This window comes from Leuresthes tenuis, unplaced genomic scaffold, assembly GCF_036924035.1.
Source record: "Leuresthes tenuis unplaced genomic scaffold, fLeuTen1.0.hap1 SCAF_1, whole genome shotgun sequence".
NCBI lineage: Eukaryota > Metazoa > Chordata > Actinopteri > Atheriniformes > Atherinopsidae > Leuresthes > Leuresthes tenuis.
The window spans coordinates 31,724,304-31,793,535 of NW_027325355.1; positions in this window are offsets into that span (position 1 = coordinate 31,724,304).

Sequence of the window (69,232 nt, forward strand, 5' to 3'; positions counted from 1 at the left end):
TCCCGCCTGCTCCCTCCCACTTCTGCCCGCGGCAAAGTTCATATCGCTCACTCCCACCCGCTCCCGCTCACTCCCGCCCGCTCCCTCCCGCTTCGGCCAGCGGCAAAGTTCATATTGCTCAATCCCGCCCGCTCCATCCCGCTCCCGCTCGCTCCAACCCGCTCCCTCCCGTTCCCTCCCGCTCCTGCCCGGTCCCGCCCGCTCCCGCTGTGAATGGTTTACCTGCCTGAACATCTTCTGCTCTCTGTTAATGTTGGTTTCACCAACCTAACACTTGTTGAGCCACATTGTCTCACATTCACACCTCTATTCTCTGACCTAACCCTATTAGACCCACGGATGCAAATTTACAACTTTAACAATTCTCAGGACCACATTTACATACAATGAACAAAAATATAATAAGTTTTCTTTTTGCTCCCATTTTCCATGAGCTAAACTTAAAGTCAAATGTATTTGTGTAGCACATTTCATGTACAATTGCTGGTTGTGGTATAATTACAAAACATGTCCTACGTCCTAACCCTAACCCCTAACCCGTCTTATGCAATTTAGAAGACAACCATCAGGGGTTATTCATTTATTTTATGAAATTTACGCCTTTTATTTATTTAAAACTGTAAAAGAAAGAAATTAAATAATAAAAATTAAATTAAAATTATTAAAACAAGCAAGAGTCTGGATAAGTTAAAGATATCGTGCAGATTTCATGCACAAACACATGAGAAAAGAAATGTTTTTAACCTGGATTTAAAATGTCTACATTTGTTGACAGTTTAACTCCCGCTCGCTCCCGCCCGCTCCCGCCCACTTCTGCCGGCGGTAAAGTTCATACTGCTCGCTCCCGCACGCTCCCGCTCGCTCCCTCCCGCTTCTGCCCGCGGCAAAGTTCATATTACTCGCTCCCACCCGCTCCCGCCCGCTCCCTCCTGCTCCCGCCCACTCCCTCCCGCTTCTGCCCGCGGCAAAGGTTATTTTGCTCGCTCCCGCCCTCTCCCGCCCGCTCTCGCTCGCTCCCTCCTGCTCCCGCTCGCTCCCTCCCGCTCCCTCCCGCTTCTGCCCGTGGCAAAGTTCATATTGCTCAATCCCGCCCGCTCCCTCCCTCTCCCGCTCGCTCCCACCCGCTCCCTCCCGTTCCCTCCCGCTCCTGCCCGGTCCCGCCCGCTCCCGCTGTGAATGGTTTACCTGCCTGAACATCTTCTGCTCTCTGTTAATGTTGGTTTCACCAACCTAACACTTGTTGAGCCACATTGTCTCACATTCACACCTCTATTCTCTGACCTAACCCTATTAGACACACGGATGCAAATTTACAACTTTAACAATTCTCAGGACCACATTTACATACAATGAACAAAAATATAATAAGTTTTCTTTTTGCTCCCATTTTCCATGAGCTAAACTTAAAGTCAAATGTATTTGTGTAGCACATTTCATGTACAATTGCTGGTTGTGGTATAATTACAAAACATGTCCTACGTCCTAACCCTAACCCCTAACCCGTCTTATTCAATTTAGAAGACAACCATCAGGGGTTATTCATTTATTTTATGAAATTTACGCCTTTTATTTATTTAAAACTGTAAAAGAAAGAAATTAAATAATAAAAATTATTAAAACAAGCAACAGTCTGGATAAGTTAAAGATATCGTGCAGATTTCATGCACAAACACATGAGAAAAGAAATGTTTTTAACCTGGATTTAAAATGTCTACATTTGTTGACAGTTTAACTCCCGCTCGCTCCCGCCCGCTCCCGCCCACTTCTGCCGGCGGTAAAGTTCATACTGCTCGCTCCCGCACGCTCCCGCTCGCTCCCTCCCGCTTCTGCCCGCGGCAAAGTTCATATTACTCGCTCCCACCCGCTCCCGCCCGCTCCCTCCTCCTCCCGCCCACTCCCTCCCGCTTCTGCCCGCGGCAAAGGTTATTTTGCTCGCTCCCGCCCTCTCCCGCCGACTCTCGCTCACTCCCACCCGCTCCCGCTCGCTTTCGCCCCCTCCCTCCCGCTCCCGCTCACTCCCGCTTCTGCCGGTGGCAAAGTTCATATTGCTCAATCCCGCCCGCTCCCTCCCGCTCACTCCCGCCCGCTCCCTCCCTCTTCTGCCGGCGGCAAAGTTCATATTGCTCAATCCCGCCCGCTCCCTCCCGCTCCCGCTCCCTCCCGCCCGCTCCCTCCCGCTTCCGCCCGCTCCCTCCAACTCCCTCCCGCTTCCGCCCGCTCCCTCCAACTCCCGCCCACTCCCTCCCGTTTCTTCCCACTCCCACCCGCTCCCGCTCGCTTCCGCCCGCTCCCACCCGCTCCCGCCCGCTCGCTCCTGCTCCCGCCCGCTCTCGCTCGCTCCCGCCCACTCCCTCCCGCTCCCGCTCGCTCCCGCCTGCTCCCTCCCACTTCTGCCCGCGGCAAAGTTCATATCGCTCACTCCCACCCGCTCCCGCTCACTCCCGCCCGCTCCCTCCCGCTTCGGCCAGCGGCAAAGTTCATATTGCTCAATCCCGCCCGCTCCATCCCGCTCCCGCTCGCTCCCACCCGCTCCCTCCCGTTCCCTCCCGCTCCTGCCCGGTCCCGCCCGCTCCGCTGTGAATGGTTTACCTGCCTGAACATCTTCTGCTCTCTGTTAATGTTGGTTTCACCAACCTAACACTTGTTGAGCCACATTGTCTCACATTCACACCTCTATTCTCTGACCTAACCCTATTAGACACACGGATGCAAATTTACAACTTTAACAATTCTCAGGACCACATTTACATACAATGAACAAAAATATAATAAGTTTTCTTTTTGCTCCCATTTTCCATGAGCTAAACTTAAAGTCAAATGTATTTGTGTAGCACATTTCATGTACAATTGCTGGTTGTGGTATAATTACAAAACATGTCCTACGTCCTAACCCTAACCCCTAACCCGTCTTATGCAATTTAGAAGACAACCATCAGGGTTATTCATTTATTTTATGAAATTTACGCCTTTTATTTATTTAAAACTGTAAAAGAAAGAAATTAAATAATAAAAATTAAATTAAAATTATTAAAACAAGCAAGAGTCTGGATAAGTTAAAGATATCGTGCAGATTTCATGCACAAACACATGAGAAAAGAAATGTTTTTAACCTGGATTTAAAATGTCTACATTTGTTGACAGTTTAACTCCCGCTCGCTCCCGCCCGCTCCCGCCCACTTCTGCCGGCGGTAAAGTTCATACTGCTCGCTCCCGCACGCTCCCGCTCGCTCCCTCCCGCTTCTGCCCGCGGCAAAGTTCATATTACTCGCTCCCACCCGCTCCCGCCCGCTCCCTCCTGCTCCCGCCCACTCCCTCCCGCTTCTGCCCGCGGCAAAGGTTATTTTGCTCGCTCCCGCCCTCTCCCGCCCGCTCTCGCTCGCTCCCTCCTGCTCCCGCTCGCTCCCTCCCGCTCCCTCCCGCTTCTGCCCGTGGCAAAGTTCTTATTGCTCGCTCCCACCCGATTCCGCCCGCTCCCTCCCGTTCCCGCCCTCTCCTTCCCGCTCCCGCCCACTCCCTCCTGCTCCCGCTCGCTTCCGCCCGCTCCCTCCCACTCCCGCTCACTCCCGCCCGCTCCCTCCCGCTTCTGCCCACGGCAAAGTTCATATTGCTCGCTCCCACCCGCTCCCGCTCGCTCCCTCCCACTCCTTCCCGCTCCCGCCCGCTCCCTCCCACTCCCGCTCGCTTCCGCCCGCTCCCTCCCACTCACGCTCACTCCGGCCCGCTCCCTCCCGCTTCTGCCCACGGCAAAGTTCATATTGCTCAATCCCGCCCGCTCCCTCCCGCTTCTGCCCGCGGCAAAGTTCATATTGCTCGCTCCCGCCCAATCCCTCCTGCTCCCGCTCGCTCCCGCTCCCGCCCGCTCCCTCCCGCTTCCGCCCACGGCAAAGTTCATACTGCTCGCTCCCTCCCGTTCCCGCTCCCGGTCGCTCCCGCCCGCTCCCTCCCACTTCATCCCGCGGCAAAGTTCATATTGCCCGCTCCCTCCCACTCACGCTCACTCCCGCCCACTCCCTCCCGCTTCTGCCCACGGCAAAGGTCATATTGCTCAATCCCGCCCGCTCCCTCCCGCTCCCGCTCACTCCCGCCCACTCCCTCCCGCTCCCGCCCGCTCCCTACCGCTCCCGCCCGCTCCCTCCCGATCCCGCTCGCTCCCGCCCACTCCCTCCCGCTCCCGCCCGCTCTCGCTCACTCCCACCTGCTCCCGCTCGCTCCCATCCGCTCCCTCCCGCTCCCGCTCGCTCCCGCCTGCTCCCTCCCACTTCTGCCCGCGGCAAAAGTTCATATCGCTCACTCCCACCCGCTCCCGCTCGCTTCCACCCACTCCCTCCCGCTTCTGCCGGCGGCAAAGTTCTTATTGCTCAATCCCGCTCCCGCTATCTCCCGCCCGCTCCCTCCCGCCCGCTCCCTCCAACTCCCTCCCGCTTCCGCCCGCTCCCTCCAACTCCCGCCCACTCCCTCCCGCTTCCAACCACTCCCACCCGCTCCCGCTCGCTTCCGCCCGCTCCCTCCCGCTCCCGCTCGCTCCTGCTCCCGCCCGCTCTCGCTCGCTCCCGCCCACTCCCTCCCGCTCCCGCTCGCTCCCGCCTGCTCCCTCCCACTTCTGCCCACGGCAAAGTTCATATCGCTCACTCCCACCCGCTCCCGCTCACTCCCGCTTCTGCCGGCGGCAAAGTTCATATTGCTGAATCCCGCCCGCTCCCTCCCGCTCCCGCTCCCTCCCGCCCGCTCCCTCCAACTCCCGCCCACTCCCTCCCGCTTCCACCCGCTCCCTCCAACTCCCGCCCACTCCCACCCGCTCCCGCTCGCTTCCGCCCGCTCCCTCCCGCTCCCGCTCGCTCCCACCCGCTCCCGTCCGCTCAATCCTGCTCCCGCCCGCTCTCGCTCGCAGCCGCCCAATCCCTCCCGCTCCCGCCCGCTCCCTCCCGCTCCCGCTCGCTCCCGCCTGCTCCCTCCCACTTCTGCCCGCGGCAAAGTTCATATCACTCGCTCCCACCCGCTCCCGCTCGCTTCCGCCCGCTCCCTCCCGCTTCTGCTAGCGACAAAGTTCATATCACTCGCTCCCACCCGCTCCCGCTCGCTTCCACCCGCTCCCGCCCGCTCCCTCCCGCTTCTGCTAGCGGCAAAGTTCATATTGCTCAATCCCGCCCGCTCCCTCCCGCTCCCGCTCCCTCCCGATCCCGCTCGCTCCCGCCCACTCCCGCTCGCTCCCACCCGCTCCCTCCCGCTCCCGCCCGCTGTTGCTCACTCCCACCCGCTCCCGCTCGCTTCCGCCCGCTCCCTCCCACTCCCGCTCACTCCCGCCCGTTCCCTCCCGCTTCTGCCCACGGCAAAGTTCATATTGCTCGCTCCCACCCGCTCCCGCCCGCTCCCGCTCGCTCCCGCCCACTCCTTCCCGCTCCCGCCCTTTACCTCCCGCTCCCGCCTGCTCCCTCCCACTTCTGCCCGCGGCAAAGTTCATATCGCTCACTCCCACCCGCTCCCGCTCGCTTCCGCCCGCTCCCTCCCGCTCCCACCCGCTCCCGCTCGCTCCCGCCCACTCCTTCCCGCTCCCGCCCTTTCCCTCCCGCTCCCGCCTGCTCCCTCCCACTTCTGCCCGCGGCAAAGTTCATATCGCTCACTCCCTCCCGCTCCCGCTCGCTTTCCGCCCGCTCCCTCCCGCTCCCACCCGCTCCCGCTCGCTCCCGCCCACTCCTTCCCGCTCCCGCCCTTTCCCTCCCGCTCCCGCCTGCTCCCTCCCACTTCTGCCCGCGGCAAAGTTCATATCGCTCACTCCCTCCCACTCACGCTCACTCCCGCCCACTCCCTCCCGCTTCTGCCCACGGCAAAGTTCATATTGCTCGCTCCCACCCGCTCCCGCCCGCTCCCGCTCGCTCCCGCCCACTCCTTCCCGCTCCCGCCCTTTCCCTCCCACTCCCGCTCACTCCCGCCCGTTCCCTCCCACTTCTGCCCGCGGCAAAGTTCATATCGCTCACTCCCACCCGCTCCCGCTCGCTTCCGCCCGCTCCCTCCCGCTTCTGCCCACGGCAAAGTTCATATTGCTCAATCCCGCCCGCTCCCTCCCGCTCCCGTTCAATCCCTCCCGCTCCCGCCTGCTCCCTCCCACTTCTGCCCGTGGCATTGTTCATACTGCTCGCTCCCTCCCAGTCCCGCTCGCTCCCGCTCGCTCCCGCCCGCTCCCGCCCGCTCCCTCCTGCTCCCGCCCACTCCGTCCCGCTCTCGCTCGCTCCCTCCTGCTCCCGCTCGCTCCCTCCCGCTCCCTCCCCGTTCTGCCTGTGGCAAAGTTCATATTGCTCGCTCCCGCCCTCTCCCGCCCGCTCTCGCTCGATCCCTCCTGCTCCCGCTCGCTCCCACCCGCTCCCGCCTGCTCCCTCCCGCTCCCGCTCGCTCCCGCCTGCTCCCTTCCACTTCTGCCCGCGGCAAAGTTCATATCACTCGCTCCCACCCGCTCCTGCTCCCGCCCGCTCTCGCTCGCTCCCGCCCACTCCCTCCCGCTCCCGCTCGCTCCCGCCTGCTCCCTCCCACTTCTGCCCACGGCAAAGTTCATATCGCTCACTCCCACCCGCTCCCGCTCGCTTTCGCCCGCTCCCTCCCGCTCCCGCTCACTCCCGCTTCTGCCGGCGGCAAAGTTCATATTGCTGAATCCCGCCCGCTCCCTCCCGCTCCCGCTCCCTCCCGCCCGCTCCCTCCAACTCCCGCCCACTCCCTCCCGCTTCCACCCGCTCCCTCCAACTCCCGCCCACTCCCACCCGCTCCCGCTCGCTTCCGCCCGCTCCCTCCCGCTCCCGCTCGCTCCCACCCGCTCCCGTCCGCTCAATCCTGCTCCCGCCCGCTCTCGCTCGCTCCCGCCCACTCCCTCCCGCTCCCGCCCGCTCCCTACCACTCCCGCTCGCTCCCGCCTGCTCCCTCCCACTTCTGCCCGCAGCAAAGTTATATCGCTCACTCCCACCCGCTCCCGCTCACTCCCAACCGCTCCCTCCCGCTTCGGCAAGCGGCAAAGTTCATATTGCTCAATCCCGCCCGCTCCTGCCCGCTCCGACCCGCTCCCGCTCGCTCCCGCCCGCTCCATCCCGCTCCCTCCCGCTCCCGCCCGCTCCCACCCGCTCCCGCTCGCTCCCGTCCGCTCCCGCCCGCTCCCTCCCGCTTCTGCCAACTCCCTCCCGCTCCCGCCCGCTCCCGCCCACTCCATCCCGCTCCCTCCCGCTCCCGCCCGCTCCCACCCGCTCCCGCTCGCTCCCGCTCACTCCCGCCCGCTCCCTCCCGCTTCTGCCCGCGGCAAAGTTCATATTGCTCGCTCCCTCCCACTTCTGCCCGCGGCAAAGTTCATATTGCTCGCTCCCGCCCGCTCCCTCCCGCTTCTGCCCGCGGCAAAGTTCATATTGCTTTCTCCCGCCCACTCCCTACCGCTTCTGCCCGGTCCCGCTCGCTCCAGTTCGCGCCCGCCCGCTCCCTCCCGCTCCTGCCCGCTCCCTCCCGGTCCCGCTCCGACTCGCTCCCGCCCACTCCCTCCCGCTCCCGCTATCTCCCTCCCGCTCCCGCCCGCTCCCTCCCGCTTCTGCTCGCTCCCTCCCGCTCCCTCCCTCTTCTGCCCGCTCCCTCCCGCTCCCGCCCGCTCCCTCCCACTTCTGCCCGCGGCAAAGTTCACACCACCAGCTCCCTCCCGCTCCATGCCATCCTTACCCGCTCCCGCCCGCTCCCGCTCGCTCCCGTCCGCTCCCTCCCGCTCCCTCCCGATTCGGCCCCCTCCCTCCCACTTCTGCCCGCGATAAAGTTCATATTGCTCACTCCCACCCGCTCCCGCTCGCTTCCGCCCGCTCCCTCCCGCTCCCGCTCGCTCCCGCCCGCTCCCGCTCGCTCCCGCCCGCTCCCTCCCGCTTTTGCCCAGTCCCGCTCGCTCCCGCCTTCTCCCTCCCGCTTCTGCCCGCGGCAAAGTTCATATTGCTCGCTCCCGCCCGCTCCCGCTCGCTCCCGCCTTCTCCCTCCCGCTTCTGCCCGCGGCAAAGTTCATATTGCTCGCTCCCGCCCGCTCCCTCCCGCTTCTGCCTGGTCCCGCTCGCTCCAGCTCGCTCCCGCCCGCTCCCTCCCGCTCCTGCCCGGTACCGTTCACTCCCTCCCGCTCCCGCCCTCTCCCTCCCGCTCCCGCTCACTCCCGCCCGCTCCCTCCCGCTTCTGCCCGCGGCAAAGTTCATATTGCTCGTTCCCTCCCGCTTCTGCCCGCGGCAAAGTTCATATTGCTCGCTCCCGCCCGCTCCCTCCCGCTTCTGCCCGCGGCAAAGTTCATATTGCTCGCTCCCGCCCACTCCCTACCGCTTCTCCCCGGTCCCGCTCGCTCCAGTTCGCGCCCGCCCGCTCCCTCCCGCTCCTGCCCGCTCCCTCCCGGTCCCGCTCGCTCCCGCCTGCTCCCTCCCACTTCTGCCCGCGGCAAAAGTTCATATCGCTCACTCCCACCCGCTCCCGCTCGCTTCCACCCGCTCCCTCCCGCTTCTGCCGGCGGCAAAGTTCTTATTGCTCAATCCCGCTCCCGCTATCTCCCGCCCGCTCCCTCCCGCCCGCTCCCTCCAACTCCCTCCCGCTTCCGCCCGCTCCCTCCAACTCCCGCCCACTCCCTCCCGCTTCCAACCACTCCCACCCGCTCCCGCTCGCTTCCGCCCGCTCCCTCCCGCTCCCGCTCGCTCCTGCTCCCGCCCGCTCTCGCTCGCTCCCGCCCACTCCCTCCCGCTCCCGCTCGCTCCCGCCTGCTCCCTCCCACTTCTGCCCGCGGCAAAGTTCATATCGCTCACTCCCACCCGCTCCCGCTCGCTTTCGCCCGCTCCCTCCCGCTCCCGCTCACTCCCGCTTCTGCCGGCGGCAAAGTTCATATTGCTGAATCCCGCCCGCTCCCTCCCGCTCCCGCTCCCTCCCGCCCGCTCCCTCCAACTCCCGCCCACTCCCTCCCGCTTCCACCCGCTCCCTCCAACTCCCGCCCACTCCCACCCGCTCCCGCTCGCTTCCGCCCGCTCCCTCCCGCTCCCGCTCGCTCCCACCCGCTCCCGTCCGCTCAATCCTGCTCCCGCCCGCTCTCGCTCGCAGCCACCCAATCCCTCCCGCTCCCGCCCGCTCCCTCCCGCTCCTGCTCGCTCCCGCCTGCTCCCTCCCACTTCTGCCCGCGGCAAAGTTCATATCACTCGCTCCCACCCGCTCCCGCTCGCTTCCGCCCGCTCCCTCCCGCTTCTGCTAGCGACAAAGTTCATATCACTCGCTCCCACCCGCTCCCGCTCGCTTCCACCCGCTCCCGCCCGCTCCCTCCCGCTTCTGCTAGCGGCAAAGTTCATATTGCTCAATCCCGCCCGCTCCCTCCCGCTCCCGCTCCCTCCCGATCCCGCTCGCTCCCGCCCACTCCCGCTCGCTCCCACCCGCTCCCTCCCGCTCCCGCCCGCTGTTGCTCACTCCCACCCGCTCCCGCTCGCTTCCGCCCGCTCCCTCCCACTCCCGCTCACTCCCGCCCGTTCCCTCCCGCTTCTGCCCACGGCAAAGTTCATATTGCTCGCTCCCACCCGCTCCCGCCCGCTCCCGCTCGCTCCCGCCCACTCCTTCCCGCTCCCGCCCTTTACCTCCCGCTCCCGCCTGCTCCCTCCCACTTCTGCCCGCGGCAAAGTTCATATCGCTCACTCCCACCCGCTCCCGCTCGCTTCCGCCCGCTCCCTCCCGCTCCCACCCGCTCCCGCCCGCTCCCGCTCGCTCCCGCCCACTCCTTCCCGCTCCCGCCCTTTCCCTCCCGCTCCCGCCTGCTCCCTCCCACTTCTGCCCGCGGCAAAGTTCATATCGCTCACTCCCTCCCGCTCCCGCTCGCTTTCCGCCCGCTCCCTCCCACTCACGCTCACTCCCGCCCACTCCCTCCCGCTTCTGCCCACGGCAAAGTTCATATTGCTCGCTCCCACCCGCTCCCGCCCGCTCCCGCTCGCTCCCGCCCACTCCTTCCCGCTCCCGCCCTTTCCCTCCCACTCCCGCTCACTCCCGCCCGTTCCCTCCCACTTCTGCCCGCGGCAAAGTTCATATCGCTCACTCCCACCCGCTCCCGCTCGCTTCCGCCCGCTCCCTCCCGCTTCTGCCCACGGCAAAGTTCATATTGCTCAATCCCGCCCGCTCCCTCCCGCTCCCGTTCAATCCCTCACGCTCCCGCCTGCTCCCTCCCACTTCTGCCCGTGGCATTGTTCATACTGCTCGCTCCCTCCCAGTCCCGCTCGCTCCCGCTCGCTCCCGCCCGCTCCCGCCCGCTCCCTCCTGCTCCCGCCCACTCCGTCCCGCTCTCGCTCGCTCCCTCCTGCTCCCGCTCGCTCCCTCCCGCTCCCTCCCCGTTCTGCCTGTGGCAAAGTTCATATTGCTCGCTCCCGCCCTCTCCCGCCCGCTCTCGCTCGATCCCTCCTGCTCCCGCTCGCTCCCACCCGCTCCCGCCTGCTCCCTCCCGCTCCCGCTCGCTCCCGCCTGCTCCCTCCCACTTCTGCCCGCGGCAAAGTTCATATCACTCGCTCCCACCCGCTCCCGCTCACTCCCACCCGCTCCCGCTCGCTTCCGCCCGCTCCCTCCCACTCACGCTCACTCCCGCCCGCTCCCTCCCGCTTCTGCCCACGGCAAAGGTCATATTGCTCAATCCCGCCCGCTCCCTCCCGCTCCCGCTCGCTCCCTCCCGCTCCCGCCCACTCCCGCTCGCTTCCGCCCGCTCCACCCCGCTCCCGCTCCCTCCCGCTTCTGCCCGGTCCCGTTCAATCCCTCCCGCTCCCGCCCGCTCCCTCCCGCTCCCGCTCGCTTCCGCCCGCTCCCTCCCGCTCCTGCCCGGTCCCGTTCACTTCCTCCCGCTCCCGCCCGCTCCCGCTCAATCCCGTCCGCTCCCTCCCGCTCCCGCCCGCTCCCTCCCGCTTCTGCCCGCTCCCGCCCGCTCCCTCCCACTTCTGCCCGCGGCAAAGTTCACACCACCAGCTGACTCCCGCTCCATGCCATCCCCGCCCGCTCCCGCCCGCTCCCGCTCGCTCCCGTCCGCTCCCTCCTGCTCCCTCCCGCTTCTGCCCGCTCCCTCCCGCTTCTGCCCGCTCCTTCCCACTTCTGCCCGCTGCAAAGTTCACACCACCAGCTCCCTCCCGCTCCATGCCATCCCCGCCCGCTCCTGCCCGGTCCCGCTCACTCCCTCCCGCTCCCGCCCGCTCCATCCCGCTCCCACCCGCTCCCGCTCGCTCCCGCCCGCTCCATCCCGCTCCCTCCCGTTCCCTCCCGCTCCTGCCTTGTCCCGCCCTCTCCCGCTGTAAATGGTTTACCTGCCTGAACATCTTCTGCTCTCTGTTAATGTTGGTTTCACCAACCTAACACTTGTTGAGCCACATTGTCTCATATTCACACCTCTATTCTCTGACCTAACCCTATTAGACCCACGGATGCAAATTTACAACTTTTAACAATTCTCAGGACCACATTTACATACAATGAACAAAAATATAATAAGTTTTCTTTTTGCTCCCATTTTCCATGAGCTAAACTTAAAGTCAAATGTATTTGTGTAGCACATTTCATGTACAATTGCTGGTTGTGGTATAATTACAAAACATGTCCTACGTCCGGCGGTAAAGTTCATACTGCTCGCTCCCTCCCGCTCCCGCTCGCTCCCTCCCGCTTTTGCCCGCGGCAAAGTTCATATTGCTCGCTCCCACCCGCTCCCGCTTCTGCCCGTGGCAAAGGTCATATTGCTCGCTCCCGCCCTCTCCTTCCCGCTCCCGCCCGCTCCCTCCCACTCCCGCTCGCTTCCGCCCGCTCCCTCCCACTCCCACTCACGCTCACTCCCGCCCGCTCCCTCCCGCTTCTGCCCACGGCAAAGTTCATATTGCTCAATCCCGCCCGCTCCCTCCCGCTCCCGCTCACTCCCGCCCGCTCCCTCCCACTTCTGCCCGCGGCAAAGTTCATATTGATCGCTCCCTCCCGCTCCCACTCACTCCCGCCCGCTCCCTCCCGCTTCTGCCCGCGGCAAAGTTCATATTGCTCGCTCCCGCCCAATCCCTCCTGCTCCCGCTCCCGCTCGCTCCCGCCCGCTCCCTCCCACTTCATCCCGCGGCAAAGTTCATTTTGCCCGCTCCCTCCCACTCACGCTCACTCCCGCCCGCTCCCTCCCACTTCTGCCCACGGCAAAGGTCATATTGCTCAATCCCGCCCGCTCCCTCCCGCTCCCGCTCGCTCCCGCCCACTCCCTCCCGCTCCCGCCCGCTCCCTACCGCTCCCGCCCGCTCCCTCCCGATCCCGCTCGCTCCCGCCCACTCCCTCCCGCTCCCGCCCGCTCTCGCTCACTCCCACCTGCTCCCGCTCGCTCCCGCCCGCTCCCTCCCGCTCCCGCTCGCTCCCGCCTGCTCCCTCCCACTTCTGCCCGCGGCAAAAGTTCATATCGCACACTCCCACCCGCTCCCGCTCGCTTCCACCCGCTCCCTCCCGCTTCTGCCGGCGGCAAAGTTCATATTGCTCAATCCCGCCCGCTCCCTCCCGCTCCCTCCCGCTCCCGCTCCCTCCCGCCCGCTCCCTCCCGCCCGCTCCCTCCAACTCCCTCCCGCTTCCGCCCGCTCCCTCCAACTCCCGCCCACTCCCTCCCGCTTCCGCCCACTCCCACCCGCTCCCGCTCGCTTCCGCCCGCTCCCACCCGCTCCCGCCCGCTCGCTCCTGCTCCCGCCCGCTCTCGCTCACTCCCACCTGCTCCCGCTCGCTCCCTCCCGCTCCCGCTCGCTCCCGCCTGCTCCCTCCCACTTCTGCCCGCGGCAAAAGTTCATATCGCTCACTCCCACCCGCTCCCGCTCGCTTCCACCCGCTCCCTCCCGCTTCTGCCGGCGGCAAAGTTCATATTGCTCAATCTCGCCCGCTCCCTCCCGCTCACTCCCGCCCGCTCCCTCCCGCTTCTGCCGGCGGCAAAGTTCATATTGCTCAATCCCGCTCCCGCTCCCTCCCGCCCGCTCCCTCCAACTCCCTCCCGCTTCCGCCCGCTCCCTCCAACTCCCGCCCACTCCCTCCCGCTTCCGCCCACTCCCACCCGCTCCCGCTCGCTTCCGCTCGCTCCCACCCGCTCCCGCCCGCTCGCTCCTGCTCCCGCCCGCTCTCGCTCGCTCCCGCCCACTCCTTCCCGCTCCCGCTCGCTCCCGCCTGCTCCCTCCCACTTCTGCCCGCGGCAAAGTTCATATCGCTCACTCCCACCCGCTCCCGCTCCCTCCCACTTCGGCCAGCGGCAAAGTTCATATTGCTCACTCCCGCCCGCTCCCTCCCGCTTCTGCCGGCGGCAAAGTTCATATTGCTCAATCCCGCCCGCTCCATCCCGCTCCCGCTCGCTCCCACCCGCTCCCTCCCGTTCCCTCCCGCTCCTGCCCGGTCCCGCCCGCTCCGCTGTGAATGGTTTACCTGCCTGAACATCTTCTGCTCTCTGTTAATGTTGGTTTCACCAACCTAACACTTGTTGAGCCACATTGTCTCACATTCACACCTCTATTCTCTGACCTAACCCTATTAGACACACGGATGCAAATTTACAACTTTAACAATTCTCAGGACCACATTTACATACAATGAACAAAAATATAATAAGTTTTCTTTTTGCTCCCATTTTCCATGAGCTAAACTTAAAGTCAAATGTATTTGTGTAGCACATTTCATGTACAATTGCTGGTTGTGGTATAATTACAAAACATGTCCTACGTCCTAACCCTAACCCCTAACCCGTCTTATGCAATTTAGAAGACAACCATCAGGGGTTATTCTTTATTTTATGAAATTTACGCCTTTTATTTATTTAAAACTGTAAAAGAAAGAAATTAAATAATAAAAATTAAATTAAAATTATTAAAACAAGCAACAGTCTGGATAAGTTAAAGATATCGTGCAGATTTCATGCACAAACACATGAGAAAAGAAATGTTTTTAACCTGGATTTAAAATGTCTACATTTGTTGACAGTTTAACTCCCGCTCGCTCCCGCCCGCTCCCGCCCAATTCTGCCCGCGGTAAAGTTCATACTGCTCGCTCCCTCCCGCTCCCGCTCGCTCCCTCCCGCTTCTGCCCGCGGCAAAGTTCATATTGCTCGCTCCCACCCGCTCCCGCTTCTGCCCGTGGCAAAGGTCATATTGCTCGCTCCCGCCCTCTCCTTCCCGCTCCCGCCCGCTCCCTCCCACTCACGCTCACTCCCGCCCGCTCCCTCCCGCTTCTGCCCACGGCAAAGTTCATATTGCTCAATCCCGCCCGCTCCCTCCCGCTCCCGCTCACTCCCGCCCGCTCCCTCCCACTTCTGCCCGCGGCAAAGTTCATATTGATCGCTCCCTCCCGCTCCCGCTCACTCCCGCCCGCTCCCTCCCGCTTCTGCCCGCGGCAAAGTTCATATTGCTCGCTCCCGCCCAATCCCTCCTGCTCCCGCTCCCGCTCGCTCCCGCCCGCTCCCTCCCACTTCATCCCGCGGCAAAGTTCATATTGCCCGCTCCCTCCCACTCACGCTCACTCCCGCCCGCTCCCTCCCGCTCCCGCCCGCTCCCTACCGCTCCCGCCCGCTCCCTCCCGCTCCCGCTCGCTTCCACCCACTCCCTCCCGCTTCTGCCGGCGGCAAAGTTCATATTGCTCAATCCCGCCCGCTCCCTCCCGCTCCCGCTCCCGCTCCCTCCCGCCCGCTCCCTCCCGCCCGCTCCCTCCAACTCCCTCCCGCTCCCGCTCGCTTCCGCCCGCTCCCACCCGCTCCCGCCCGCTCGCTCCTGCTCCCGCCCGCTCTCGCTCGCTCCCGCCCACTCCCTCCCGCTCCCGCTCTCTCCCGCCTGCTCCCTCCCACTTCTGCCCGCGGCAAAGTTCATATCGCTCACTCCCACCCGCTCCCGCTCACTCCCGCCCGCTCCCTCCCGCTTCGGCCAGCGGCAAAGTTCATATTGCTCAATCCCGCCCGCTCCATCCCGCTCCCGCTCGCTCCATCCCGCTCCCGCTCGCTCCAACCCGCTCCCTCCCGTTCCCTCCCGCTCCTGCCCGGTCCCGCCCGCTCCCGCTGTGAATGGTTTACCTGCCTGAACATCTTCTGCTCTCTGTTAATGTTGGTTTCACCAACCTAACACTTGTTGAGCCACATTGTCTCACATTCACACCTCTATTCTCTGACCTAACCCTATTAGACACACGGATGCAAATTTACAACTTTAACAATTCTCAGGACCACATTTACATACAATGAACAAAAATATAATAAGTTTTCTTTTTGCTCCCATTTTCCATGAGCTAAACTTAAAGTCAAATGTATTTGTGTAGCACATTTCATCTCCCGCTCCCGCCCGCTCCCGCCCGCTCTCGCTCACTCCCACCTGCTCCCGCTCGCTCCCGCCCGCTCCCTCCCGCTCCCGCTCGCTCCCCGCCTGCTCCCTCCCACTTCTGCCCGCGGCAAAAGTTCATATCGCTCACTCCCACCCGCTCCCGCTTGCTTCCACCCGCTCCCTCCCGCTTCTGCCGGCGGCAAAGTTCATATTGCTCAATCTCGCCCGCTCCCTCCCGCTCACTCCCGCCCGCTCCCTCCCGCTTCTGCCGGCGGCAAAGTTCATATTGCTCAATCCCGCTCCCGCTCCCTCCCGCCCGCTCCCTCCAACTCCCTCCCGCTTCCGCCCGCTCCCTCCAACTCCCGCCCGCTCCCTCCAACTCCCGCCCACTCCCTCCCGCTTCCGCCCACTCCCACCCGCTCCCGCTCGCTTCCGCTCGCTCCCTCCCGCTCCCGCCCGCTCGCTCCTGCTCCCGCCCGCTCTCGCTCGCTCCCGCCCACTCCTTTCCGCTCCCGCCTGCTCCCTCCCACTTCTGCCCGCGGCAAAGTTCATATCGCTCACTCCCACCCGCTCCCGCTCACTCCAACCCGCTCCCGCTCCCTCCCACTTCGGCCAGCGGCAAAGTTCATATTGCTCACTCCCGCCCGCTCCCTCCCGCTTCTGCCGGCGGCAAAGTTCATATTGCTCAATCCCGCCCGCTCCATCCCGCTCCCGCTCGCTCCCACCCGCTCCCTCCCGTTCCCTCCCGCTCCTGCCCTGTCCCGCCCGCTCCCGCTGTGAATGGTTTACCTGCCTGAACATCTTCTGCTCTCTGTTAATGTTGGTTTCACCAACCTAACACTTGTTGAGCCACATTGTCTCACATTCACACCTCTATTCTCTGACCTAACCCTATTAGACACACGGATGCAAATTTACAACTTTAACAATTCTCAGGACCACATTTACATACAATGAACAAAAATATAATAAGTTTTCTTTTTGCTCCCATTTTCCATGAGCTAAACTTAAAGTCAAATGTATTTGTGTAGCACATTTCATGTACAATTGCTGGTTGTGGTATAATTACAAAACATGTCCTACGTCCTAACCCTAACCCCTAACCCGTCTTATGCAATTTAGAAGACAACCATCAGGGGTTATTCATTTATTTTATGAAATTTACGCCTTTTATTTATTTAAAACTGTAAAAGAAAGAAATCAAATAATAAAAATTAAATTAAAATTATTAAAACAAGCAACAGTCTGGATAAGTTAAAGATATCGTGCAGATTTCGTGCACAAACACATGAGAAAAGAAATGTTTTTAACCTGGATTTAAAATGTCTACATTTGTTGACAGTTTAACTCCCGCTCGCTCCCGCCCAATCCCGCCCACTTCTGCCCGCGGTAAAGTTCATACCGCTCGCTCCCGCACGCTCCCGCTCGCTCCCTCCCGCTTCTGCCCGCGGCAAAGTTCATAATGCTCGCTCCCACCCGCTCCCGCCAGCTCCCTCCTGCTTCTAACCGCGGCAAAGGTTATTTTGCTCGCTCCCGCCCTCTCCCGCCCGCTCTCACTCGCTCCCTCCTGCTCCCGCTCGCTCCCGCCCGCTCCCTCCCGATCCCGCTCGCTCTCGCCCGCTCCCGCTCGCTCCCACCCGCTCCCTCCCGCTCCCACCCGCTCTCGCTCGCTCCCTCCTGCTCCCGCTCCCTCCCGCTTCTGCCCACGGCAAAGTTCATATTGCTCAATCCCGCCCAATCCCTCCCGCTCCCGCAAACTCCCGCCCGCTCCCTCCCGCTTCTGCCCGCGGCAAAGTTCATATTGCTCAATCCCGCCCAATCCTTCCCGTTCCCGCTCCCACCCGCTTCCGCCCGCTCCCTCCCGCTCCCGCTCGCTCCCACCCGATCCCGCCCGCTCGCTCCTGCTCCCGCCCGCTCCCTCCCGCTCTCGCTCGCTCCCGCTCGCTCCCGCCTGCTCCCTCCCACTTCTGCCCGCGGCAAAGTTCATATTGCTCGCTCCCTCCCGCTCCCGCCCGCTCCCTCCCGCTCCCGCTCGCTCCCGCCTGCTCCCTCCCACTTCTGCCCGCGGCAAAGTTCATATTGCTCGCTCCCTCCCGCTCCCGCTAACTCCCGCCCGCTCCCTCCCGCTTCTGCCCGCGGCAAAGTTCATATTGCTCAATCCCGTCCAATCCCTCCTGCTCCCGCTCGCTCCCGCTCCCGCCCGCTCCCTCCCGCTTTGGCCCACGGCAAAGTTCATATTGCTCGATCCCGCCCGCTCCCTCCCGCTTCTGCCCGGTCCCGTTCACTCCCTCCCGCTCCCGCCGGCTCCCTCCCGCTCCTGCCCGGTCCCGTTCACTCCCTCCCGCTCCCGCTCGCTCCCGCCCACTCCCTCCCGCTCCCGCTCACTCCCGCCCGCTCCCTCCCACTTCTGCCCGCAGCAAAGTTCATATTGCTCGCTCCCGCCCGTTCCCGCTCCCGCTCGCTCCCGCTCCCTCCCGCTCCCGCTCGCTCCCGCCCGCTCCCTCCCGCTTCTGCCCGCGGCAAAGTTCATATTGCTCGCTCCCTCCCACTTCTCTCCGGTCCCGTTCACTCCCTCCCGCTCCCGCTCGCTCCCGCCCGCTCCCTCCCACTCCCGCTCACTCCCGCCCGCTCCCTCCCACTTCTGCCCGCAGCAAAGTTCATATTGCTCGCTCCCGCTCAATCCCGCCCTTTCCCGCTCGCTCCCGCCCGCTCCCTCCCACTTCTGCCTGCGGCAAAGTTCATATCGCTTGCTCCCTCCCGCTCCCGCTCACTCCCGCCCGCTCCCTCCCACTTCTGCCCATAGCAAAGTTCATACTGCCCGCTCCCGCCCGCTCCCTCCCGCTTCTGCCCGCGGCAAAGTTCATATTGCTCGCTCCCGCCCGCTCCCTCCCGCTTCTGCCGGCGGCAAAGTTCATATTGCTCAATCCCGCCCGCTCCATCCCGCTCCCGCTCGCTCCCACCCGCTCCCTCCCGTTCCCTCCCGCTCCTGCCCTGTCCCGCCCGCTCCCGCTGTGAATGGTTTACCTGCCTGAACATCTTCTGCTCTCTGTTAATGTTGGTTTCACCAACCTAACACTTGTTGAGCCACATTGTCTCACATTCACACCTCTATTCTCTGACCTAACCCTATTAGACCCACGGATGCAAATTTACAACTTTAACAATTCTCAGGACCACATTTACATACAATGAACAAAAATATAATAAGTTTTCTTTTTGCTCCCATTTTCCATGAGCTAAACTTAAAGTCAAATGTATTTGTGTAGCACATTTCATGTACAATTGCTGGTTGTGGTATAATTACAAAACATGTCCTACGTCCTAACCCTAACCCCTAACCCGTCTTATGCAATTTAGAAGACAACCATCAGGGGTTATTCATTTATTTTATGAAATTTACGCCTTTTATTTATTTAAAACTGTAAAAGAAAGAAATTAAATAATAAAAATTAAATTAAAATTATTAAAACAAGCAACAGTCTGGATAAGTTAAAGATATCGTGCAGATTTCGTGCACAAACACATGAGAAAAGAAATGTTTTTAACCTGGATTTAAAATGTCTACATTTGTTGACAGTTTAACTCCCGCTCGCTCCCGCCCAATCCCGCCCACTTCTGCCCGCGGTAAAGTTCATACCGCTCGCTCCCGCACGCTCCCGCTCGCTCCCTCCCGCTTCTGCCCGCGGCAAAGTTCATAATGCTCGCTCCCACCCGCTCCCGCCAGCTCCCTCCTGCTTCTAACCGCGGCAAAGGTTGTTTTGCTCGCTCCCGCCCTCTCCCGCCCGCTCTCACTCGCTCCCTCCTGCTCCCGCTCGCTCCCGCCCGCTCCCTCCCGATCCCGCTCGCTCTCGCCCGCTCCCGCTCGCTCCCACCCGCTCCCTCCCGCTCCCACCCGCTCTCGCTCGCTCCCTCCTGCTCCCGCTCCCTCCCGCTTCTGCCCACGGCAAAGTTCATATTGCTCAATCCCGCCCAATCCCTCCCGCTCCCGCAAACTCCCGCCCGCTCCCTCCCGCTTCTGCCCGCGGCAAAGTTCATATTGCTCAATCCCGCCCAATCCTTCCCGTTCCCGCTCCCACCCGCTTCCGCCCGCTCCCTCCCGCTCCCGCTCGCTCCCACCCGATCCCGCCCGCTCGCTCCTGCTCCCGCCCGCTCCCTCCCGCTCTCGCTCGCTCCCGCTCGCTCCCGCTTGCTCCCTCCCACTTCTGCCCGCGGCAAAGTTCATATTGCTCGCTCCCTCCCGCTCCCGCCCGCTCCCTCCCGCTCCCGCTCGCTCCCGCCTGCTCCCTCCCACTTCTGCCCGCGATAAAGTTCATATTGCCCGCTCCCTCCCGCTCCCGCTAACTCCCGCCCGCTCCCTCCCGCTTCTGCCCGCGGCAAAGTTCATATTGCTCAATCCCGTCCAATCCCTCCTGCTCCCGCTCGCTCCCGCTCCCGCCCGCTCCCTCCCGCTTTGGCCCACGGCAAAGTTCATATTGCTCGATCCCGCCCGCTCCCTCCCGCTTCTGCCCGGTCCCGTTCACTCCCTCCCGCTCCCGCCGGCTCCCTCCCGCTCCTGCCCGGTCCCGTTCACTCCCTCCCGCTCCCGCTCGCTCCCGCCCACTCCCTCCCGCTCCCGCTCACTCCCGCCCGCTCCCTCCCACTTCTGCCCGCAGCAAAGTTCATATTGCTCGCTCCCGCCCGTTCCCGCTCCCGCTCGCTCCCGCTCCCTCCCGCTCCCGCTCGCTCCCGCCCGCTCCCTCCCGCTTCTGCCCGCGGCAAAGTTCATATTGCTCGCTCCCTCCCACTTCTCTCCGGTCCCGTTCACTCCCTCCCGCTCCCGCTCGCTCCCGCCCGCTCCCTCCCACTCCCGCTCACTCCCGCCCGCTCCCTCCCACTTCTGCCCGCAGCAAAGTTCATATTGCTCGCTCCCGCTCAATCCCGCCCTTTCCCGCTCGCTCCCGCCCGCTCCCTCCCACTTCTGCCTGCGGCAAAGTTCATATCGCTTGCTCCCTCCCGCTCCCGCTCACTCCCGCCCGCTCCCTCCCACTTCTGCCCATAGCAAAGTTCATACTGCCCGCTCCCGCCCGCTCCCTCCCGCTTCTGCCCGCGGCAAAGTTCATATTGCTCGCTCCCGCCCGCTCCCTCCCGCTCCCGCTCACTCCCGCCCGCTCCCTCCCGCTTCTGCCCGCGGCAAAGTTCATATTGCTCGCTCCCGCTCAATCCCTCCTGATCCCGCTCGCTCCCGCCCGCTCCCTCCTGCTCCCGCCCGCTCCCTCCCGCTTCTGCCCGCGGCAAAGGTTATACTGCTCGCTCCCTCCCGCTCCCGCCCGCTCCCTCCCGCTTCTGCCCGGTGCCGCTCTTTCCAGCTCGCTCCCGCCCGCTCCATCCCGCTCCCTCCCGTTCCCGCCCGCTCCCGCTGTAAATGGTTTACCTGCTTGAACATCTTCTGATCTCTGTTAATGTTGGTTTCACCAACTTACACTTGTTGAGCCACATTGTCTCACATTCACACCTCTATTCTCTGACCTAACCCTATAAGACCCACGGATGCAAATTTACAACTTTTGACAATTCTCAGGACCACATTTACATACAATGAACAAAAATATAATAAGTTTTCTTTTTGCTCCCATTTTCCATGAGCTAAACTCCCGCCCGCTCCCTCCCGCTTCTGCCCACGGCAAAGTTCATATTGGTCGCTCCCGCTCAATCCCTCCTGCTCCCGCTCGCTCCCGCCCGCTCCCTCCCGCTCCCGCCCGCTCCCTCCCGCTTCTGCCCGCGGCAAAGTTCATATTGCTCGCTCCCGCCCGCTCCCTCCCGCTCCGGCTCACTCCCGCCCGCTCCCTCCCTCTTCTGCCCGTGGCAAAGTTCATATTGCTCGCTCCCGCTCAATCCCGCCCTTTCCCGCTCGCTCCCGCCCGCTCCTTACCGCTCCTGCCCGATCCCTCCCGCTCCCGCTCGCTCCCGCCCCCTCCCTCCCACTTCTGCCTGCGGCAAAGTTCATATCGCTTGCTCCCTCCCGTTCCCGCTCCCGCTCACTCCCGCCCGCTCCCTCCCACTTCTGCCCGCGGCAAAGTTCATACTGCTCGCTCCCTCCCGCTCCCGCTCGCTCCCGCCCGCTCCCTCCCGCTTCTGCCAGCGGCAAAGTTCATATTGCTCGCTCCCGCCCGCTCCCTCCCGCTTCTGCCCGGTCCCGCTCTTTCCAGCTCGCTCCCGCCCGCTCCATCCCGCTCCCGCTCCCTCCCGTTCCCGCCCGCTCCCGCTGTAAATGGTTTACCTGCTTGAACATCTTCTGATCTCTATTAATGTTGGTTTCACCAACTTACACTTGTTGAGCCACATTGTCTCACATTCACACCTCTATTCTCTGACCTAACCCTTTAAGACCCACGGATGCAAATTTACAACTTTTGACAATTCTCAGGACCACATTTACATACAATGAACAAAAATATAATAAGTTTTCTTTTTGCTCCCATTTTCCATGAGCTAAACTCCCGCCCGCTCCCTCCCGCTTCTGCCCACGGCAAAGTTCATATTGCTCAATCCCGCCCGCTCCCTCCCGCTCCCGCTCACTCCCGCCCGCTCCCTCCCGCTGCCGCCCGCCCCCTCCCGCTCCCGCTCAAACCCTCCCGCTTCCGCTCGCTCCCTCCCGTTCCCGCTCCCGCTCGCTCCCGCCCGCTCCCTCCCGCTCCCGCTCGCTCCCGCCCCCTCCCTCCCACTTCTGCCTGCGGCAAAGTTCATATCGCTTGCTCCCTCCCGTTCCCGCTCCCGCTCGCTCCCGCTCAATCCCTCCTGATCCCGCTCGCTCCCGCCCGCTCCCTCCCGCTCCCGCCCGCTCCCTCCCGCTTCTGCCCGCGGCAAAGTTCATATCGCTTGCTCCCTCCCGCTCCCGCCCGCTCCCACTCGCTCCCGCCTGCTCCCTCCCGCTTCTGCCCGGTCCCGCTCGCTCCAGCTCGCTCCCGCCCGCTCCCTCCCGCTCCTGCCCGGTCCCGTTCACTCCCTCCCGCTCCCGCCCGCTCCCTCCCGCTCCCGCTCACTCCCGCCCGCTCCCGCTCAATCCCTCCTGCTCCCGCTCGCTCCCGCCCGCTCCCTGCCGCTTCGGGCCACAGCAAAGTTCATATTGCTCGCTCCCACCCGCTCCCGCCCGCTCCCGCCCACTCCCTCCCGCTCCCTCCCGCTTCTGCCCGCGGCAAAGGTTATACTGCTCGCTCCCGCCCGCTCCCTCCCACTTCTGCCTGCGGCAAAGTTCATATCGCTCGCTCCCTCCCGCTCCCGCTCGCTCCCGCCCGCTCCCTCCAGCTCCCTCCCGCTTCTGCCCGCGGCAAAGGTTATACCGCTCGCTCCCGCCCGCTCCCTCCCGCTTCTGCCCGCGGCAAAGTTCATATTGCTCGCTCCCTCTCAATCCCTCCTGATCCCGCTCGCTACCCGCCCGCTCCCTCCTGCTCCCGCCCGCTCCCGCTCACTCCCGCCCGCTCCCTCCCGCTTCTGCCCGCGGCAAAGTTCATATTGCTCGCTCCCGCCCGCTCCCTCCCGCTCCCGCTCACTCCCGCCCGCTCCCTCCCGCTTCTGCCCGCGGCAAAGTTCATATTGCTCGCTCCCGCTCAATCCCTCCTGATCCCGCTCGCTCCCGCCCGCTCCCTCCTGCTCCCGCCCGCTCCCTCCCGCTTCTGCCCGCGGCAAAGGTTATACTGCTCGCTCCCTCCCGCTCCCGCTCGCTCCCGCCCGCTCCCTCCGGCTTCTGCCCGCGGCAAAGTTCATATTGCTCACTCCCGCCCGCTCCCTCCCGCTCCAGCTCGCTCCCGCCCGCTCCCTCCCGCTCCAGCTCACTCCCGCCCGCTCCCTCCCGCTCCTGCCCGCTCCCTCCCGGTCCCGCTCCATCCCGCTCCCTCCCACTCCCACCTGCTCCCGCCCGCTCCCGCTCGCTCCCGCCCGCTCCCTCCCACTTCTGCCCGGTCCCGCTCGCTCCAGCTCGCTCCCGCCCGCTCCCTCCCGCTCCTGCCCGGTCCCGTTCACTCCCTCCCGCTCCCGCTCGCTCCCGCCCGCTCCCTCCCGCTCCCGCTCACTCCCGCCCGCTCCCTCCCGCTTCTGCCCGCGGCAAAGTTCATATTGCTCGCTCCCGCCCGTTCCCTCCCGCTCCTTCCCGCTCCCGCTCCATCCCGCTCCCGCTCCCACCCGCTCCATCCCGCTCCCGTTCCCGCCCGCTCCCGCTGTAAATGGTTTACCTGCTCGAACATCTTTCACCAACTTACACTTGTTGAGCCACATTGTCTCACATTCACACCTCTATTCTCTGACCTAACCCTATAAGACCCACGGATGCAAATTTACAACTTTTGACAATTCTCAGGACCACATTTACATACAATGAACAAAAATATAATAAGTTTTCTTTTTGCTCCCATTTTCCATGAGCTAAACTTAAAGTCAAATGTATTTGTGTAGCACATTTCATGTACAATTGCTGGTTGTGGTATAATTACAAAACATGTCCTACGTCCTAACCCTAACCCCTAACCCGTCTTATGCAATTTAGAAGACAACCATCAGGGGTTATTCATTTATTTTATGAAATTTACGCCTTTTATTTATTTAAAACTGTAAAAGAAAGAAATTAAATAATAAAAATTAAATTAAAATTATTAAAACAAGCAACAGTCTGGATAAGTTAAAGATATCGTGCAGATTTCGTGCACAAACACTTGAGAAAAGAAATGTTTTTAACCTGGATTTAAAATGTCTACATTTGTTGACAGTTTAACTCCCGCTCGCTCCCGCCCAATCCCGCCCACTTCTGCCCGCGGTAAAGTTCATACCGCTCGCTCCCGCACGCTCCCGCTCGCTCCCTCCCGCTTCTGCCCGCGGCAAAGTTCATATTGCTCGCTCCCACCCGCTCCCGCCAGCTCCCTCCTGCTTCTAACCGCGGCAAAGGTTATTTTGCTCGCTCCCGCCCTCTCCCGCCCGCTCTCGCTCGCTCCCTCCTGCTCCCGCTCGCTCCCGCCCGCTCCCACCCGCTCCCTCCCGCTCCAGCCCGCTCTCGCTCGCTCCCTCCTGCTCCCGCTCCCTCCCGCTTCTGCCCACGGCAAAGTTCATATTGCTCAATCCCGCCCAATCCCTCCCGCTCCCGCAAACTCCCGCCCGCTCCCTCCCGCTTCTGCCCGCGGCAAAGTTCATATTGCTCAATCCCGCCCAATCCTTCCTGCTCCCGCTCCCACCGCTTCCGCCCGCTCCCTCCCGCTCCCGCTCGCTCCCACCCGATCCCGCCCGCTCGCTCCTGCTCCCGCCCGCTCCCTCCCGCTCTCGCTCGCTCCCGCTCGCTCCCGCCTGCTCCCTCCCACTTCTGCCCGCGGCAAAGTTCATATTGCTCGCTCCCTCCCGCTCCCGCCCGCTCCCTCCCGCTCCCGCTCGCTCCCGCCTGCTCCCTCCCACTTCTGCCCGCGGCAAAGTTCATATTGCTCGCTCCCTCCCGCTCCCGCTAACTCCCGCCCGCTCCCTCCCGCTTCTGCCCGCGGCAAAGTTCATATTGCTCACTCCCTCCCGCTCCCGCTCGCTCCCGCCCGCTCCCTCCCGCTTCTACCCGCGGCAAAGTTCATATTGCCCACTCCCGCCCGCTTCCTCCCGCTCCAGCTCGCTCCCGCCCGCTCCCTCCCGCTCCTGCCCGCTCCCTCCCGGTCCCGCTCCGTCCCGCTCCCTCCCACTCCCACCCGCTCCCGCTCGCTCCCGCCCACTTCTGCCCGGTCCCGCTCGCTCCAGCTCGCTCCCGCCCGCTCCCTCCCGCTCCTGCCCGGTCCCGTTCACTCCCTCCCGCTCCCTCCCACTTCTGCCCGCGGTAAAGTTCATATTGCTCGCTCCCGCCAGCTCCCTCCCGCTTCTGCCCGCTCCCTCCCGGTCCCGCTCCATCCCGCTCCCTCCCGCTCCCGCCCGCTCCCTCCCGGTCCCGCTCCATCCCGCTCCCGCTCCATCCCGCTCCCGCTCCCACCCGTTCCCTCCCGCTCCCGCTCACTCCCGCCCGCTCCCTCCCGCTTCTGCCCGCGGCAAAGTTCATATTGCTCGCTCCCGCTCAATCCCTCCTGCTCCCGCTCACTCCCGCCCGCTCCCTCCTGCTCCCGCCCGCTCCCTCCCGCTTCTGCCCGCTCCCTCCCGCTCCTGCCCGCTCCCTCCCGGTCCTGCCCGCTCCCTCCCGGTCCCGCTCCCACCCGCTCCATCCCGCTCCCGCTCCCTCCCGCTGTAAATGGTTTACCTGCTTGAACATCTTCTGCTCTCTGTTAATGTTGGTTTCACCAACGTAACACTTGTTGAGCCATATTGTCTCACATTCACACCTCTATTCTCTGACCTAACCCTATTAGACCCACGGATGCAAATTTACAACTTTTAACAATTCTCAGGACCACATTTACATACAATGAACAAAAATATAATAAGTTTTCTTTTTGCTCCCATTTTCCATGAGCTAAACTTAAAGTCAAATGTATTTGTGTAGCACATTTCATGTACAATTGCTGGTTGTGGTATAATTACAAAACATGTCCTACGTCCTAACCCTAACCCCTAACCCGTCTTATGCAATTTAGAAGACAACCATCAGGGGTTATTCATTTATTTTATGAAATTTACGCCTTTTATTTATTTAAAACTGTAAAAGAAAGAAATTAAATAATAAAAATTAAATTAAAATTATTAAAAAAAGCAACAGTCTGGATAAGTTAAAGATATCGTGCAGATTTCGTGCACAAACACATGAGAAAAGAAATGTTTTTAACCTGGATTTAAAATGTCTACATTTGTTGACAGTTTAACTCCCGCTCGCTCCCGCCCACTCCCGCCCACTTCTGCCCGCGGTAAAGTTCATACTGCTCGCTCCCGCACGCTCCCGCTCGCTCCCTCCCGCTTCTGCCCGCGGCAAAGTTCATATTGCTCGCTCCCGCCCGCTCCCTCCCTCTCCCGCTCGCTCCCACCCGCTCCCGCCAGCTCCCTCCTGCTTCTAACCGCGGCAAAGGTTATTTTGCTCGCTCCCGCCCTCTCCCGCCCGCTCTCGCTCGCTCGCTTCCGCCCACTCCCTCCCGCTCCCTCCCGCTTCTGCCCGCGGCAAAGTTCATATTGCTCGCTCCCGCCCGCTCCCTCCCTCTCCCGCTCACTCCCACCCGCTCCCTCCCGCTCCCACTCCCGCTCGCTCCCGCCCGTTCCGCTCGCTCCCCGCCCGCTCCCGCTCGCTTCCGCCCGCTCCCTCCCGCTCCCGCTCCCTCCCTCCCGCACCCGCCCGCTCCCGCTCGCTTCCGCCCGCTCCCTCCCGCTCCTTCTCACTCCCGCCCGCTCCCTCCCGCTTCTGCCCGCGGCAAAGTTCATATTGCTCGCTCCCGCCCGCTCCCTCCCGCTCCCGCTCGCTCCCTCCCGTTCCCTCCCGCTCCTGCCCGGTCCCGCCCGCTCCCGCTGTGAATGGTTTACCTGCCTGAACATCTTCTGATCTCTGTTAATGTTGGTTTCACCAACCTAAAGCTGTCACCTGTGAATGGTTTACCTGCCTGAACATCTTCTGCTCTCTGTTAATGTTGGTTTCACCAACCTAACACTTGTTGAGCCACATTGTCTCACATTCACACCTCGATTCTCTGACCTAACCCTATTAGACCCACGGATGCAAATTTACAACTTTTAACAATTCTCAGGACCACATTTACATACAATGAACAAAAATATGAACGCAAGTTTTCTTTTTGCTCCCATTTTCCATGAGCTAAACTTAAAGTCAAATGTATTTGTGCAGCACATTTCATGTACAATTTCTGGTTGTGGTATAATTACAAAACATGTCCTACGTCCTAACCCTAACCCCTAACCCGTCTTATGCAATTTAGAAGACAACCATCAGGGGTTATTCATTTATTTTATGAAATTTACGCCTTTTATTTATTTAAAACTGTAAAAGAAAGAAATTAAATAATAAAAATTAAATTAAAATTATTAAAACAAGCAACAGTCTGGATAAGTTAAAGATATCGTGCAGATTTCGTGCACAAACACATGAGAAAAGAAATGTTTTTAACCTGGATTTAAAATGTCTACATTTGTTGACAGTTTAACTCCCGCTCGCTCCCGCCCACTCCCGCCCACTTCTGCCCGCGGTAAAGTTCATACTGCTCGCTCCCGCACGCTCCCGCTCGCTCCCTCCCGCTTCTGCCCGCGGCAAAGTTCATATTGCTCGCTCCCTCCCGCTCCCGCTCAGTCCTTCCCGCTCCCGCTCACTCCAGCCCACTCCCTCCCGCTGCCGCCCGCCCCCCTCCCTCCCGCTTCTGCCCGCGGCAAAGTTCATATTGCTCGCTCCCGCTCAATCCCTCCTGCTCCCGCTCGCTCCCGCCCGCTCCCTCCCGATCCCGCCCGCTCCCTCCCGCTTCTGCCCGCGGCAAAGTTCATATTGCTCGCTCCCTCCCGCTCCCATCCGCTCCCTCCCTCTTCTGCCCGCGGCAAAGTTCATATTGCTCGCTCCCGCTCAATCCCTCCTGATCCCGCTCGCTCCCGCCCGCTCCCTCCCGCTCCCTCCCGCTTCTGCCCGCGGCAAAGGTTATACTGCTCGCTCCCGCCCGCTCCCTCCCACTTCTGCCTGCGGCAAAGTTCATATCGCTCGCTCCCTCCTGATCCCGCTCGCTCCCGCCCGCTCCCGCCCGCTCCTTCCCGCTCCCTCCCGCTCCCTCCCGGTCCCGTTCCATCCCGCTCCCTCCCACTTCTGCCTGCGGCAAAGTTCATATCGCTCGCTCCCTCCTGATCCCGCTCGCTCCCGCCTGCTCCTTCCCGCTCCCTCCCGCTCCCTCCCGGTCCCGCTCCATCCCGCTCCCTCCCACTCCCACCCGCTCCCGCCCGTTCCCTCCCGCTTCTGCCCGCGGCAAAGTTCATATTGCTCGCTCCCGCCCGCTCCCTCCCGCTTCTGCCCGCTCTCGCTCGCTCCCGCTCGATTCCGCCCACTCCCTCCTGCTCCCGCTCGCTCCCGCCCACTCCCTCCTGCTTCCAACCGCGGCAAAGTTCATATTGCTCGCTCCCCGCCCGCTCCCTCCCGCTCCCTCCTGCTTCTAACCGCGGCAAAGTTCATATTGCTCGCTCCCGCCCGTTCCCGCTCCCGCTCGCTCCCCGCCCGCTCCCTCCCGCTCCCGCTCGCTCCCGCCCGCTCCCTCCCACTTCTGCCCGCGGCAAAGGTTATACTGCTCGCTCCCTCCCGTTCCCACTCCCGCCCGCTCCCTCCCGCTCCCGCCCTCTCCCTCCCGCTCCCGCTCAATCCCTCCTGCTCCCGCTCGCTCCCGCCCTCTCCCTCCCGCTCCCGCCCGCTCCCTCCCGCTCCCCGCCCGCTCCCTCCCGCTTCTGCCCACGGCAAAGTTCATATTGCTCAATCCCGCCCGCTCCCTCCCGCTCCCGCTCAGTCCCTCCCGCTCCCGCTCACTCCAGCCCACTCCCTCCCGCTGCCGCCCACCCCCTCCCGCTCCCGCTCACTCCCGCCCACTCCCTCCCACTTCTGCCTGCGGCAAAGTTCATATTGCTCAATCCCGCCCGCTCCCTCCCGCTCCCTCCCGCTCCCGCTCGCTCCCTCCCGCTCCCGCCCTCTCCCTCCCGCTCCCGCCCTCTCCCTCCCGCTCCCGCTCAATCCCTCCTGCTCCCGCTCGCTCCCGCCCGCTCCCTCCCGCTCCCTCCCGCTTCTGACCGCGGCAAAGGTTATACTGCTCGCTCCCTCCCGTTCCCGCTCCCGCCCGCTCCCGCCCGCTCCCGCCCGCTCCCTCCTGCTTCTGCCCGGTCCCGCTCGCTCCAAATCGCTCCCGCCCGCTCCTTCCCGGTCCCGCTCCATCCCGCGGCAAAGTTCATATTGCTCGCTCCCGCCCAATCCCTCCTGCTCCCGCTCGCTCCCGCCCGCTCCCTCCCACTTCTGCCCGCGGCAAAGTTCATATTGCTCGCTCCCGCTCAATCCCTCCTGATCCCGCTCGCTCCCGCCCGCTCCCTCCCACTTCTGCCTGCGGCAAAGTTCATATCGCTCGCTCCCTCCCGCTCCCGCTCGCTCCCGCCCGCTCCCTCCCGCTTCTGCCCGGTCCCGCTCTTTCCAGCTCGCTCCCGCCCACTCCCTCCCGCTTCTGCCCGGTCCCGCTCCATCCCGCTCCGGCACCCACCCGCTCCATCCCGCTCCCGCTCCCTCCCGTTCCCGCTGTAAATGGTTTACCTGCTTGAACATCTTCTGATCTCTGTTAATGTTGGTTTCACCAACCTAACACTTGTTGAGCCACATTGTCTCACATTCACACCTCTATTCTCTGACCTAACCCTTTAAGACCCACGGATGCAAATTTACAACTTTTGACAATTCTCAGGACCACATTTACATACAATGAACAAAAATATAATAAGTTTTCTTTTTGCTCCCATTTTCCATGAGCTAAACTTAAAGCCAAATGTATTTGTGTAGCACATTTCATGTACAATTGCTGGTTGTGGTATAATTACAAAACATGTCCTACGTCCTAACCCTAACCCCTAACCCGTCTTATGCAATTTAGAAGACAACCATCAGGGGTTATTCATTTACTTTATGAATTTTCCGCCTTTTAATTATTTAAAACTGTAAAAGAAAGAAATTAAATAATAAAAATTAAATTAAAATAATTAAAACAAGCAACAGTCTGGATAAGTTAAAGATATCGTGCAGATTTCATGCACAAACACATGAGAAAAGAAATGTTTTTAACCTGGATTTAAAAATGTCTACATTTGTTGACAGTTTAACTCCCTCCCGCTCCCGCCCGCTCTCGCTCGCTCCCGCTCGATTCCGCCCACTCCCTCCTGCTCCCGCTCGCTCCCGCCCACTCCCTCCTGCTTCTAACCGCGGCAAAGTTCATATTGCTCGCTCCCGCCCGCTCCCTCCCGCTCCCGCCCGCTCTCGCTCGCTCTCGCCCTTTCCCGCCCGCTCCCGCCCGCTCCCTCCCGCTCCCGCCCGCTCCCGCCCACTTCTTCCCGCGGCAAAGTTCATACTGCTCGCTCCCGCACGTTCCCGCTCGCTCCCTCCCGCTTCTGCCCGCGGCAAAGTTCATATTTCCCGCTCGCTCCCGCCCGCTCCCTCCCGCTCCCGCCCACTCCCTCCCGCTCCCGCTCGCTCCCGCCCGCTCCCTCCCGCTTCTGCCCGCGGCAAAGTTCATATGGCTCGCTCCCGCTCAATCCCTCCTGATCCCGCTCGCTCCCGCCCGCTCCCTCCCGCTCCCGCCCGCTCCCTCCCGCTTCTGCACGGTCCCGCTCTTTCCAGCTCGGTCCCGCCCGCTCCCTCCCGCTCCCGCTCACTCCCGCCCGCTCCCTCCCGCTTCTGCCCGCGGCAAAGTTCATATTGCTCGCTCCCGCCCGCTCCCTCCCGCTCCCGCTCACTCCCGCCCGCTCCCTCCCGCTTCTGCCCGCGGCAAAGTTCATATTGCTCACTCCCGCTCAATCCCTCCTGATCTCGCTCGCTCCCGCCCGCTCCCGCCCGCTCCCTCCCGCTTCTGCCCGCGGCAAAGTTCATATCGCTCGCTCCCTCCCGCTCCCGCTCGCTCCCGCCCGCTCCCTCCCACTTCTGCCCGCAGCAAAGTTCATATCGCTCGCTCCCTCCCGCTCCCGCTCGCTCCCGCCCGCTCCCTCCCACTTCTGCCCGCAGCAAAGTTCATATTGCTCGCTCCCGCCCGCTCCCTCCCGCTTCTGCCCGGTCCCGCTCGCTCCAACTCGCTCCCGCCCGCTCCCTCCCGCTCCCGCTCGGTCCCGTTCACTCCCTCCCGCTCCCGCTCGCTCCCGCCCGCTCCCTCCCGCTCCCGCTCACTCCCGCCCGCTCCCTCCCACTTCTGCCCGCAGCAAAGTTCATATTGCTCGCTCCCGCCCAATCCCTCCTGCTCCCGCTCGCTCCCGCCCGCTCCCTCCCGCTTCGGCCCACGGCAAAGTTCATATTGCTTGCTCCCGCTCGCTCCCGCTCGCTCCTGCCCGGTCCCGTTCACTCCTTCCCGCTCCCGCTCGCTCCCGCCCGCTCCCTCCCGCTTCGGCCCACGGCAAAGTTCATATTGCTCGCTCCCGCCCGCTCCTGCCCGGTCCCGTTCACTCCTTCCCACTCCCGCTCGCTCCCCGCCAGCTCCCTCCCGCTCCCGCTCACTCCCTCCCGCTTCCAACCACTCCCACCCGCTCCCGCTCGCTTCCGCCCGCTCCCTCCCGCTCCTGCTCCCGCCCGCTCTCGCTCGCTCCCGCCCACTCCCTCCCGCTCCCGCTCGCTCCCGCCTGCTCCCTCCCACTTCTGCCCGCGGCAAAGTTCATATCGCTCACTCCCACCCGCTCCCGCTCACTCCCGCCCGCTCCCTCCCGCTTCGGCCAGCGGCAAAGTTCATATTGCTCAATCCCGCCCGCTCCATCCCGCTCCCGCTCGCTCCAACCCGCTCCCTCCCGTTCCCTCCCGCTCCTGCCCGGTCCCGCCCGCTCCCGCTGTGAATGGTTTACCTGCCTGAACATCTTCTGCTCTCTGTTAATGTTGGTTTCACCAACCTAACACTTGTTGAGCCACATTGTCTCACATTCACACCTCTATTCTCTGACCTAACCCTATTAGACCCACGGATGCAAATTTACAACTTTAACAATTCTCAGGACCACATTTACATACAATGAACAAAAATATAATAAGTTTTCTTTTTGCTCCCATTTTCCATGAGCTAAACTTAAAGTCAAATGTATTTGTGTAGCACATTTCATGTACAATTGCTGGTTGTGGTATAATTACAAAACATGTCCTACGTCCTAACCCTAACCCCTAACCCGTCTTATGCAATTTAGAATACAACCATCAGGGGTTATTCTTTATTTTATGAAATTTACGCCTTTTATTTATTTAAAACTGTAAAAGAAAGAAATTAAATAATAAAAATTAAATTAAAATTATTAAAACAAGCAAGAGTCTGGATAAGTTAAAGATATCGTGCAGATTTCATGCACAAACACATGAGAAAAGAAATGTTTTTAACCTGGATTTAAAATGTCTACATTTGTTGACAGTTTAACTCCCGCTCGCTCCCGCCCGCTCCCGCCCACTTCTGCCGGCGGTAAAGTTCATACTGCTCGCTCCCGCACGCTCCCGCTCGCTCCCTCCCGCTTCTGCCCGCGGCAAAGTTCATATTACTCGCTCCCACCCGCTCCCGCCCGCTCCCTCCTGCTCCCGCCCACTCCCTCCCGCTTCTGCCCGCGGCAAAGGTTATTTTGCTCGCTCCCGCCCTCTCCCGCCCGCTCTCGCTCGCTCCCTCCTGCTCCCGCTCGCTCCCTCCCGCTCCCTCCCGCTTCTGCCCGTGGCAAAGTTCTTATTGCTCGCTCCCACCCGATTCCGCCCGCTCCCTCCCGTTCCCGCCCTCTCCTTCCCGCTCCCGCCCACTCCCTCCCACTCCCGCTCGCTTCCGCCCGCTCCCTCCCACTCACGCTCACTCCGGCCCGCTCCCTCCCGCTTCTGCCCACGGCAAAGTTCATATTGCTCGCTCCCACCCGCTCCTTCCCGCTCCCGCCCGCTCCCTCCCACTCCCGCTCGCTTCCGCCCGCTCCCTCCCACTCACGCTCACTCCGGCCCGCTCCCTCCCGCTTCTGCCCACGGCAAAGTTCATATTGCTCAATCCCGCCCGCTCCCTCCCGCTTCTGCCCGCGGCAAAGTTCATATTGCTCGCTCCCGCCCAATCCCTCCTGCTCCCGCTCGCTCCCGCTCCCGCCCGCTCCCTCCCGCTTCCGCCCGCGGCAAAGTTCATACTGCTCGCTCCCTCCCGTTCCCGCTCCCGCTCGCTCCCGCCCGCTCCCTCCCACTTCATCCCTCGGCAAAGTTCATATTGCCCGCTCCCTCCCACTCACGCTCACTCCCGCCCGCTCCCTCCCGCTTCTGCCCAAAGCAAAGGTCATATTGCTCAATCCCGCCCGCTCCCTCCCGCTCCCGCTCACTCCCGCCCACTCCCTCCCGCTCCCGCCCGCTCCCTACCGCTCCCGCCCGCTCCCTCCCGATCCCGCTCGCTCCCGCCCACTCCCTCCCGCTCCCGCCCGCTCTCGCTCACTCCCACCTGCTCCCGCTCGCTCCCGCCCGCTCCCTCCCGCTCCCGCTCGCTCCCGCCTGCTCCCTCCCACTTCTGCCCGCGGCAAAAGTTCATATCGCTCACTCCCACCCGCTCCCGCTCGCTTCCACCCGCTCCCTCCCGCTTCTGCCGGCGGCAAAGTTCTTATTGCTCAATCCCGCTCCCGCTATCTCCCGCCCGCTCCCTCCCGCCCGCTCCCTCCAACTCCCTCCCGCTTCCGCCCGCTCCCTCCAACTCCCGCCCACTCCCTCCCGCTTCCAACCACTCCCACCCGCTCCCGCTCGCTTCCGCCCGCTCCCTCCCGCTCCCGCCCGCGGCAAAGTTCATATCGCTCCTGCTCCCGCCCGCTCTCGCTCGCTCCCGCCCACTCCCTCCCGCTCCCGCTCGCTCCCGCCTGCTCCCTCCCACTTCTGCCCGCGGCAAAGTTCATATCGCTCACTCCCACCCGCTCCCGCTCACTCCCACCCGCTCCCGCTCCCTCCCACCCGCTCCCGCTCCCTCCCACTTCGGCCAGCGGCAAAGTTCATATTGCTCACTCCCGCCCGCTCCCTCCCGCTTCTGCCGGCGGCAAAGTTCATATTGCTCAATCCCGCCCGCTCCATCCCGTTCCCGCTCGCTCCCACCCGCTCCCTCCCGTTCCCTCCCGCTCCCGCCCGCTCCCGCTGTGAATGGTTTACCTGCCTGAACATCTTCTGCTCTCTGTTAATGTTGGTTTCACCAACCTAACACTTGTTGAGCCACATTGTCTCACATTCACACCTCTATTCTCTGACCTAACCCTATTAGACCCACGGATGCAAATTTACAACTTTAACAATTCTCAGGACCACATTTACATACAATGAACAAAAATATAATAAGTTTTCTTTTTGCTCCCATTTTCCATGAGCTAAACTTAAAGTCAAATGTATTTGTGTAGCACATTTCATGTACAATTGCTGGTTGTGGTATAATTACAAAACATGTCCTACGTCCTAACCCTAACCCCTAACCCGTCTTATGCAATTTAGAAGACAACCATCAGGGGTTATTCATTTATTTTATGAAATTTACGCCTTTTATTTATTTAAAACTGTAAAAGAAAGAAATTAAATAATAAAAATTATTAAAACAAGCAACAGTCTGGATAAGTTAAAGATATCGTGCAGATTTCATGCACAAACAGATGAGAAAAGAAATGTTTTTAACCTGGATTTAAAATGTCTACATTTGTTGACAGTTTAACTCCCGCTCGCTCCCGCCAACTCCCGCCCACTTCTGCCGGCGGTAAAGTTCATACTGCTCGCTCCCGCACGCTCTCGCTCGCTCCCTCCCGCTTCTGCCCGCGGCAAAGTTCATATTACTCGCTCCCACCCGCTCCCGCCCGCTCCCTCCTGCTCCCGCCCACTCCCTCCCGCTTCTGCCCGCGGCAAAGGTTATTTTGCTCGCTCCCGCCCTCTCCCGCCGACTCTCGCTCGCTCCCTCCTGCTCCCGCTCGCTCCCTCCCGCTCCCTCCCGCTTCTGCCCGTGGCAAAGTTCTTATTGCTCGCTCCCACCCGATTCCGCCCGCTCCCGCTCGCTCCCGCCCGCTCCCTCCCGCTCCCGCTCGCTCCCCGCTCGCTCCCGCCTGCTCCCTCCCACTTCTGCCCGCGGCAAAGTTCATATCGCTCACTCCCACCCGCTCCCGCTCGCTTTCGCCCGCTCCCTCCCGCTCCCGCTCACTCCCGCTTCTGCCGGCGGCAAAGTTCATATTGCTGAATCCCGCCCGCTCCCTCCCGCTCCCGCTCCCTCCCGCCCGCTCCCTCCAACTCCCGCCCACTCCCTCCCGCTTCCACCCGCTCCCTCCAACTCCCGCCCACTCCCACCCGCTCCCGCTCGCTTCCGCCCGCTCCCTCCCGCTCCCGCTCGCTCCCACCCGCTCCCGTCCGCTCAATCCTGCTCCCGCCCGCTCTCGCTCGCTCCCGCCCACTCCCTCCCGCTCCCGCCCGCTCCCTACCACTCCCGCTCGCTCCCGCCTGCTCCCTCCCGCTTCGGCAAGCGGCAAAGTTCATATTGCTCAATCCCGCCCGCTCCTGCCCGCTCCGACCCGCTCCCGCTCGCTCCCGCCCGCTCCATCCCGCTCCCTCCCGCTCCCTCCCGCTCCCACCCGCTCCCGCCCGCTCCCTCCCGCTCCTGCCCGGTACCGTTCACTCCCTCCCGCTCCCGCCCTCTCCCTCCCGCTTCCGCTCACTCCCGCCCGCTCCCTCCCACTTCTGCCCGCAGCAAAGTTATATCGCTCACTCCCACCCGCTCCCGCTCACTCCCAACCGCTCCCTCCCGCTTCGGCAAGCGGCAAAGTTCATATTGCTCAATCCCGCCCGCTCCTGCCCGCTCCGACCCGCTCCCGCTCGCTCCCGCCCGCTCCATCCGCTCCCTCCCGCTCCCACCCGCTCCCGCTCGCTCCCGCCCGCTCCCTCCCGCTCCTGCCCGGTACCGTTCACTCCCTCCCGCTCCCGCCCTCTCCCTCCCGCTCCCGCTCACTCCCGCCCGCTCCCTCCCGCTTCTGCCCGCGGCAAAGTTCATATTGCTCGCTCCCGCCCGCTCCCTCCCGCTTCTGCCCGCGGCAAAGTTCATATTGCTCGCTCCCGCCCACTCCCTACCGCTTCTGCCCGGTCCCGCTCGCTCCAGTTCGCGCCCGCCCGCTCCCTCCCAATCCTGCCCGCTCCCTCCCGGTCCCGCTCCGACTCGCTCCCGCCCACTCCCTCCCCGCTCCCGCTATCTCCCTCCCGCTCCCGCCCGCTCCCTCCCGCTTCTGCTCGCTCCCTCCCGCTCCCTCCCTCTTCTGCCCGCTCCCTCCCGCTCCCGCCCGCTCCCTCCCACTTCTGCCCGCGGCAAAGTTCACACCACCAGCTCCCTCCCGCTCCATGCCATCCTTACCCGCTCCCACCCGCTCCCGCTCGCTTCCGCCCGCTCCCTCCCGCTCCCGCTCGCTCCCGCCCGCTCCCTCCCGCTTTTGCCCAGTCCCGCTCGCTCCCGCCTTCTCCCTCCCGCTTCTGCCGCGGCAAAGTTCATATTGCTCGCTCCCCGCCCGCTCCCGCTCGCTCCCGCCTTCTCCCTCCCGCTTCTGCCCGCGGCAAAGTTCATATTGCTCGCTCCCGCCCGCTCCCTCCCGCTTCTGCCTGGTCCCGCTCGCTCCAGCTCGCTCCCGCCCGCTCCCTCCCGCTCCTGCCCGGTACCGTTCACTCCCTCCCCGCTCCCGCCCTCTCCCTCCCGCTCCCGCTCACTCCCGCCCGCTCCCTCCCGCTTCTGCCCGCGGCAAAGTTCATATTGCTCGCTCCCTCCCGCTTCTGCCCGCGGCAAAGTTCATATTGCTCGCTCCCGCCCGCTCCCTCCCGCTTCTGCCCGCGGCAAAGTTCATATTGCTCGCTCCCGCCCACTCCCTACCGCTTCTGCCCGGTCCCGCTCGCTCCAGTTCGCGCCCGCCCGCTCCCTCCCGCTCCTGCCCGCTCCCTCCCGGTCCCGCTCCGACTCGCTCCCGCCCACTCCCTCCCGCTCCCGCTATCTCCCGCCCGCTCCCTCCCGCTCCCTCCCTCTTCTGCCCGCTCCCTCCCGCTCCCGCTGTAAATGGTTTACCTGCCTGAACATCTTCTGATCTCTGTTAATGTTGGTTTCACCAACCTAACACTTGTTGAGCCACATTGTCTCATATTCACACCTCTATTCTCTGACCTAACCCTATTAGACCCACGGATGCAAATTTACAATTTTTAACAATTCTCTGGACCACATTTACATACCATGAACAAAAAAATAATAAGTTTTCTTTTTGCTCCCATTTTCCATGAGCTAAACTTAAAGTCAAATGTATTTGTGTAGCACATTTCATGTACAATTGCTGGTTGTGGTATAATTACAAAACATGTCCTACGTCCTAACCTTAACCCCTAACCCGTCTTATGCAATTTATAAGACAACCATCAGGGGTTATTCATTTATTTTATGAAATTTACGCCTTTTATTTATTTAAAACTGTAAAAGAAAGAAATTAAATAATAAAAATTATATTAAAATTATTAATACAAGCAACAGTCTGGATAAGTTAAAGATATCGTGCAGATTTCATGCACAAACACATGAGAAAAGAAATGTTTTTAACCTGGATTTAAAATGTCTACATTTGTTGACAGTTTAACTCCCGCTCGCTCCGTCCCGCTCTCGCTCGCTCCCTCCTGCTCCCGCTCGCTCCCTCCCGCTTCTGCCCGTGGCAAAGTTCATATTGCTCGCTCCCGCCCTCTCCCGCCCGCTCTCGCTCGCTCCCTCCTGCTCCCGCTCGCTCCCACCCGCTCCCGCCAGCTCCCTCCCGCTCCCGCTCGCTCCCGCCTGCTCCCTCCCACTTCTGCCCGCGGCAAAGTTCATATCACTCGCTCCCACCCGCTCCCGCTCGCTTCCACCCGCTCCCTCCCGCTTCTGCTAGCGACAAAGTTCATATCACTCGCTCCCACCCGCTCCCGCTCGCTTCCACCCGCTCCCGCCCGCTCCCTCCCGCTTCTGCTAGTGGCAAAGTTCATATTGCTCAATCCCGCCCGCTCCCTCCCGCTCCCGCTCCCTCCCGATCCCGCTCGCTCCCGCCCACTCCCGCTCGCTCCCACCCGCTCCCACCCGCTCCCGCTCGCTTCCGCCCGCTCCCTCCCACTCCCGCTCACTCCCGCCCGTTCCCTCCCGCTTCTGCCCACGGCAAAGTTCATATTGCTCGCTCCCACCCGCTCCCGCCCGCTCCCGCTCGCTCCCGCCCACTCCTTCCCGCTCCCGCCCTTTCCCTCCCGCTCCCGCCTGCTCCCTCCCACTTCTGCCCGCGGCAAAGTTCATATCGCTCACTCCCACCCGCTCCCGCTCGCTTCCGCCCGCTCCCTCCCGCTCCCACCCGCTCCCGCCCGCTCCCGCTCGCTCCCGCCCACTCCTTCCCGCTCCCGCCCTTTCCCTCCCGCTCCCGCCTGCTCCCTCCCACTTCTGCCCGCGGCAAAGTTCATATCGCTCATTCCCACCCGCTCCCGCTCGCTTTCCGCCCGCTCCCTCCCACTCACGCTCACTCCCGCCCACTCCCTCCCGCTTCTGCCCACGGCAAAGTTCATATTGCTCGCTCCCACCCGCTCCCGCCCGCTCCCGCTCGCTCCCGCCCACTCCTTCCCGCTCCCGCCCTTTCCCTCCCACTCCCGCTCACTCCCGCCCGCTCCCGCCCACTTCTGCCGGCGGTAAAGTTCATACTGCTCGCTCCCGCACGCTCCCGTTCGCTCCCTCCCGCTTCTGCCCGCGGCAAAGTTCATATTACTCGCTCCCACCCGCTCCCGCCCGCTCCCTCCTGCTCCCGCCCACTCCCTCCCGCTTCTGCCCGCGGCAAAGGTTATTTTGCTCGCTCCCGCCCTCTCCCGCCCGCTCTCGCTCGCTCCCTCCTGCTCCCGCTCGCTCCCTCCCGCTCCCTCCCGCTTCTGCCCGTGGCAAAGTTCTTATTGCTCGCTCCCACCCGATTCCGCCCGCTCCCTCCCGTTCCCGCCCTCTCCTTCCCGCTCCCGCCCACTCCCTCCTGCTCCCGCTCGCTTCCGCCCGCTCCCTCCCACTCCCGCTCACTCCCGCCCGCTCCCTCCCGCTTCTGCCCACGGCAAAGTTCATATTGCTCAATCCCGCCCGCTCCCTCCCGCTTCTGCCCGCGGCATAGTTCATATTGCTCAATCCCGCTCGCTCCCACCCGCTCCCGCCCGCTCCCGCTCGCTCCCTCCCACTCCTTCCCGCTCCCGCCCGCTCCCTCCCACTCCCGCTCGCTTCCGCCCGCTCCCTCCCACTCACGCTCACTCCGGCCCGCTCCCTCCCGCTTCTGCCCACGGCAAAGTTCATATTGCTCAATCCCGCCCGCTCCCTCCCGCTTCTGCCCGCGGCAAAGTTCATATTGCTCGCTCCCGCCCAATCCCTCCTGCTCCCGCTCGCTCCCGCTCCCGCCCGCTCCCTCCCGCTTCCGCCCGCGGCAAAGTTCATATTGCTCAATCCCGCCCGCTCCCTCCCGCTTCTGCCCGCGGCAAAGTTCATATTGCTCACTCCCACCCGCTCCCGCCCAATCCCTCCTGCTCCCGCTCGCTCCCGCTCCCGCTCGCTCCCTCCCGTTCCCGCTCCCGCCCGCTCCCTCCCACTTCATCCCGCGGCAAAGTTCTTATTGCCCGCTCCCTCCCACTCACGCTCACTCCCGCCCGCTCCCTCCCGCTTCTGCCCACGGCAAAGGTCATATTGCTCAATCCCGCCCGCTCCCTCCCGCTCCCGCTCACTCCCGCCCACTCCCTCCTGCTCCCGCCCGCTCCCTACCGCTCCCGCCCGCTCCCTCCCGATCCCGCTCGCTCCCGCCCACTCCCTCCCGCTCCCGCCCGCTCTCGCTCACTCCCACCTGCTCCCGTTCGCTCCCGCCCGCTCCCTCCCGCTCCCGCTCGCTCCCGCCTGCTCCCTCCCACTTCTGCCCGCGGCAAAAGTTCATATCGCTCACTCCCACCCGCTCCCGCTCGCTTCCACCCGCTCCCTCCCGCTTCTGCCGGCGGCAAAGTTCTTATTGCTCAATCCCGCTCCCGCTATCTCCCGCCCGCTCCCTCCCGCCCGCTCCCTCCAACTCCCTCCCGCTTCCGCCCGCTCCCTCCAACTCCCGCCCACTCCCTCCCGCTTCCAACCACTCCCACCCGCTCCCGCTCGCTTCCGCCCGCTCCCTCCCGCTCCCGCTCGCTCCTGCTCCCGCCCGCTCTCGCTCGCTCCCGCCCACTCCCTCCCGCTCCCGCTCGCTCCCGCCTGCTCCCTCCCACTTCTGCCCGCGGCAAAGTTCATATCGCTCACTCCCACCCGCTCCCGCTCACTCCCACCCGCTCCCGCTCCCTCCCACCCGCTCCCGCTCCCTCCCACTTCGGCCAGCGGCAAAGTTCATATTGCTCACTCCCGCCCGCTCCCTCCCGCTTCTGCCGGCGGCAAAGTTCATATTGCTCAATCCCGCCCGCTCCATCCCGCTCCCGCTCGCTCCCACCCGCTCCCTCCCGTTCCCTCCCGCTCCCGCCCGCTCCCGCTGTGAATGGTTTACCTGCCTGAACATCTTCTGCTCTCTGTTAATGTTGGTTTCACCAACCTAACACTTGTTGAGCCACATTGTCTCACATTCACACCTCTATTCTCTGACCTAACCCTATTAGACCCACGGATGCAAATTTACAACTTTAACAATTCTCAGGACCACATTTACATACAATGAACAAAAATATAATAAGTTTTCGTTTTGCTCCCATTTTCCATGAGCTAAACTTAAAGTCAAATGTATTTGTGTAGCACATTTCATGTACAATTGCTGGTTGTGGTATAATTACAAAACATGTCCTACGTCCTAACCCTAACCCCTAACCCGTCTTATGCAATTTAGAAGACAACCATCAGGGGTTATTCTTTATTTTATGAAATTTACGCCTTTTATTTATTTAAAACTGTAAAAGAAAGAAATTAAATAATAAAAATTAAATTAAAATTATTAAAACAAGCAACAGTCTGGATAAGTTAAAGATATCGTGCAGATTTCATGCACAAACACATGAGAAAAGAAATGTTTTTAACCTGGATTTAAAATGTCTACATTTGTTGACAGTTTAACTCCCGCTCGCTCCCGCCCGCTCCCGCCCAATTCTGCCCGCGGTAAAGTTCATACTGCTCGCTCCCTCCCGCTCCCGCTCGCTCCCTCCCGCTTCTGCCCGCGGCAAAGTTCATATTGCTCGCTCCCACCCGCTCCCGCTTCTGCCCGTGGCAAAGGTCATATTGCTCGCTCCCGCCCTCTCCTTCCCGCTCCCGCCCGCTCCCTCCCACTCACGCTCACTCCCGCCCGCTCCCTCCCGCTTCTGCCCACGGCAAAGTTCATATTGCTCAATCCCGCCCGCTCCCTCCCGCTCCCGCTCACTCCCGCCCGCTCCCTCCCACTTCTGCCCGCGGCAAAGTTCATATTGATCGCTCCCTCCCGCTCCCGCTCACTCCCGCCCGCTCCCTCCCGCTTCTGCCCGCGGCAAAGTTCATATTGCTCGCTCCCGCCCAATCCCTCCTGCTCCCGCTCCCGCTCGCTCCCGCCCGCTCCCTCCCACTTCATCCCGCGTCAAAGTTCATATTGCCCGCTCCCTCCCACTCACGCTCACTCCCGCCCGCTCCCTCCCGCTTCTGCCCACGGCAAAGGTCATATTGCTCAATCCCGCCCGCTCCCTCCCGCTCCCGCTCGCTCCCGCCCACTCCCTCCCGCTCCCGCCCGCTCCCTACCGCTCCCGCCCGCTCCCTCCCGATCCCGCTCGCTCCCGCCCACTCCCTCCCGCTCCCGCCCGCTCTCGCTCACTCCCACCTGCTCCCGCTCGCTCCCGCCCGCTCCCTCCCGCTCCCGCTCGCTCCCGCCTGCTCCCTCCCACTTCTGCCCGCGGCAAAAGTTCATATCGCTCACTCCCACCCGCTCCCGCTCGCTTCCACCCACTCCCTCCCGCTTCTGCCGGCGGCAAAGTTCATATTGCTCAATCCCGCCCGCTCCCTCCCGCTCCCGCTCCCGCTCCCTCCCGCCCGCTCCCTCCCGCCCGCTCCCTCCAACTCCCTCCCGCTCCCGCTCGCTTCCGCCCGCTCCCACCCGCTCCCGCCCGCTCGCTCCTGCTCCCGCCCGCTCTCGCTCGCTCCCGCCCACTCCCTCCCGCTCCCGCTCGCTCCCGCCTGCTCCCTCCCACTTCTGCCCGCGGCAAAGTTCATATCGCTCACTCCCACCCGCTCCCGCTCACTCCCGCCCGCTCCCTCCCGCTTCGGCCAGCGGCAAAGTTCATATTGCTCAATCCCGCCCGCTCCATCCCGCTCCCGCTCGCTCCATCCCGCTCCCGCTCGCTCCAACCCGCTCCCTCCCGTTCCCTCCCGCTCCTGCCCGGTCCCGCCCGCTCCCGCTGTGAATGGTTTACCTGCCTGAACATCTTCTGCTCTCTGTTAATGTTGGTTTCACCAACCTAACACTTGTTGAGCCACATTGTCTCACATTCACACCTCTATTCTCTGACCTAACCCTATTAGACACACGGATGCAAATTTACAACTTTAACAATTCTCAGGACCACATTTACATACAATGAACAAAAATATAATAAGTTTTCTTTTTGCTCCCATTTTCCATGAGCTAAACTTAAAGTCAAATGTATTTGTGTAGCACATTTCATCTCCCGCTCCCGCCCGCTCCCGCCCGCTCTCGCTCACTCCCACCTGCTCCCGCTCGCTCCCGCCCGCTCCCTCCCCCTCCCGCTCGCTCCCGCCTGCTCCCTCCCACTTCTGCCCGCGGCAAAAGTTCATATCGCTCACTCCCACCCGCTCCCGCTTGCTTCCACCCGCTCCCTCCCGCTTCTGCCGGCGGCAAAGTTCATATTGCTCAATCTCGCCCGCTCCCTCCCGCTCACTCCCGCCCGCTCCCTCCCGCTTCTGCCGGCGGCAAAGTTCATATTGCTCAATCCCGCTCCCGCCCGCTCCCTCCAACTCCCTCCCGCTTCCGCCCGCTCCCTCAAACTCCCGCCCACTCCCTCCCGCTTCCGCCCACTCCCACCCGCTCCCGCTCGCTTCCGCTCGCTCCCACCCGCTCCCGCCCGCTCGCTCCTGCTCCCGCCCGCTCTCGCTCGCTCCCGCCCACTCCTTCCCGCTCCCGCTCGCTCCCGCCTGCTCCCTCCCACTTCTGCCCGCGGCAAAGTTCATATCGCTCACTCCCACCCGCTCCCGCTCACTCCCACCCGCTCCCGCTCCCTCCCACTTCGGCCAGCGGCAAAGTTCATATTGCTCACTCCCGCCCGCTCCCTCCCGCTTCTGCCGGCGGCAAAGTTCATATTGCTCAATCCCGCTCGCTCCCACCCGCTCCCTCCCGTTCCCTCCCGCTCCTGCCCGGTCCCGCCCGCTCCCGCTGTGAATGGTTTACCTGCCTGAACATCTTCTGCTCTCTGTTAATGTTGGTTTCACCAACCTAACACTTGTTGAGCCACATTGTCTCACATTCACACCTCTATTCTCTGACCTAACCCTATTAGACCCACGGATGCAAATTTACAACTTTAACAATTCTCAGGACCACATTTACATACAATGAACAAAAATATAATAAGTTTTCTTTTTGCTCCCATTTTCCATGAGCTAAACTTAAAGTCAAATGTATTTGTGTAGCACATTTCATGTACAATTGCTGGTTGTGGTATAATTACAAAACATGTCCTACGTCCTAACCCTAACCCCTAACCCGTCTTATGCAATTTAGAAGACAACCATCAGGGGTTATTCATTTATTTCATGAAATTTACGCCTTTTATTTATTTAAAACTGTAAAAGAAAGAAATTAAATAATAAAAATTAAATTAAAATTATTAAAACAAGCAACAGTCTGGATAAGTTAAAGATATCGTGCAGATTTCGTGCACAAACACATGAGAAAAGAAATGTTTTTAACCTGGATTTAAAATGTCTACATTTGTTGACAGTTTAACTCCCGCTCGCTCCCGCCCAATCCCGCCCACTTCTGCCCGCGGTAAAGTTCATACCGCTCGCTCCCGCACGCTCCCGCTCGCTCCCTCCCGCTTCTGCCCGCGGCAAAGTTCATAATGCTCGCTCCCACCCGCTCCCGCCAGCTCCCTCCTGCTTCTAACCGCGGCAAAGGTTATTTTGCTCGCTCCCGCCCTCTCCCGCCCGCTCTCACTCGCTCCCTCCTGCTCCCGCTCGCTCCCGCCCGCTCCCTCCCGATCCCGCTCGCTCTCGCCCGCTCCCGCTCGCTCCCACCCGCTCCCTCCCGCTCCCACCCGCTCTCGCTCGCTCCCTCCTGCTCCCGCTCCCTCCCGCTTCTGCCCACGGCAAAGTTCATATTGCTCAATCCCGCCCAATCCCTCCCGCTCCCGCAAACTCCCGCCCGCTCCCTCCCGCTTCTGCCCGCGGCAAAGTTCATATTGCTCAATCCCGCCCAATCCTTCCTGCTCCCGCTCCCACCCGCTTCCGCCCGCTCCCTCCCGCTCCCGCTCGCTCCCACCCGATCCCGCCCGCTCGCTCCTGCTCCCGCCCGCTCCCTCCCGCTCTCGCTCGCTCCCGCTCGCTCCCGCCTGCTCCCTCCCACTTCTGCCCGCGGCAAAGTTCATATTGCTCGCTCCCTCCTGCTCCCGCCCGCTCCCTCCCGCTCCCGCTCGCTCCCGCCTGCTCCCTCCCACTTCTGCCCGCGGCAAAGTTCATATTGCTCGCTCCCTCCCGCTCCCGCTAACTCCCGCCCGCTCCCTCCCGCTTCTGCCCGCGGCAAAGTTCATATTGCTCAATCCCGTCCAATCCCTCCTGCTCCCGCTCGCTCCCGCTCCCGCCCGCTCCCTCCCGCTTCGGCCCACGGCAAAGTTCATATTGCTCGATCCCGCCCGCTCCCTCCCGCTTCTGCCCGGTCCCGTTCACTCCCTCCCGCTCCCGCCGGCTCCCTCCCGCTCCTGCCCGGTCCCGTTCACTCCCTCCCGCTCCCGCTCGCTCCCGCCCACTCCCTCCCGCTCCCGCTCACTCCCGCCCGCTCCCTCCCACTTCTGCCCGCAGCAAAGTTCATATTGCTCGCTCCCGCCCGTTCCCGCTCCCGCTCGCTCCCGCTCCCTCCCGCTCCCGCTCGCTCCCGCCCGCTCCCTCCCGCTTCTGCCCGCGGCAAAGTTCATATTGCTCGCTCCCTCCCACTTCTCTCCGGTCCCGTTCACTCCCTCCCGCTCCCGCTCGCTCCCGCCCGCTCCCTCCCACTCCCGCTCACTCCCGCCCGCTCCCTCCCACTTCTGCCCGCAGCAAAGTTCATATTGCTCGCTCCCGCCCAATCCCTCCTGCTCCCGCCCGCTCCCTCCCGCTCCCTCCCACTTCTGCCCGCGGCAAAGGTTATACTGCTCGCTCCCTCCCGCTCCAGCTCGCTCCCTCCCGCTCCCTCCCGCACCCGCTCGCTCCCTCCCGCTCCCGCCCTCTCCCTCCCGCTCCCGCTCAATCCCTCATGCTCCCGCTCGCTCCCGCCCTCTCCCTCCCACTCCCGCCCACTCCCTCCCGCTCCCGCCCGCTCCCTCCCGCTTCTGCCCACGGCAAAGTTCATATTGCTCAATCCCGCCCGCTCCCTCCCGCTCCCGCTCAGTCCCTCCCGCTCCCGCTCACTCCAGCCCACTCCCTCCCGCTGCCGCCGGCCCCCTCCCGCTCCCGCTCACTCCCGCCCGCTCCCTCCCGCTTCTGCCCGCGGCAAAGTTCATATTGCTCACTCCCGCTCAATCCCTCCTGCTCCCGCTCGCTCCCGCCCGCTCCCTCCCGCTACCCGCCCGCTCCCTCCCGCTTCTGCCCGCGGCAAAGTTCATATTGCTCGCTCCCGCCCGCTCCCTCCCGCTCCCGCTCAGTCCCTCCCGCTCCCGCTCACTCCAGCCCACTCCCTCCCGCTGCCGCCGGCCCCCTCCCGCTCCCGCTCACTCCCGCCCGCTCCCTCCCTCTTCTGCCCGCGGCAAAGTTCATATTGCTCGCTCCCGCTCAATCCCGCCCTTTCCCGCTCGCTCCCGCCCGCTCCCTCCCACTTCTGCCTGCGGCAAAGTTCATATCGCTTGCTCCCTCCCGCTCCCGCTCACTCCCGCCCGCTCCCTCCCACTTCTGCCCGCGGCAAAGGTTATACTGCTCGCTCCCGCCCGCTCCCTCCCGCTCCCGCTCACTCCCGCCCGCTCCCTCCCGCTTCTGCCCGCGGCAAAGTTCATATTGCTCGCTCCCGCTCAATCCCTCCTGATCCCGCTCGCTCCCGCCCGCTCCCTCCTGCTCCCGCCCGCTCCCTCCCGCTTCTGCCCGCGGCAAAGGTTATACTGCCCGCTCCCGCCCGCTCCCTCCCGCTTCTGCCCGCGGCAAAGTTCATATTGCTCGCTCCCGCCCGCTCCCTCCCGCTCCCGCTCACTCCCGCCCGCTCCCTCCCGCTTCTGCCCGCGGCAAAGTTCATATTGCTCGCTCCCGCTCAATCCCTCCTGATCCCGCTCGCTCCCGCCCGCTCCCTCCTGCTCCCGCCCGCTCCCTCCCGCTTCTGCCCGCGGCAAAGGTTATACTGCTCGCTCCCTCCCGCTCCCGCCCGCTCCCTCCCGCTTCTGCCCGGTGCCGCTCTTTCCAGCTCGCTCCCGCCCGCTCCATCCCGCTCCCTCCCGTTCCCGCCCGCTCCCGCTGTAAATGGTTTACCTGCTTGAACATCTTCTGATCTCTGTTAATGTTGGTTTCACCAACTTACACTTGTTGAGCCACATTGTCTCACATTCACACCTCTATTCTCTGACCTAACCCTATAAGACCCACGGATGCAAATTTACAACTTTTGACAATTCTCAGGACCACATTTACATACAATGAACAAAAATATAATAAGTTTTCTTTTTGCTCCCATTTTCCATGAGCTAAACTCCCGCCCGCTCCCTCCCGCTTCTGCCCACGGCAAAGTTCATATTGGTCGCTCCCGCTCAATCCCTCCTGCTCCCGCTCGCTCCCGCCCGCTCCCTCCCGCTCCCGCCCGCTCCCTCCCGCTTCTGCCCGCGGCAAAGTTCATATTGCTCGCTCCCGCCCGCTCCCTCCCGCTCCGGCTCACTCCCGCCCGCTCCCTCCCTCTTCTGCCCGTGGCAAAGTTCATATTGCTCGCTCCCGCTCAATCCCGCCCTTTCCCGCTCGCTCCCCGCCCGCTCCTTACCGCTCCTGCCCGATCCCTCCCGCTCCCGCTCGCTCCCGCCCCCTCCCTCCCACTTCTGCCTGCGGCAAAGTTCATATCGCTTGCTCCCTCCCGTTCCCGCTCCCGCTCACTCCCGCCCGCTCCCTCCCACTTCTGCCCGCGGCAAAGTTCATACTGCTCGCTCCCTCCCGCTCCCGCTCGCTCCCGCCCGCTCCCTCCCGCTTCTGCCAGCGGCAAAGTTCATATTGCTCGCTCCCGCCCGCTCCCTCCCGCTTCTGCCCGGTCCCGCTCTTTCCAGCTCGCTCCCGCCCGCTCCATCCCGCTCCCGCTCCCTCCCGTTCCCGCCCGCTCCCGCTGTAAATGGTTTACCTGCTTGAACATCTTCTGATCTCTGTTAATGTTGGTTTCACCAACTTACACTTGTTGAGCCACATTGTCTCACATTCACACCTCTATTCTCTGACCTAACCCTTTAAGACCCACGGATGCAAATTTACAACTTTTGACAATTCTCAGGACCACATTTACATACAATGAACAAAAATATAATAAGTTTTCTTTTTGCTCCCATTTTCCATGAGCTAAACTCCCGCCCGCTCCCTCCCGCTTCTGCCCACGGCAAAGTTCATATTGCTCAATCCCGCCCGCTCCCTCCCGCTCCCGCTCACTCCCGCCCGCTCCCTCCCGCTGCCGCCCGCCCCCTCCCGCTCCCGCTCAAACCCTCCCGCTGCCGCCCGCCCCCTCCCACTCCCGCTCAAACCCTCCCGCTTCCGCTCGCTCCCTCCCGTTCCCGCTCCCGCTCGCTCCCGCCCGCTCCCTCCAGCTCCCGCTCACTCCCGCCCGCTCCCTCCCGCTTCTGCCCGCGGCAAAGTTCATATTGCTCGCTCCCGCTCAATCCCTCCTGATCCCGCTCGCTCCCGCCCGCTCCCTCCCGCTCCCGCCCGCTCCCTCCCGCTTCTGCCCGCGGCAAAGGTTATACTGCTCGCTCCCTCCCGCTCCCGCTTGCTCCCGCCCGCTCCCTCCCGCTTCTGCCCGCGGCAAAGTTCATATCGCTTGCTCCCTCCCGCTCCCGCCCGCTCCCTCCCGCTTCTGCCCGGTCCCGCTCGCTCCAGCTCGCTCCCGCCCGCTCCCTCCCGCTCCTGCCCGGTCCCGTTCACTCCCTCCCGCTCCCGCCCGCTCCCTCCCGCTCCCGCTCACTCCCGCCCGCTCCCGCTCAATCCCTCCTGCTCCCGCTCGCTCCCGCCCGCTCCCTGCCGCTTCGGGCCACAGCAAAGTTCATATTGCTCGCTCCCACCCGCTCCCGCCCGCTCCCGCCCACTCCCTCCCGCTCCCTCCCGCTTCTGCCCGCGGCAAAGGTTATACTGCTCGCTCCCGCCCGCTCCCTCCCACTTCTGCCTGCGGCAAAGTTCATATCGCTCGCTCCCTCCCGCTCCCGCTCGCTCCCGCCCGCTCCCTCCAGCTCCCTCCCGCTTCTGCCCGCGGCAAAGGTTATACCGCTCGCTCCCGCCCGCTCCCTCCCGCTTCTGCCCGCGGCAAAGTTCATATTGCTCGCTCCCTCTCAATCCCTCCTGATCCCGCTCGCTACCGCCCGCTCCCTCCTGCTCCCGCCCGCTCCCGCTCACTCCCGCCCGCTCCCTCCCGCTTCTGCCCGCGGCAAAGTTCATATTGCTCACTCCCACCCGCTCCCGCCCGCTCCCTCCCGCTTCTGCCCGCGGCAAAGTTCATATTGCTCGCTCCCGCCCGCTCCCTCCCGCTCCCGCTCACTCCCGCCCGCTCCCTCCCGCTTCTGCCCGCGGCAAAGTTCATATTGCTCGCTCCCGCTCAATCCCTCCTGATCCCGCTCGCTCCCGCCCGCTCTCTCCTGCTCCCGCCCGCTCCCTCCCGCTTCTGCCCGCGGCAAAGGTTATACTGCTCGCTCCCTCCCGCTCCCGCTCGCTCCCGCCCGCTCCCTCCGGCTTCTGCCCGCGGCAAAGTTCATATTGCTCACTCCCGCCCGCTCCCTCCCGCTCCAGCTCGCTCCCGCCCGCTCCCTCCCGCTCCAGCTCACTCCCGCCCGCTCCCTCCCGCTCCTGCCCGCTCCCTCCCGGTCCCGCTCCATCCCGCTCCCTCCCACTCCCACCAGCTCCCGCCCGCTCCCGCTCGCTCCCGCCCGCTCCCTCCCACTTCTGCCCGGTCCCGCTCGCTCCAGCTCGCTCCCGCCCGCTCCCTCCCGCTCCTGCCCGGTCCCGTTCACTCCCTCCCGCTCCCGCTCGCTCCCGCCCGCTCCCTCCCGCTCCCGCTCACTCCCTCCCGCTCCAGCTCGCTCCCGCCCGCTCCCTCCCGCTCCAGCTCACTCCCGCCCGCTCCCTCCCGCTCCTGCCCGCTCCCTCCCGGTCCCGCTCCATCCCGCTCCCTCCCACTCCCACCTGCTCCCGCCCGCTCCCGCTCGCTCCCGCCCGCTCCCTCCCACTTCTGCCCGGTCCCGCTCGCTCCAGCTCGCTCCCGCCCGCTCCCTCCCGCTCCTGCCCGGTCCCGTTCACTCCCTCCCGCTCCCGCTCGCTCCCGCCCGCTCCCTCCCGCTCCCGCTCACTCCCGCCCGCTCCCTCCCGCTTCTGCCCGCGGCAAAGTTCATATTGCTCGCTCCCGCCCGCTCCCTCCCGCTCCTTCCCGCTCCCGCTCCATCCCGCTCCCGCTCCCACCCGCTCCATCCCGCTCCCGTTCCCGCCCGCTCCCGCTGTAAATGGTTTACCTGCTCGAACATCTTTCACCAACTTACACTTGTTGAGCCACATTGTCTCACATTCACACCTCTATTCTCTGACCTAACCCTATAAGACCCACGGATGCAAATTTACAACTTTTGACAATTCTCAGGACCACATTTACATACAATGAACAAAAATATAATAAGTTTTCTTTTTGCTCCCATTTTCCATGAGCTAAACTTAAAGTCAAATGTATTTGTGTAGCACATTTCATGTACAATTGCTGGTTGTGGTATAATTACAAAACATGTCCTACGTCCTAACCCTAACCCCTAACCCGTCTTATGCAATTTAGAAGACAACCATCAGGGGTTATTCATTTATTTTATGAAATTTACGCCTTTTATTTATTTAAAACTGTAAAAGAAAGAAATTAAATAATAAAAATTAAATTAAAATTATTAAAACAAGCAACAGTCTGGATAAGTTAAAGATATCGTGCAGATTTCGTGCACAAACACTTGAGAAAAGAAATGTTTTTAACCTGGATTTAAAATGTCTACATTTGTTGACAGTTTAACTCCCGCTCGCTCCCGCCCAATCCCGCCCACTTCTGCCCGCGGTAAAGTTCATACCGCTCGCTCCCGCACGCTCCCGCTCGCTCCCTCCCGCTTCTGCCCGCGGCAAAGTTCATATTGCTCGCTCCCACCCGCTCCCGCCAGCTCCCTCCTGCTTCTAACCGCGGCAAAGGTTATTTTGCTCGCTCCCGCCCTCTCCCGCCCGCTCTCGCTCGCTCCCTCCTGCTCCCGCTCACTCCCGCCCGCTCCCACCCGCTCCCTCCCGCTCCAGCCCGCTCTCGCTCGCTCCCTCCTGCTCCCGCTCCCTCCCGCTTCTGCCCACGGCAAAGTTCATATTGCTCAATCCCGCCCAATCCCTCCCGCTCCCGCAAACTCCCGCCCGCTCCCTCCCGCTTCTGCCCGCGGCAAAGTTCATATTGCTCAATCCCGCCCAATCCTTCCTGCTCCCGCTCGCTCCCTCCCGTTCCCCGCTCCCACCGCTTCCGCCCGCTCCCTCCCGCTCCCGCTCGCTCCCACCCGATCCCGCCCGCTCGCTCCTGCTCCCGCCCGCTCCCTCCCGCTCTCGCTCGCTCCCGCTCGCTCCCGCCTGCTCCCTCCCACTTCTGCCCGCGGCAAAGTTCATATTGCTCGCTCCCTCCCGCTCCCGCCCGCTCCCTCCCGCTCCCGCTCGCTCCCGCCTGCTCCCTCCCACTTCTGCCCGCGGCAAAGTTCATATTGCTCGCTCCCTCCCGCTCCCGCTAACTCCCGCCCGCTCCCTCCCGCTTCTGCCCGCGGCAAAGTTCATATTGCTCACTCCCTCCCGCTCCCGCTCGCTCCCGCCCGCTCCCTCCCGCTTCTACCCGCGGCAAAGTTCATATTGCCCACTCCCGCCCGCTTCCTCCCGCTCCAGCTCGCTCCCGCCCGCTCCCTCCCGCTCCTGCCCGCTCCCTCCCGGTCCCGCTCCGTCCCGCTCCCTCCCACTCCCACCCGCTCCCGCTCGCTCCCGCCCACTTCTGCCCGGTCCCGCTCGCTCCAGCTCGCTCCCGCCCGCTCCCTCCCGCTCCTGCCCGGTCCCGTTCACTCCCTCCCGCTCCCTCCCACTTCTGCCCGCGGTAAAGTTCATATTGCTCGCTCCCGCCAGCTCCCTCCCGCTTCTGCCCGCTCCCTCCCGGTCCCGCTCCATCCCGCTCCCTCCCGCTCCCGCCCGCTCCCTCCCGGTCCCCGCTCCATCCCGCTCCCGCTCCATCCCGCTCCCGCTCCCACCCGTTCCCTCCCGCTCCCGCTCACTCCCGCCCGCTCCCTCCCGCTTCTGCCCGCGGCAAAGTTCATATTGCTCGCTCCCGCTCAATCCCTCCTGCTCCCGCTCACTCCCGCCCGCTCCCTCCTGCTCCCGCCCGCTCCCTCCCGCTTCTGCCCGCTCCCTCCCGCTCCTGCCCGCTCCCTCCCGGTCCTGCCCGCTCCCTCCCGGTCCCGCTCCCACCCGCTCCATCCCGCTCCCGCTCCCTCCCGCTGTAAATGGTTTACCTGCTTGAACATCTTCTGCTCTCTGTTAATGTTGGTTTCACCAACGTAACACTTGTTGAGCCATATTGTCTCACATTCACACCTCTATTCTCTGACCTAACCCTATTAGACCCACGGATGCAAATTTACAACTTTTAACAATTCTCAGGACCACATTTACATACAATGAACAAAAATATAATAAGTTTTCTTTTTGCTCCCATTTTCCATGAGCTAAACTTAAAGTCAAATGTATTTGTGTAGCACATTTCATGTACAATTGCTGGTTGTGGTATAATTACAAAACATGTCCTACGTCCTAACCCTAACCCCTAACCCGTCTTATGCAATTTAGATGACAACCATCAGGGGTTATTCATTTATTTTATGAAATTTACGACTTTTATTTATTTAAAACTGTAAAAGAAAGAAATTAAATAATAAAAATTAAATTAAAATTATTAAAACAAGCAACAGTCTGGATAAGTTAAAGATATCGTGCAGATTTCGTGCACAAACACATGAGAAAAGAAATGTTTTTAACCTGGATTTAAAATGTCTACATTTGTTGACAGTTTAACTCCCGCTCGCTCCCGCCCACTCCCGCCCACTTCTGCCCGCGGTAAAGTTCATACTGCTCGCTCCCGCACGCTCCCGCTCGCTCCCTCCCGCTTCTGCCCGCGGCAAAGTTCATATTGCTCGCTCCCTCCCGCTCCCGCTCAGTCCTTCCCGCTCCCGCTCACTCCAGCCCACTCCCTCCCGCTGCCGCCCGCCCCCTCCCTCCCGCTTCTGCCCGCGGCAAAGTTCATATTGCTCGCTCCCGCTCAATCCCTCCTGCTCCCGCTCGCTCCCGCCCGCTCCCTCCCGCTTCTGCCCGCGGCAAAGTTCATATTGCTCGCTCCCTCCCGCTCCCATCCGCTCCCTCCCTCTTCTGCCCGCGGCAAAGTTCATATTGCTCGCTCCCGCTCAATCCCTCCTGATCCCGCTCGCTCCCGCCCGCTCCCTCCCGCTCCCTCCCGCTTCTGCCCGCGGCAAAGGTTATACTGCTCGCTCCCGCCCGCTCCCTCCCACTTCTGCCTGCGGCAAAGTTCATATCGCTCGCTCCCTCCTGATCCCGCTCGCTCCCGCCCGCTCCCGCCCGCTCCTTCCCGCTCCCTCCCGCTCCCTCCCGCTCCCTCCCGGTCCCGTTCCATCCCGCTCCCTCCCACTTCTGCCTGCGGCAAAGTTCATATCGCTCGCTCCCTCCTGATCCCGCTCGCTCCCGCCCGCTCCTTCCCGCTCCCTCCCGCTCCCTCCCGGTCCCGCTCCATCCCGCTCCCTCCCACTCCCACCCGCTCCCGCCCGTTCCCTCCCGCTTCTGCCCGCGGCAAAGTTCATATTGCTCGCTCCCGCCCGCTCCCTCCCGCTTCTGCCCGCTCTCGCTCGCTCCCGCTCGATTCCGCCCACTCCCTCCTGCTCCCGCTCGCTCCCGCCCACTCCCTCCTGCTTCCAACCGCGGCAAAGTTCATATTGCTCGCTCCCGCCCGCTCCCTCCCGCTCCCTCCTGCTTCTAACCGCGGCAAAGTTCATATTGCTCGCTCCCGCCCGTTCCCGCTCCCGCTCGCTCCCGCCCGCTCCCTCCCGCTCCCTCCCGCTCCCGCTCGCTCCCGCCCGCTCCCTCCCACTTCTGCCCGCGGCAAAGGTTATACTGCTCGCTCCCTCCCGTTCCCACTCCCGCCCGCTCCCTCCCGCTCCCGCCCTCTCCCTCCCGCTCCCGCTCAATCCCTCCTGCTCCCGCTCGCTCCCGCCCTCTCCCTCCCGCTCCCGCCCGCTCCCTCCCGCTCCCGCCCGCTCCCTCCCGCTTCTGCCCACGGCAAAGTTCATATTGCTCAATCCCGCCCGCTCCCTCCCGCTCCCGCTTAGTCCCTCCCGCTCCCGCTCACTCCAGCCCACTCCCTCCCGCTGCCGCCCACCCCCTCCCGCTCCCGCTCACTCCCGCCCACTCCCTCCCACTACTGCCTGCGGCAAAGTTCATATTGCTCAATCCCGCCCGCTCCCTCCCGCTCCCTCCCGCTCCCTCCCGCTCCCTCCCGCTCCCGCTCGCTCCCTCCCGCTCCCGCCCTCTCCCTCCCGCTCCCGCCCTCTCCCTCCCGCTCCCGCTCAATCCCTCCTGCTCCCGCTCGCTCCCGCCCGCTCCCTCCCGCTCCCTCCCGCTTCTGACCGCGGCAAAGGTTATACTGCTCGCTCCCTCCCGTTCCCGCTCCCGCCCGCTCCCCGCCCGCTCCCGCCCGCTCCCTCCTGCTTCTGCCCGGTCCCGCTCGCTCCAAATCGCTCCCGCCCGCTCCCTCCCGGTCCCGCTCCATCCCGCTCCCTCCCACTCCCACCCGCTCCCGCCCGTTCCCTCCCGCTTCTGCCCGCGGCAAAGTTCATATTGCTCGCTCCCACCCGCTCCCTCCCGCTTCTGCCCGGTCCCGCTCGCTCCAGCTTGCTCCCGCCCGCTCCCTCCCGCTCCTGCCTGGTCCCGTTCACTCCCTCCCGCTCCTGCCCGCTCCCTCCCGGTCCCGCTCCATCCCGCTCCCGCCCAATCCCTCCTGCTCCCGCTCGCTCCCGCCCGCTCCCTCCCGCTTCTGCCCGCGGCAAAGTTCATATTGTTCGCTCCCGCCCGCTCCCTCCCGCGTCTGCCCGCTCCCGCTCGCTCCCGCCCGCTCCCTCCCGCTCCCGCTCACTCCCGCCCGCTCCCTCCCACTTCTGCCCGCAGCAAAGTTCATATTGCTCGCTCCCGCCCGCTCCTTCCCGGTCCCGCTCCATCCCGCGGCAAAGTTCATATTGCTCGCTCCCGCCCAATCCCTCCTGCTCCCGCTCGCTCCCGCCCGCTCCCTCCCACTTCTGCCCGCGGCAAAGTTCATATTGCTCGCTCCCGCTCAATCCCTCCTGATCCCGCTCGCTCCCGCCCGCTCCCTCCCACTTCTGCCTGCGGCAAAGTTCATATCGCTCGCTCCCTCCCGCTCCCGCTCGCTCCCGCCCGCTCCCTCCCGCTTCTGCCCGGTCCCGCTCTTTCCAGCTCGCTCCCGCCCACTCCCTCCCGCTTCTGCCCGTTCCCGCTGTAAATGGTTTACCTGCTTGAACATCTTCTGATCTCTGTTAATGTTGGTTTCACCAACCTAACACTTGTTGAGCCACATTGTCTCACATTCACACCTCTATTCTCTGACCTAACCCTTTAAGACCCACGGATGCAAATTTACAACTTTTGACAATTCTCAGGACCACATTTACATACAATGAACAAAAATATAATAAGTTTTCTTTTTGCTCCCATTTTCCATGAGCTAAACATAAAGCCAAATGTATTTGTGTAGCACATTTCATGTACAATTGCTGGTTGTGGTATAATTACAAAACATGTCCTACGTCCTAACCCTAACCCCTAACCCGTCTTATGCAATTTAGAAGACAACCATCAGGGGTTATTCATTTACTTTATGAATTTTACGCCTTTTAATTATTTAAAACTGTAAAAGAAAGAAATTAAATAATAAAAATTAAATTAAAATTATTAAAACAAGCAACAGTCTGGATAAGTTAAAGATATCGTGCAGATTTCATGCACAAACACATGAGAAAAGAAATGTTTTTAACCTGGATTTAAAAATGTCTACATTTGTTGACAGTTTAACTCCCTCCTGCTCCCGCTCGCTCCCGCCCACTCCCTCCTGCTTCTAACCGCGGCAAAGTTCATATTGCTCGCTCCCGCCCGCTCCCTCCCGCTTCCGCCCGCTCTCGCTCGCTCTCGCCCTTTCCCGCCCGCTCCCGCTCGCTCCCTCCCGCTTCTGCCCGCGGCAAAGTTCATATTTCCCGCTCGCTCCCGCCCGCTCCCTCCCGCTCCCGCCCACTCCCTCCCGCTCCCGCTCGCTCCCGCCCGCTCCCTCCCGCTTCTGCCCGCGGCAAAGTTCATATGGCTCGCTCCCGCTCAATCCCTCCTGATCCCGCTCGCTCCCGCCCGCTCCCTCCCGCTCCCGCCCGCTCCCTCCCGCTTCTGCACGGTCCCGCTTTTTCCAGCTCGGTCCCGCCCGCTCCCTCCCGCTCCCGCTCACTCCCGCCCGCTCCCTCCCGCTTCTGCCCGCGGCAAAGTTCATATTGCTCGCTCCCGCCCGCTCCCTCCCGCTCCCGCTCACTCCCGCCCGCTCCCTCCCGCTTCTGCCCGCGGCAAAGTTCATATTGCTCACTCCCGCTCAATCCCTCCTGATCTCGCTCGCTCCCGCCCGCCCGCTCCCGCCCGCTCCCTCCCGCTTCTGCCCGCGGCAAAGGTTATACTGCTCGCTCCCGCCCGCTCCCTCCCACTTCTGCCTGCGGCAAAGTTCATATCGCTCGCTCCCTCCCGCTCCCGCTCGCTCCCGCCCGCTCCCTCCCGCTTCTGCCCGGTCCCGCTCGCTCCAACTCGCTCCCGCCCGCTCCCTCCCGCTCCCGCTCGGTCCCGTTCACTCCCTCCCGCTCCCGCTCGCTCCCGCTCGCTCCCGCTCGCTCCCGCCCGCTCCCTCCCGCTCCCGCTCACTCCCGCCCGCTCCCTCCCACTTCTGCCCGCAGCAAAGTTCATATTGCTCGCTCCCGCCCAATCCCTCCTGCTCCCGCTCGCTCCCGCCCGCTCCCTCCCGCTCCCTCCCGCTTCGGCCCACGGCAAAGTTCATATTGCTTGCTCCCGCTCGCTCCCGCTCGCTCCTGCCCGGTCCCGTTCACTCCTTCCCGCTCCCGCTCGCTCCCGCCCGCTCCCTCCCGCTTCGGCCCACGGCAAAGTTCATATTGCTCGCTCCCGCCCGCTCCTGCCCGGTCCCGTTCACTCCTTCCCACTCCCACTCGCTCCCGCCAGCTCCCTCCCGCTCCCGCTCACTCCCGCCCGCTCCCTCCCACTTCTGCCCGCGGCAAAGGTTATACTGCTCGCTCCCTCCCGTTCCCGCTCCCGCTCGCTCCCGCCCGCTCCCTCCCACTTCTGCCTGCGGCAAAGTTCATATTGCTCGCTCCCGCCCGCTCCCTCCCGCTCCCGCTCAGTCCCTCCCACTCCCACCCGCTCCCGACCGCTCCCTCCCGCTTCTGCACGCGGCAAAGTTCATATTGCTCGCTCCCGCCAGCTCCCTCCCGCTTCTGCCCGCTCCCTCCCGGTCCCGCTCCATCCCGCTCCCTCCCGCTCCCGCCCGCTCCCTCCCGGTCCCGCTCCATCCCGCTCCCGCTCCCATCCGGTCCCGCTCCATCCCGCTCCCGCTCCCTCCCGTTCCCTCCCGCTCCCGCTCACTCCCGGCCGCTCCCGCTCACTCCCGCCCGCTCCCTCCCGCTGCCACCCACCCCCTCCCGCTCCCGCTCACTCCCGCCCGCTCCCTCCCGCTTCTGCCCGCGGCAAAGTTCATATTGCTCGCTCCCGCTCAATCCCTCCTGCTCCCTCCCGCTTCTGCCCGCTCCCTCCCGCTCCTGCCCGCTCCCTCCCGGTCCTGCCCGCTCCCTCCCGGTCCCGCTCCCACCCGCTCCATCCCGCTCCCGCTCCCTCCCGTTCCCGCCCGCTCCCGCTGTAAATGGTTTACCTGCTTGAACATCTTCTGCTCTCTGTTAATGTTGGTTTCACCAACGTAATACTTGTTGAGCCATATTGTCTCACATTCACACCTCTATTCTCTGACCTAACCCTATTAGACCCACGGATGCAAATTTACAACTTTTAACAATTCTCAGGACCACATTTACATACAATGAACAAAAATATAATAAGTTTTCTTTTTGCTCCCATTTTCCATGAGCTAAACTTAAAGTCAAATGTATTTGTGCAGCACATTTCATGTACAATTTCTGGTTGTGGTATAATTACAAAACATGTCCTACGTCCTAACCCTAACCCCTAACCCGTCTTATGCAATTTAGAAGACAACCATCAGGGGTTATTCATTTATTTTATGAAATTTACGCCTTTTATTTATTTAAAACTGTAAAAGAAAGAAATTAAATAATAAAGATTAAATTAAAATTATTAAAACAAGCAACAGTCTGGATAAGTTAAAGATATCGTGCAGATTTCGTGCACAAACACATGAGAAAAGAAATGTTTTTAACCTGGATTTAAAATGTCTACATTTGTTGACAGTTTAACTCCCGCTCGCTCCCGCCCACTCCCGCCCACTTCTGCCCGCGGTAAAGTTCATACTGCTCGCTCCCGCACGCTCCCGCTCGCTCCCTCCCGCTTCTGCCCGCGGCAAAGTTCATATTGCTCGCTCCCACCCGCTCCCGCCAGCTCCCTCCTGCTTCTAACCGCGGCAAAGGTTATTTTGCTCGCTCCCGCCCTCTCCCGCCCGCTCTCGCTCGCTCGCTTCCGCCCACTCCCTCCCGCTCCCTCCCGCTTCTGCCCGCGGCAAAGTTCATATTGCTCGCTCCCGCCCGCTCCCTCCCGCTCCCGCTCACTCCCACCCGCTCCCTCCCGCTCCCACTCCCGCTCGCTCCCGCCCGTTCCGCTCGCTCCCGCCCGCTCCCGCTCCCGCTCGCTTCCGCCCGCTCCCTCCCGCTCCCGCTCCCGCTCGCTCCCTCCCGCACCCGCCCGCTCCCGCTCGCTTCCGCCCGCTCCCTCCCGCTCCCGCTCACTCCCGCCCGCTCCCTCCCACTTCTGCCTGCGGCAAAGTTCATATCGCTCGCTCCCTCCTGATCCCGCTCGCTCCCGCCCGCTCCTTCCCGCTCCCTCCCGCTCCCTCCCGGTCCCACTCCATCCTGCTCCCTCCCACTCCCACCCGCTCCCGCCCGCTCCCTCCCGCTTCTGCCCACGGCAAAGTTCATATTGCTCAATCCCGCCCGCTCCCTCCCGCTCCCGCTCACTCCCGCCCGCTCCCTCCCGCTTCTGCCCGCGGCAAAGGTTATACTGCTCGCTCCCTCCCGCTCCCGCTCGCTCCCGCCCGCTCCCTCCCGCTTCTGCCCGCGGCAAAGTTCATATTGCTCGCTCCCGCTCAATCCCTCCTGATCCCGCTCGCTCCCGCCCGCTCCCTCCCGCTCCCGCCCGCTCCCTCCCGCTTCTGCCCGCGGCAAAGGTTATACTGCTCGCTCCCTCCCGCTCCCGCTCACTCCCGCCCGCTCCCTCCCGCTCCAGCTCACTCCCGCCCGCTCCCTCCCGCTCCTGCCTGCTCCCTCCCGGTCCCGCTCCCGCCCGCTCCCTCCCACTTCTGCCCGGTCCCGCTAGCTCCAGCTCGTTCCCGCCCGCTCCCGCTCGCTCCCGCCCCCTCCCTCCCACTTCTGCCTGCGGCAAAGTTCATATCGCTTGCTCCCTCCCATTCCCGCTCCCGCTCACTCCCGCCCGCTCCCTCCCACTTCTGCCCATAGCAAAGTTCATACTGCACGCTCCCTCCCGCTCCCGCTCGCTCCCTCCCGCTCACTCCCGCATGCTCCCTCCCGCTTCTGCCCACAGCAAAGTTCATATTGCTCGCTCCAACCCGCTCCCTCCCGCTCCCGCCCGATTCCGCCCGCTCCTTCCCGCTCCCGCTCACTCCCGCCCGCTCCCTCCCGCTTCTGCCCACAGCAAAGTTCATATTGCTCGCTCCCGCCTGCTCCCTCCCGCTCCCCGCCCGCTCCCGCCCGCTCTCGCTCGCTCCCGCTCGATTCCGCCCACTCCCTCCTGCTCCCGCTCGCTCCCGCCCACTCCCTCCTGCTTCTGCCCGCGGCAAAGTTCATATTGCTCGCTCCCACCCGCTCCCGCCCTTTCCCGCTCGCTCCCGCCCGCTCCTTACCGCTCCCGCCCGCTCCCTCCCGCTCCCGCTCGCTCCCGCCTTCTCCCGCTCGCTCCCGCCCGCTCCCGCTCGCTCCCGCCCCCTCCCTCCCACTTCTGCCTGCGGCAAAGTTCATATCGCTTGCTCCCTCCCATTCCCGCTCCCGCTCACTCCCTCCCACTTCTGCCCATTGCAAAGTTCATACTGCACGCTCCCTCCCGCTCCCGCTCGCTCCCGCCCGCTCCCTCCCGCTTCTGCCCGGTCCCGCTCTTTCCATCCCGCTCCCGCTCCGGCTCCCACCCGCTCCATCCCGCTCCCGCTCCCGCTGTGAATGGTTTACCTGCCTGAACATCTTCTGATCTCTGTTAATGTTGGTTTCACCAACTTACACTTGTTGAGCCACATTGTCTCACATTCACACGTCTATTCTCTGACCTAACCCTATAAGACCCACGGATGCAAATTTACAACTTTTGACAATTCTCAGGACCACATTTACATACAATGAACAAAAATATAATAAGTTTTCTTTTTGCTCCCATTTTCCATGAGCTAAACTCCCGCTCGCTCCCTCCCGCTCCCGCTCCCTCCCGCTCCTGCCCGCTCCCTCCCGGTCCCGCTCCATCCCGCTCCCTCCCACTCCCACCCGCTCCCGCCCGCTCCCTCCCGCTTCTGCCCGGTCCCGCTCTTTCCAGCTCGCTCCCGCCCACTCCCTCCCGCTTCTGCCCGGTCCCGCTCCATCCCGCTCCGGCTCCCACCCGCTCCATCCCGCTCCCGCTCCCGCTGTAAATGGTTTACCTGCCTGAACATCTTCTGCTCTCTGTTAATGTTGGTTTCACCAACCTAACACTTGTTGAGCCACATTGTCTCACATTCATACCTCTATTCTCTGACCTAACCCTATAAGACCCACGGATGCAAATTTACAACTTTTGACAATTCTCAGGACCACATTTACATACAATGAACAAAAATATAATAAGTTTTCTTTTTGCTCCCATTTTCCATGAGCTAAACTCCCGCCCGCTCCCTCCCGCTTCTGCCCACGGCAAAGTTCATATTGCTCGCTCCCGCCCGCTCCCTCCCGCTCCCGCTATCTCCCGCCCGCTCCCGCTCACTCCCGCCCGCTCCCGCTCACTCCCGCCCGCTCCCTCCCGCTGCCACCCACCCCCTCCCGCTCCCTCTCGCTCCCGCCCGCTCCCTCCCGCTTCTGCCCGCGGCAAAGTTCATATTGCTCGCTCCCGCCCGCTCCCTCCCGCTTCTGCCCGTTCCCGCTCGTTCCAGCTCGCTCCCGCCCACTCCCTCCCGCTCCTGCCCGCTCCCTCCCGGTCCCACTCCATCCCGCTCCCTCCCGCTCCCGCCCGCTCCCTCCCGGTCCCGCTCCATCCCGCTCCCGCTCCATCCCGTTCCCGCCCGCTCCCGCTGTAAATGGTTTACCTGCTTGAACATCTTCTGATCTCTGTTAATGTTGGTTTCACCAACTTACACTTGTTGAGCCACATTGTCTCACATTCACACCTCTATTCTCTGACCTAATCCTATAAGACCCACGGATGCAAATTTACAACTTTTGACAATTCTCAGGACCACATTTACATACAATGAACAAAAATATAATAAGTTTTCTTTTTGCTCCCATTTTCCATGAGCTAAACTCCCGCCCGCTCCCTCCCGCTTCTGCCCACGGCAAAGTTCATATTGCTCAATCCCGCCCGCTTCCTCCCGCTCCCGCTCGCTACCTCCCGCTCCCACCCTCTCCCTCCCGCTCCCGCTCACTCCCGCCCGCTCCCTCCCGCTGCCGCCCGCCCCCTCCCGCTCCCGCTCAAACCCTCCCGCTGCCGCCCGCCCCCTCCCACTCCCGCTCAAACCCTCCCACTTCCGCTCGCTCCCTCCCGTTCCCGCTCCCGCTCGCTCCCGCCCGCTCCCGCTCGCTCCCGCCCGCTCCCTCCAGCTCCCGCTCACTCCCACCCGCTCCCTCCCGCTTCTGCCCACGGCAAAGTTCATATTGCTCGCTCCCGCTCAATCCCTCCTGATCCCGCTCGCTCCCGCCCGCTCCCTCCCGCTCCCGCCCGCTCCCTCCCGCTTCTGCCCGCGGCAAAGTTCATATCGCTTGCTCCCTCCCGCTCCCCGCCCGCTCCCACTCGCTTCCGCCTGCTCCCTCCCGCTTCTGCCCGGTCCCGCTCGCTCCAGCTCGCTCCCGCCCGCTCCCTCCCGCTCCTGCCCGGTCCCGTTCACTCCCTCCCGCTCCCGCTCGCTCCCGCCCGCTCCCTCCCGCTCCCGCTCACTCCCGCCCGCTCCCTGCCGCTTCGGGCCACGGCAAAGTTCATATTGCTCGCTCCCACCCGCTCCCGCCCGCTCCCGCCCACTCCCTCCCGCTCCCTCCCGCTTCTGCCCGCGGCAAAGGTTATACTGCTCGCTCCCGCCCGCTCCCTCCCACTTCTGCCTGCATATTGCTCGCTCCCGCTCAATCCCTCCTGATCCCGCTCGCTACCGCCCGCTCACTCCTGCTCCCGCCCGCTCCCGCTCACTCCCGCCCGCTCCCTCCCGCTTCTGCCCGCGGCAAAGTTCATATTGCTCGCTCCCGCCCGCTCCCTCCCGCTCCCGCTCACTCCCGCCCGCTCCCTCCCGCTTCTGCCCGCGGCAAAGTTCATATTGCTCGCTCCCGCTCAATCCCTCCTGATCCCGCTCGCTCCCGCCCGCTCCCTCCTGCTCCCGCCCGCTCCCTCCCGCTCCCGCTCGCTCCCGCCCACTCCCTCCTGCTTCCAACCGCGGCAAAGTTCATATTGCTCGCTCCCGCCCGCTCCCTCCCGCTCCCTCCTGCTTCTAACCGCGGCAAAGTTCATATTGCTCGCTCCCGCCCGTTCCCGCTCCCGCTCGCTCCCGCCCGCTCCCTCCCGCTCCCTCCCGCTCCCGCTCGCTCCCGCCCGCTCCCTCCCACTTCTGCCCGCGGCAAAGGTTATACTGCTCGCTCCCTCCCGTTCCCACTCCCGCCCGCTCCCTCCCGCTCCCGCCCTCTCCCTCCCGCTCCCGCTCAATCCCTCCTGCTCCCGCTCGCTCCCGCCCTCTCCCTCCCGCTCCCGCCCGCTCCCTCCCGCTCCCGCCCGCTCCCTCCCGCTTCTGCCCACGGCAAAGTTCATATTGCTCAATCCCGCCCGCTCCCTCCCGCTCCCGCTCAGTCCCTCCCGCTCCCGCTCACTCCAGCCCACTCCCTCCCGCTGCCGCCCACCCCCTCCCGCTCCCGCTCACTCCCGCCCACTCCCTCCCACTACTGCCTGCGGCAAAGTTCATATTGCTCAATCCCGCCCGCTCCCTCCCGCTCCCTCCCACTCCCTCCCGCTCCCTCCCGCTCCCGCTCGCTCCCTCCCGCTCCCGCCCTCTCCCTCCCGCTCCCGCCCTCTCCCTCCCGCTCCCGCTCAATCCCTCCTGCTCCCGCTCGCTCCCGCCCGCTCCCTCCCGCTCCCTCCCGCTTCTGACCGCGGCAAAGGTTATACTGCTCGCTCCCTCCCGTTCCCGCTCCCGCCCGCTCCCGCCCGCTCCCTCCTGCTTCTGCCCGGTCCCGCTCGCTCCAAATCGCTCCCGCCCGCTCCCTCCCGGTCCCGCTCCATCCCGCTCCCTCCCACTCCCACCCGCTCCCGCCCGTTCCCTCCCGCTTCTGCCCGCGGCAAAGTTCATATTGCTCGCTCCCACCCGCTCCCTCCCGCTTCTGCCCGGTCCCGCTCGCTCCAGCTTGCTCCCGCCCGCTCCCTCCCGCTCCTGCCTGGTCCCGTTCACTCCCTCCCGCTCCTGCCCGCTCCCTCCCGGTCCCGCTCCATCCCGCTCCCGCCCAATCCCTCCTGCTCCCGCTCGCTCCCGCCCGCTCCCTCCCGCTTCTGCCCGCGGCAAAGTTCATATTGTTCGCTCCCGCCCGCTCCCTCCCGCGTCTGCCCGCTCCCGCTCGCTCCCGCCCGCTCCCTCCCGCTCCCGCTCACTCCCGCCCGCTCCCTCCCACTTCTGCCCGCAGCAAAGTTCATATTGCTCGCTCCCGCCCGCTCCTTCCCGGTCCCGCTCCATCCCGCGGCAAAGTTCATATTGCTCGCTCCCGCCCAATCCCTCCTGCTCCCGCTCGCTCCCGCCCGCTCCCTCCCACTTCTGCCCGCGGCAAAGTTCATATTGCTCGCTCCCGCTCAATCCCTCCTGATCCCGCTCGCTCCCGCCCGCTCCCTCCCACTTCTGCCTGCGGCAAAGTTCATATCGCTCGCTCCCTCCCGCTCCCGCTCGCTCCCGCCCGCTCCCTCCCGCTTCTGCCCGGTCCCGCTCTTTCCAGCTCGCTCCCGCCCACTCCCTCCCGCTTCTGCCCGTTCCCGCTGTAAATGGTTTACCTGCTTGAACATCTTCTGATCTCTGTTAATGTTGGTTTCACCAACCTAACACTTGTTGAGCCACATTGTCTCACATTCACACCTCTATTCTCTGACCTAACCCTTTAAGACCCACGGATGCAAATTTACAACTTTTGACAATTCTCAGGACCACATTTACATACAATGAACAAAAATATAATAAGTTTTCTTTTTGCTCCCATTTTCCATGAGCTAAACATAAAGCCAAATGTATTTGTGTAGCACATTTCATGTACAATTGCTGGTTGTGGTATAATTACAAAACATGTCCTACGTCCTAACCCTAACCCCTAACCCGTCTTATGCAATTTAGAAGACAACCATCAGGGGTTATTCATTTACTTTATGAATTTTACGCCTTTTAATTATTTAAAACTGTAAAAGAAAGAAATTAAATAATAAAAATTAAATTAAAATTATTAAAACAAGCAACAGTCTGGATAAGTTAAAGATATCGTGCAGATTTCATGCACAAACACATGAGAAAAGAAATGTTTTTAACCTGGATTTAAAAATGTCTACATTTGTTGACAGTTTAACTCCCTCCTGCTCCCGCTCGCTCCCGCCCACTCCCTCCTGCTTCTAACCGCGGCAAAGTTCATATTGCTCGCTCCCGCCCGCTCCCTCCCGCTTCCGCCCGCTCTCGCTCGCTCTCGCCCTTTCCCGCCCGCTCCCGCTCGCTCCCTCCCGCTTCTGCCCGCGGCAAAGTTCATATTTCCCGCTCGCTCCCGCCCGCTCCCTCCCGCTCCCGCCCACTCCCTCCCGCTCCCGCTCGCTCCCGCCCGCTCCCTCCCGCTTCTGCCCGCGGCAAAGTTCATATGGCTCGCTCCCGCTCAATCCCTCCTGATCCCGCTCGCTCCCGCCCGCTCCCTCCCGCTCCCGCCCGCTCCCTCCCGCTTCTGCACGGTCCCCGCTTTTTCCAGCTCGGTCCCGCCCGCTCCCTCCCGCTCCCGCTCACTCCCGCCCGCTCCCTCCCGCTTCTGCCCGCGGCAAAGTTCATATTGCTCGCTCCCGCCCGCTCCCTCCCGCTCCCGCTCACTCCCGCCCGCTCCCTCCCGCTTCTGCCCGCGGCAAAGTTCATATTGCTCACTCCCGCTCAATCCCTCCTGATCTCGCTCGCTCCCGCCCGCCCGCTCCCGCCCGCTCCCTCCCGCTTCTGCCCGCGGCAAAGGTTATACTGCTCGCTCCCGCCCGCTCCCTCCCACTTCTGCCTGCGGCAAAGTTCATATCGCTCGCTCCCTCCCGCTCCCGCTCGCTCCCGCCCGCTCCCTCCCACTTCTGCCCGCAGCAAAGTTCATATTGCTCGCTCCCGCCCGCTCCCTCCCGCTTCTGCCCGGTCCCGCTCGCTCCAACTCGCTCCCGCCCGCTCCCTCCCGCTCCCGCTCGGTCCCGTTCACTCCCTCCCGCTCCCGCTCGCTCCCTCCCGCTCCCGCTCGCTCCCGCTCGCTCCCGCCCGCTCCCTCCCGCTCCCGCTCACTCCCGCCCGCTCCCTCCCACTTCTGCCCGCAGCAAAGTTCATATTGCTCGCTCCCGCCCAATCCCTCCTGCTCCCGCTCGCTCCCGCCCGCTCCCTCCCGCTCCCTCCCGCTTCGGCCCACGGCAAAGTTCATATTGCTTGCTCCCGCTCGCTCCCGCTCGCTCCTGCCCGGTCCCGTTCACTCCTTCCCGCTCCCGCTCGCTCCCGCCCGCTCCCTCCCGCTTCGGCCCACGGCAAAGTTCATATTGCTCGCTCCCGCCCGCTCCTGCCCGGTCCCGTTCACTCCTTCCCACTCCCACTCGCTCCCGCCAGCTCCCTCCCGCTCCCGCTCACTCCCGCCCGCTCCCTCCCACTTCTGCCCGCGGCAAAGGTTATACTGCTCGCTCCCTCCCGTTCCCGCTCCCGCTCGCTCCCGCCCGCTCCCTCCCACTTCTGCCTGCGGCAAAGTTCATATTGCTCGCTCCCGCCCGCTCCCTCCCGCTCCCGCTCAGTCCCTCCCACTCCCACCCGCTCCCGACCGCTCCCTCCCGCTTCTGCACGCGGCAAAGTTATTGCTCGCTCCCGCCAGCTCCCTCCCGCTTCTGCCCGCTCCCTCCCGGTCCCGCTCCATCCCGCTCCCTCCCGCTCCCGCCCGCTCCCTCCCGGGTCCCGCTCCATCCCGCTCCCGCTCCCATCCGGTCCCGCTCCATCCCGCTCCCGCTCCCTCCCGTTCCCTCCCGCTCCCGCTCACTCCCGGCCGCTCCCGCTCACTCCCGCCCGCTCCCTCCCGCTGCCACCCACCCCCTCCCGCTCCCGCTCACTCCCCGCCCGCTCCCTCCCGCTTCTGCCCGCGGCAAAGTTCATATTGCTCGCTCCCCGCTCAATCCCTCCTGCTCCCGCTCACTCCCGCCCCGCTCCCTTCCTGCTCCCGCCCGCTCCCTCCCGCTTCTGCCCGCTCCTCCCGCTCCTGCCCGCTCCTCCCGGTCCTGCCCCGCTCCCTCCCGGTCCCGCTCCCACCCGCTCCATCCCGCTCCCGCTCCCTCCCGTTCCCGCCCGCTCCCGCTGTAAATGGTTTACCTGCTTGAACATCTTCTGCTCTCTGTTAATGTTGGTTTCACCAACGTAATACTTGTTGAGCCATATTGTCTCACATTCACACCTCTATTCTCTGACCTAACCCTATTAGACCCACGGATGCAAATTTACAACTTTTAACAATTCTCAGGACCACATTTACATACAATGAACAAAAATATAATAAGTTTTCTTTTTGCTCCCATTTTCCATGAGCTAAACTTAAAGTCAAATGTATTTGTGCAGCACATTTCATGTACAATTTCTGGTTGTGGTATAATTACAAAACATGTCCTACGTCCTAACCCTAACCCCTAACCCGTCTTATGCAATTTAGAAGACAACCATCAGGGGTTATTCATTTATTTTATGAAATTTACGCCTTTTATTTATTTAAAACTGTAAAAGAAAGAAATTAAATAATAAAGATTAAATTAAAATTATTAAAACAAGCAACAGTCTGGATAAGTTAAAGATATCGTGCAGATTTCGTGCACAAACACATGAGAAAAGAAATGTTTTTAACCTGGATTTAAAATGTCTACATTTGTTGACAGTTTAACTCCCGCTCGCTCCCGCCCACTCCCGCCCACTTCTGCCCGCGGTAAAGTTCATACTGCTCGCTCCCGCACGCTCCCGCTCGCTCCCTCCCGCTTCTGCCCGCGGCAAAGTTCATATTGCTCGCTCCCACCCGCTCCCGCCAGCTCCCTCCTGCTTCTAACCGCGGCAAAGGTTATTTTGCTCGCTCCCGCCCTCTCCCGCCCGCTCTCGCTCGCTCGCTTCCGCCCACTCCCTCCCGCTCCCTCCCGCTTCTGCCCGCGGCAAAGTTCATATTGCTCGCTCCCGCCCGCTCCCTCCCGCTCCCGCTCACTCCCACCCGCTCCCTCCCGCTCCCACTCCCGCTCGCTCCCGCCCGTTCCGCTCGCTCCCGCCCGCTCCCGCTCCCGCTCGCTTCCGCCCGCTCCCTCCCGCTCCCGCTCCCGCTCGCTCCCTCCCGCACCCGCCCGCTCCCGCTCGCTTCCGCCCGCTCCCTCCCGCTCCCGCTCACTCCCGCCCGCTCCCTCCCACTTCTGCCTGCGGCAAAGTTCATATCGCTCGCTCCCTCCTGATCCCGCTCGCTCCCGCCCGCTCCTTCCCGCTCCCTCCCGCTCCCTCCCGGTCCCACTCCATCCTGCTCCCTCCCACTCCCACCCGCTCCCGCCCGCTCCCTCCCGCTTCTGCCCACGGCAAAGTTCATATTGCTCAATCCCGCCCGCTCCCTCCCGCTCCCGCTCACTCCCCGCCCGCTCCCTCCCGCTTCTGCCCGCGGCAAAGGTTATACTGCTCGCTCCCTCCCGCTCCCGCTCGCTCCCGCCCGCTCCCTCCCGCTTCTGCCCGCGGCAAAGTTCATATTGCTCGCTCCCGCTCAATCCCTCCTGATCCCGCTCGCTCCCGCCCGCTCCCTCCCGCTCCCGCCCGCTCCCTCCCGCTTCTGCCCGCGGCAAAGGTTATACTGCTCGCTCCCTCCCGCTCCCGCTCACTCCCGCCCGCTCCCTCCCGCTCCAGCTCACTCCCGCCCGCTCCCTCCCGCTCCTGCCTGCTCCCTCCCGGTCCCGCTCCCGCCCGCTCCCTCCCACTTCTGCCCGGTCCCGCTAGCTCCAGCTCGTTCCCGCCCGCTCCCGCTCGCTCCCGCCCCCTCCCTCCCACTTCTGCCTGCGGCAAAGTTCATATCGCTTGCTCCCTCCCATTCCCGCTCCCGCTCACTCCCGCCCGCTCCCTCCCACTTCTGCCCATAGCAAAGTTCATACTGCACGCTCCCTCCCGCTCCCGCTCGCTCCCTCCCGCTCACTCCCGCATGCTCCCTCCCGCTTCTGCCCACAGCAAAGTTCATATTGCTCGCTCCAACCCGCTCCCTCCCGCTCCCGCCCGATTCCGCCCGCTCCTTCCCGCTCCCGCTCACTCCCGCCCGCTCCCTCCCGCTTCTGCCCACAGCAAAGTTCATATTGCTCGCTCCCGCCTGCTCCCTCCCGCTCCCGCCCGCTCCCGCCCGCTCTCGCTCGCTCCCGCTCGATTCCGCCCACTCCCTCCTGCTCCCGCTCGCTCCCGCCCACTCCCTCCTGCTTCTGCCCGCGGCAAAGTTCATATTGCTCGCTCCCACCCGCTCCCGCCCTTTCCCGCTCGCTCCCGCCCGCTCCTTACCGCTCCCGCCCGCTCCCTCCCGCTCCCGCTCGCTCCCGCCTTCTCCCGCTCGCTCCCGCCCGCTCCCGCTCGCTCCCGCCCCCTCCCTCCCACTTCTGCCTGCGGCAAAGTTCATATCGCTTGCTCCCTCCCATTCCCGCTCCCGCTCACTCCCTCCCACTTCTGCCCATTGCAAAGTTCATACTGCACGCTCCCTCCCGCTCCCGCTCGCTCCCGCCCGCTCCCTCCCGCTTCTGCCCGGTCCCGCTCTTTCCATCCCGCTCCCGCTCCGGCTCCCACCCGCTCCATCCCGCTCCCGCTCCCGCTGTGAATGGTTTACCTGCCTGAACATCTTCTGATCTCTGTTAATGTTGGTTTCACCAACTTACACTTGTTGAGCCACATTGTCTCACATTCACACGTCTATTCTCTGACCTAACCCTATAAGACCCACGGATGCAAATTTACAACTTTTGACAATTCTCAGGACCACATTTACATACAATGAACAAAAATATAATAAGTTTTCTTTTTGCTCCCATTTTCCATGAGCTAAACTCCCGCTCGCTCCCTCCCGCTCCCGCTCCCTCCCGCTCCTGCCCGCTCCCTCCCGGTCCCGCTCCATCCCGCTCCCTCCCACTCCCACCCGCTCCCCGCCCGCTCCCTCCCGCTTCTGCCCGGTCCCGCTCTTTCCAGCTCGCTCCCGCCCACTCCCTCCCGCTTCTGCCCGGTCCCGCTCCATCCCGCTCCGGCTCCCACCCGCT